General features: G+C 48.2%; 1 protein-coding gene across 1 annotated transcript; it reads right to left on the bottom strand.

Annotated features, from left to right (window-relative positions):
- Positions 1 to 43,610: 43,610 nt before the first annotated feature.
- Positions 43,611 to 62,365, bottom strand: LOC133627110 (inositol monophosphatase 2-like). Its single transcript, XM_062010304.1, is given in 8 exon segments — positions 43,611 to 43,726; positions 44,307 to 44,458; positions 44,641 to 44,799; positions 48,184 to 48,236; positions 49,073 to 49,118; positions 51,467 to 51,571; positions 55,966 to 56,099; positions 62,255 to 62,365. Coding segments are annotated over 8 exon segments (876 nt in total).
- Positions 62,366 to 70,478: the final 8,113 nt, after the last annotated feature.

Genomic DNA, 70,478 nt, shown 5'->3' with positions numbered 1-70,478 from the left:
CTTAAAAATGACCTTGATCTCGTAATTCCGGAGACAAAAACTGACCAATACTCACAAAAGCCACCAGTCTGCAGTCTGGGTGAAAGTCTCTCTGTGCTTTTACACGAGACAGACCAAAGAGGAGATGAAGACCATTTCTCTCACTGATATGCTCCAAAGTGCTTTGGGGTAATGCTTACCCCAAATCAGAACAGGGAGATGCAGAAAACCCAGCACCTACACCTTTTCACTTTCTCTCCTCCTCACGCCTGCCAGGAGGTGAACGGTGTCTTCACAGAGAAGATTTAGTCAAGAGACACCTGCTCCTGAGCAACTGCTGCCCCATTACAACTGTCAGCCAGCTCTCACCTCTGCCACACTGGAGCTACTCACCTACACAAGATTCCTAAGGCTGTCAATCCTAAAATCAACCCAGAGACAGATACATGAGCACATCCCACTAAAGGCTGATAAGAATGACTGGTCACCCAGAGCAGCTGCATTCAAAGCACTTGAGTGTTAACAGCCCATCGGAAAGGGAGGCAGTTGTGTGGAACAAGCGTGACCTGAACTGGCCACATTGTCTGTAAGGAGCTGTCAGCTTCTCTAACAACAGATCATGGCCTGGAGAAGCCAGTTGGGCCTCAGCCCATTGAGCCTTGCCTAAGGAGACCTCAGTGAACATTTCCTTCCCTTCCAACTGGCTTTTCCTCCTTCTTCCGAACCTAAGCTGCCCTGGGGAGAGGGAGGGTGGGGAAAGAGAAACATTAAAGACTGGGAAAGGAAAAGTCATCCTCTCAGACTAGTAAAATCCCTTTCTGACAGCTGGAAATGCATGGAATGAATCCCACCTCTGCTCTGGAAGAGGGTCAGTGCAAAATGCAGGCTCACGAGGAGTTTAGTCTCCGAGTCATCACATTTTAGAGAAGGAGGAAGTCTTTGTAACAGCTTCTGCAAAAGGAGCCCTATGACAGAAAACCACAAGTGCTCCCCATCCCTTTCTCAAACAGCCACTCTTGTCAGCACACAGCAGCACCTGCTCAGTTCAGAGCAACCGCACAACTTCAGCCGGTTTCACACGTGCCATCTGATCAAAGGCAGAGGAAATCTCCAGCCAGCAGCCAGTGGTGAAAGTTGACAAGAAGCCTTTGAAACTTAAACCAGAGGCAAAAGGAGCTTTCCAAGAGAAAGACTCCCCAGGAACAGCACTGAACTCTTGGTCAGAAATGCAGGTTCTGGGCACACTACAAGATGAAGCAACTTCCAGGGGCACCAACAGCAGGACTGCACTGTCTTCATCTTGGAACGGAGGACAGATGGGAAGGTTGAGATACATTGACACTGCTGCCTCCCTCACAAGGACAGATGCTGGCCCGTCTCTCTCTCACACACACACATGGTTCCTCTCGCTCACTCTCTGGCCAGTCCAATTAGCTCCCCACTTACGCGTTACTGGCTGGGATGGCGTCTTTCCCGTCGCTCGTCAGCATCGCGCCCTTCGTGTTGGGATCATCCACCTCCACCATGAAACTCCTGGGCATTCCAGTACTCCTTTTCATTCTGGGAACAGCATCACAAGGGATCAGAACTTCAAATGAAGCACTTGCAGCTAGACTCTAAAGCCTGAACATCAAAATGCTGTGTTCTCAGAGTCCAGTGACTGTGGAAATCTCTCTGTGCACAGACACTGCTCTCTCGTGGTACATTCAGTGCAGCTGAAAGGCTTTCAGCCCAAAGTCCTGGGACTCAGGAGCCCTGTAAAGAAAAACCAGAACAACTCATCAGGCTGCTGTCTTGAAAACCAGCAAGAACAAGCCCAAGCGCATCATCTGAAAGCTTCCCATTGCTGTGGTTTGCACCCTACGTCCCGGCAGGCCTAAAAGTGTAACTCTGCTGTGGGTCAGCTCCATTCACATCTACTCCATGGTAAGAAAAGCTAACAGCAGCTGGAAGGAGACAGACAGAATCTGAATGCCTCTGCAAACCAACAGCCAGGAAGAAAGGTGAACATACTGAAACCCCTCCCAAAGAACGTGATGTTTCTTGGATATTCACAGAGCAGACGTTTGGCTGGTGGCTTTAACTCCTGCAGGTGGCATTCTTCTGTCTATAACCGACGAGTTCTTAGGGATCAAGGCATTCTCATTGGTGTGTTCTGAAAGCAAAGGCAGCACAGAAAAAGCTGTCAGTCAGTTTGTGAGCAAGTGTCTGAATGTGGAGTGTCAGAGCCCTTCAGAGAACCCCGCTACAGACAGGACAGCCCGATGTTACATCTAACATCGTGCACTTCTCATCTCAACACACGAGCTGCAGGCTGCAAGACATCTTCAGGTCTGGGAATCAAACACAAGCAGCAAAACCTTCATTTGTCCCAAGAGATGAGCCCCAAAGAGCAGGGCCCTGAGGCCCCGCGCCCGCCGCCCCCAAAGCACTCACTAGAATAGAAAGAGAACAAAACTGCAACAGACCCAAAAGCCTCACACACCCACGTGTGGCAAGAGTAACTGACTGCAATCCCACTTAGAGGGGTGCACCCTAAACCAGACCTGCAATCGAACAGGTTGTTGTCATACAAACAGGTACTGAGGAGAATTGAACTGGACTAGAACTATGAGCTCCTTTCACAGATACTAAAGCACTGCTGTTGCACAGGAAAGGTCCCTCAGAACAGGAGATTACTGTCTTGTGCATTACCAACTGAAGAAGGGAAACCAAGAGCAAGCAGGTGTCTTGCTGAAGACAGCAGACCACATTACAAGGATCACAAGTGCATCTTGAGGACAACGGCTGGTAATGCATCTGTGACACCTCTGTCTCTGAGAGGAAAATCATGTCTTTGAAATCCTTAGGAAAAGCTCTCCAGAAACTCATTTCCACCATGGGTCAAATCCCTACTCCTGAAGCCCTGCATTTCATTCTAATGGTTTACACACACTGACTGAACACCCAGGAGCAGGAAAAGTAAAGAAAATAGCGTCCCTGTTTTAAATTCACCTTCATACAACAAGCTGACACAAGACATGCCAGGGGATTTAGATGCACTAGACAGAAAACAGCAAGGCTGCTGCTGACTTTGAGCTGAATGTCATGATGGCATTGAGCTAGATCTTTGCCTGGCATGGAGTGCTTCACCACCGAGGCACTCTCAGCAGAAACACTCTCTTTGTAGAGAAATGGAGAGAAGAGGCAATCACAAAAGGACAGCTGGAGACTGCCAACACACAAACAGTAACCCAAAAGTACTTCAGACTGCCGCTCAGTCATGGGCTTTGGAAGGCCTTTGCAGTAGTTCTCCACACAGTGCTCTGTATTACACCTTGGTAGTTTAGACTTGGCTCTGCAGATGAATTACCAGCCTGGCTAAGAGCTCCAGCTGCACTGTGCCTCACCACTACTACCTTGTCAAGTCTGGATGTTGGCTCACACACACAGGAACTGGACTGACCCAAAAACCACAACCTGGGCTCTGCAGCACCGATGATCCAAGTGAGTTCAGGTGGAAGCACATTTCTGAGCCATGCTCCTTTCTCCAAGACTATACGTCCCAGTCAGAGACAAACTCAAACAGGCTGTGCAAGCATCCCAGGAAGTCCATCCTACGAATACATCAAGCACTTCTGACTTGGCTGAATCTTACCTCCTTGTTTTAATTGTGGTTACTCACCTCTCCTGAGGTTTCCTCCACAAGCTCAATGGAACACAAACAAAACACTCCCAACAGAGCTGACTGAAATTCCCCAAGGTTAGGAAGAGACGCAGCACTACCAATGCCATGTCGAAAGGACGTGAACAGTGATCATGAGAAAAAGATCCAAAAAGGAACAACAGGTGTTGTTGTTGTGAAGGCAATAATCACTCAAAGACGTAGAGGGTCTAAGTAATGCACGTGCAGAGACGTACAGGGGCAACGTAGTACAACCACCAGAGCTGACTCGAAGCCACCCTTCCTTTGCTAGCTACCTCCTTATATGCTGCTTCTGCCCATGAGATCACCCAGGGCCCAATTGATTAACTTGCAGCACCTGTTTCTGAAGTAGCATGCCAGCTGCATTAACTTATCCCTACCATCTTTATTCAAGCTGGCTGGTCCAAGCTACGTCTGTGCCTACAATTCCCCCCTTTTTCTTTTTTGAACCAGCCAGCCTTTAGCAACACATTTCAGAATTAAAGGTACATGAAGAAAACATAAATATTTTTACCCATGGCCATGAGTTTACAACAAAAGGTCAATAACAGCTACATCGCTGAACAATACAATACAGAAATCCATAAAGTCAAAATAAACAATCTGATATGTGTTGGTAGGAGGGACGCACACTGGCAGGAAGGGATGAGGTCTTGGTAGCTCCACTGATATTTCTTTTTCCTGATGTAGTTCTGGACTTTTCTTCAGATCCTTTAGCATGCTGATCTGTGAGCATTATCAATAAGATGGAAGTATCTCTTCATCTGTTGGTCATCTTAAGTTCTTTAATTCTTTTATAGCTGAAGGAATTTACAGCAGCCTAAGTGGTGCCACAGTTGCGAGGGTTTACATTTTAATAGAGTGATGGATTGAGGGTGGATCACTTGGTTCTTTCCTCAAGATTGTTTTTTCCATTGGTCTTACAGTTAAGTCCTTTCTGTTGATGTGGCTTGATCCATTTTGCCGGAATCCATCGGGGACCTTGATCTGTAATGACACAAGCATAGCCTCTTCCCCACGTTAACAGATCTGCAGGTCCTTGCCACTCTCCAGTAGTGGGATTCTTATACCAAACTTTAGGTTTGTCAGTAAAATCCAAATCCCGACTCATTTGGGCAAAGTGTGTTAATGCCGGTGGTTCATTCCGGTTTGCCACAATTCTGAGATGATTCATTGTATAAAGGGCTTTCATTAGTCTGTCTTGAGGACTCACCCCCTCTTCCCCCGTTTTTTGTTTTTCTAGAAGGCCTTTTAAGGTTTGATGTGTCCGTTCAATAATGGCTTGACCGGTGGAATTTCCTGGGATACCAGTAGTATGTTTAACACCCCATAAGTTTAGAAACTTACGTGTTTTACTGGCTATGTATCCCGAGCCATTATCAGTTTTTATCTCTCTTGGAACACCAAGGACAGCAAAGCAACTCCTCCAATGTCTTATGACGTCTCGAGAACTGTCACTGGTTAAGGCTGTGGCCCAAACCATGGCTGAATAAGTATCAATAGTAACATGTATACGTTTAAATCGCCCAAAAGGAGCATAGACAGTGATATCTGATTGCCATATACCTAAAGGTGCCAGACCCCTGGGATTGACTCCTACTCCTAGGCCGATCTGATTCTGGCATGCAGGGCACGTGGAAACAATACCCTGAGCGTCCGATATAGTCAGGTCAAACTGCTTCGCCAGCATTTTCGCACTTTGATGAAAAAAATCGTGCGATCTTCGGGCTTGAGAAAATTTGTCAATTATTGGCCCCGTAGGTATCAATAAAGGAGCTGCCACTATCCTGTCAACAATTTCATTGCCAACTGATAGGCCATCTTTTAAGCCCGAATGGCTTCGAATATGTCCAATATAATAAGCAGTTTGCCGTTCATTTATCTGATGCCAGAGTCTCAGAAATAAGTTATACAGATTCTGATTAGAGATTTCTTTCAACAGCGCTCTCTCTAATCGAGTGACAGCATCGACCACATAGAGGGAATCGGAGATGATGTTTAATGGGACGTCTGACCATTTCTCAAAAGTTTTAACTACAGCCATCAGTTCCAGCAGTTGAACTGAACTGCCTGGGGAGTGGACAGTTAGATTTTGCCATTTTCCATTTTCCCACCAAACCACTCCTGCTTTGGCTTGGATCTTACTGGCGTCGGTAAAAACAGTCAGGCCTTTAACGGGTACTGCTGATCTCAACGGCCGGTCTTCCATTTGAAATTTAACAGAGAACAATTTATGGGCCGGATAATGATTATTTATAGTTCCTGGATATGACAATAAGGCCCACTGTAATTCATCAGATTGTTGCAGTGCCCAGTTCAAGAACTCATCTGTGAGAGGAACGAAAATGATGTCTGCCTCAATCCCTGCTATTTCCAGCAGACGTTTCCTGGCCTTAACTATTATTTTCGCAATTGCCTCAAGCCTCGTGGTAATTGTTTTTTGTAAATTATATGGCAAAAATATCCACTCCAAGATCCTCAATGGGTCTTTCGCTACTGAATCCCATTGCATCAAGATTGCCATTACATGCTGGTTTTGACTTATCACAGCAATGTTAATTGACAAGTCAGGATCATATCGGTGACTGTAGTTATTGACTATCTTGCTTCCTATTTTTTCTATTGCTTGGATTTGCTGCCGAGACAGTCTTCGCGCACTATCAGCCTCTACTGAGCCCTTTAACAAAGGCATTAGTGGCGCAAGATCCTCATTTGTGATACCACATATGGTTCGTACCCATTGGATATCACCTATCAGCTTTTGAACGTCTGTTAAGTTAGCAATATCTGTTTTAATTGCCACCTTCTGAGGATAAATGCGCGCATCAGTGATAATATTACCTAAATATTTCCAAGAGGCGTGCATTTGTACCTTCTCTGGCGCGATCACCAACCCGGAGTTGCTTAACTGTCGGTTCACTTCTTGTAGAATGCGATGCTGGTCCAGGTCTTTTCCTGCAATCAAGATATCATCCATATAATGGTAAAATAAGACACGAGGGTATTTTTTGCGCAGAGGTGCCAGCGCCCAGGCAACATAAGTTTGACAAATAGTTGGTGAGTTCTTCATTCCCTGAGGTAAAACAGTCCATTGATATCGTTTTGCTGGCTCTTGTTTGTTAATCGATGGTACTGTAAAGGCAAACTTCTCACTGTCATCCTCATGTAAGGGAATTGTGAAAAAACAGTCCTTTAAGTCAATCACCAACAGGGGCCACTCTTTTGGAAGCATTGCAGGAGAGGGTAATCCTGGCTGTAAAGCACCCATGTCCTGCATCACTGCATTAACAGCTCTTAAATCATGTAACAGCCTCCACTTCCCTGATTTTTTAGGGATAGTAAAAATTGGTGTATTCCATGGACTGGTGGATGGCTTAATATGACCCTTCTGTAGTTGTTCATTTACTAATTCATGAATGTGGGCGAGCTTTTCTTTGCTTAGCGGCCATTGATCAATCCAAACTGGTTTATCTGTTAGCCAAGTTAACTTCAGGATTGGTCGCCCATCAATGGCCGCCATTAAAAATTTTCATTTGACAAACGAAAGCCCATTTGGCTTAAGGCGTCTCTACCCAAAAGCCAAACTGAAGTATTCATTACATAGGGCCTAATTTGCACACATCTATTCTCTTCGCCCTGTATACATACCGAAATCAGGTCTGTGCTAATTTTTGTCATCTGTATTCCTCCTACTCCAACGACAGGGGTGTCTAAATTCTCTAAAGGCCAGCTTTTTGGCCAATAGGATAATGGCACAATAGTAACATCTGCTCCCGTATCCAGTAATGTGTTGTACCCAACCATGTGTTCACCATTTGGATGTTGGAATACAACGGTCTGAGTGGGCTTTCCCTGTGAAAGCGGCACCGCCAGTCTTACCTCAGGTACTCCAGTGGATCCAAAACTACCGTCTCGACGCTTACGACTTCCTGCGAAAGGAACTTTAGCTCTGAAAGGAACTAATTGCGCTATTTTAGTTCCTTTAGGTATATGAACTGGTGGCTGCCAAACTTTAACCATTATTCCAATATTTCCTTCATAGTCTGCATCAATTACACCGGGGAGCACAAAAATACCCTGTCGAGAGGCCGATGACCGTCCTAAAAGTAAAGCACTTAATCCATAGCCAAGGGGTCCATTAACGTTAGAGGAGATAATTGTTACCTCTGTGTTGTGGATGGTTACATCTACTGCTGTTTCCACATCCACTCCTGCGCTTCCTGCAGTGGCTGATCTGAGGCCATCCAGGCAGCTCTTGGTGTTGAAGGGCGTTTTTGTGTCATCGCGCTCGCCCTTTTTGCGCTCGTCAACCCGTTTCCCTTATGCATTGTTTGTCTGGCCACTCGAGAGCGGCACTCAGTGGCTCTATGGCCAAACTTGCCACATCTGTAACAATTACCGTGAAATCTGCCATTGGACCCAGATGGCCTGGCGGAGCTGTTTGTCCATACCAATGGTCTGGACCGACATTGATTTTTCACGTGTCCTATTTTTCCACAGTTAAAGCACTTTGGCCTCCGATCTCCTTTGTGGGCTTGAACTAAAGGTTTCAATGCTGTTGCCATTGCCTCAGCTAAATGTGCTGACGATCCTACCCTAGAGCAGGCTTCTATCATGTCGACCAAAGTTGCTGTCCGCGGGAGAGCCTGCAGGATCTTTTTGCAGTCATGATTAGCGTTAGCAACTGCTAAGTGTAATCCTATTTCCGCCTTTACTTCAGCCGACATGTTTGGTATACGATCCAGAGCTGCTCTTAGGCGGTCTAAGAAGGTCATGAAAGGCTCATTAGGTTTTTGAATAATAGTTGTATATGAGGGAACTGGCACCCCCATATCAGGAACAATCTTAAATGCTTGACGTGCCAGTGTCTGTGTTTGCTGCAAGATAGCTTCATGCAGCCGGGCTTGAACCTGAGGATCAGCGAATGCTCCTTTACCCAGCATCATGTCTGCTGTGACGACTTGCCGCGGATCTCCCTGTTGTAAGTCCATGTTTTCCACCACCGTCAGATCAACTCTTTTTTCCCACTCAGACTCCCATAGTAATACCTGAGTGGGCTTCAGGAAAGTTTCTGCAAGCTTCCGGCAGTCAAATGGAGTCATTAACCCACTGGCAAAAATATGATCTAGTAATGTCTGAACGTATGGGTTGGACAAGCCATATTGCATTACTGCTTTCTGGCCTTCTCTTACCAATTTCCAATCTAAAGGTGCCCATTGTCGTTTTCTTTGTGCTGTTATTACTGGAAAGGCTTGCGGAATAAATTCGCCTTCGATTACTGCATCACGTATGAGGCCTCTCCATTTCTTAGCCGGATCATAATCATCTGGCCGAGGGTCTCTGAGTACCTGTGGGGATGAAACTTTAATCTTTGTTTTGGTTAATTCATTAATTCGTTCCAACAGCTGATTAGCTGTTGCTTTTGGTTTTTCTATCAGTTCCTCCAGCTGGGCCAAAGTGTGTTTCATATCTTCTCCGTGTTGTATTAACTCTTCCTTTAATAATTGTCTTTGTTGATCTTCACTAGAAGTTGGGGGTGACGATGGCAGAGGAATACACTCAGGGATTGATGAGCTCAGGGGCAACGGCATATCATTTGTAAAACGTACCTTCCGTTCTCTGTTAGGTACTCCTTCAGGTATAGCAGAAGGGTGGGATGGGGCAGGATGGTGAAGGGTGGGTGGGAGGGGAGGAGAAGCAATGTGTGTATTCGGCTCCTGGAACGGTGCTCTAGGGGGTTCTGGGGGAGGTGGGCTCACATCCATGCTCTCCTCTTCCAGAGGTGGAGCCGAGGGTATTACAACATTATCCCCTCCGAAGAATCTCTGAGTATTTTCTTCTAGAGGTGGAGCCGATGGCACTATAAAGTCACCACCTCCAAAGAATCTTTTAGCATCCACCGGGAACGCAGATGGTGCAGCAGCTTCTGCTTTCATGGCAGCAGCGGCAGCACGCTCAGCTTCTAGCTGGTGTATAATGGATGATACCAATTTACACAAGCCAATAGCATTATTCAACATGTCTCCTAGCTTTTCCCAGTGTCCTTTTTCATATACTTCTTGGGGGGAAGCAAAGAGACCTACTTCCTGTCCCCATCTTACAAGTCTTAGCAAAGGCTCTCTTTCATAATTGAATCCTTTTTCCGCAAGGATATGCTGAAGGGTGTCAATAGGACTTTCCTCTTTGCTTAGCATTTTTCCCATTATATCAGTTTGCTCAGATTACTTGCCTTTTCCAGCAGGAATCCAAGTGCTTTTCTGCCGAGGGTTCTTGATCCAACCGATTCAGCGAATCACGTCGGGGTCACCAAATGTTGTTGTTGTGAAGGCAATAATCACTCAAAGACGTAGAGGGTCTAAGTAATGCACGTGCAGAGACGTACAGGGGCAACGAAGTACAACCACCAGAGCTGACTCGAAGCCACCCTTCCTTTGCTAGCTACCTCCTTATATGCTGCTTCTGCCCATGAGATCACCCAGGGCCCAATTGATTAACTTGCAGCACCTGTTTCTGAAGTAGCATGCCAGCTGCATTAACTTATCCCTACCATCTTTATTCAAGCTGGCTGGTCCAAGCTACGTCTGTGCCTACAAACAGGAAAGTTGTAAAGATCATTTCCGAAAATCAACTGCTGATGCCTCTTATGACCGTGTTTACAAGGGCATGTGTCCCCCATCTCCCTTCCGCAAATGCACAGCTGGATTCCACACCCCACACAGGAGAGTCACTGGGCTGCTGGGATCAGTCACACACATGACTGAGGGAAACGAAGGCACCCGAAGAAAGGGATTTGACCAAGGGAAACCAACACAGACAAAAACATCCCCTGTGTTGCTTTCACCAGCAAACAGAAACCATATTCTCTTTCTCTAGCGTGGTGGGAACAGCAGCTCAGCAGCTGCACCTCAGGGCAGCAGTCAGCACGGGCTGAACTGGAAATGTCTGCTGAAATCCCAACAACTGCCTATGAAAGGTCACATCAATCCCAGAGATACCAGAACAACAACCCCCAGCCAACACTACACTGTGTTTTTCACTCCTGAAGAACATCAGGTTGGCGTCACAGCCAGGGTCCCTACCTGGGTCTGTCAACTTGCCCCTCTGCAGCCAGCAAGGCAGAGCTTTTGTCCCCTCCTACCCCGCGGCGGCTGCCAAAGCAGCGGCACAGCCAGATCGGCGAGCTCCCGGCCGGGCTGTGCCTGCGAAACCTCTGGCCCAGCACCTGTGGGGAGAAGGGAAATGGAGTGAAAGCCCTGCCAGAGTGACCAGCACCACACACTGCTGCTGTCAGACTGAAATGCTGGGGCGGCTCCGGGGGCTCTGGCAGCTGGGGTACCCGGGGCCTGTGCCCGGGGCCTCTGACTCCATCTCCTGCCCCTCCCCAGCTCTCGGGTCACCCCCACGGCTGTCCCAGCCAGGCCCAGCTCCAGCTTGGAGGTCCCATCACCAGCCCTGGGTGGGCAGCAGGCAGGAGACACCCCACAGCTGCCCAAGGGCCTGGCTGGCCTGAGCCCTCACCTCAGCCAGGCCACAGCTGGAGCAGGAAAGGGATGGAGCTTAAGGAGACAGGGAGTGCAGGAGGAAAAAGAACACTAAAGAGCAGGAAAGAGGGACAGAGAGAGGATTGGAAGGGCAGAAAGGAGGACATGCGATACACAGACACAGGCAGGGAGAGGGACAGGGGGGCAGAGAGACAGAAAAGGCAGCAGGAGAGTGGAGTGCCAGAGAACTGGGACAGGGATTAGGACAGAAGGGAATAGGGAAGGACAGAGAAAGGGAGGGGAGGAAAAGCAAAGCATCCAGAGAGAGCAAGGACCAGAGGGATGTGGATCAGCAGAAGGAGGCGCAAGAGGGTGGAACAGCGATGGCCTGAGAGAGTCAGAGGAAGAGCTAAAAGGGGGTGAGGAGCAGGATGGAGGCCCGGAGAGAAGAGACAAGTTCCAGCCAGCTGAGCAAGAGAGATGGGGAGGAAAGTGGGGACAGGCTGTGGGGGGGAGAGGGAAAGTAAGGCCAGGAAGCACAACGTGGTGATAGAAAAAGGCAAAGGACAGGGAGCAGGAGAGGAGAAAGGAAAAACAGCAACAGGATGTAGGACACACAGGGAGGGGTTAGAAAATACAGACAAGGAGTCCTACAGAGAAAGAGAAAGAAAAAAACAGTGATGGGCTAAAGACCGAGAGGGAGGAGGTGAAAGATGAGGGCAGGGAGCCAGACCGAGTGACGGGGGGACACCAAAACTAGCAATTATGGACAAGTGCCCTCATTTCTTGAGCAGTGCCCAGGAACTGCACTAGCAGGAGCCTCCAGAAGTGTGGTGCCTGCAAAAGGCCTGTCCTGGGCCCAGCCCTGCACCCTGAGAGTGCTGCCGGCCATCACCTTGCAGAGTGGCCAGCACTGGGGAAGGGAAATCACCCAGCTGTTTCTTTGGGGTTTTATTGTGATGGTTTTGCTTTCAAAAAGCAACTGTGTATGCTCTAAATAGCACCTGCAAGGAAAAGGGAAGCAGGCTTCCCAGGCGGGACACCTTTAATGCCTGAACCAGGTACCAGACTTGAGAGATTTCACAGAATCATAGAATCGAATCAGAGAATGGTGGGGGTTGGAAGGGACCTTTAGAGATCATCCAGTCCAAGCCCCTGCAGAAGCAGCTCCCACCTAGATCAGGGCACACAGGAACATGTCCAGGTGGGTCTTGAAGACCTCCAAGGAAGGAGCCTCCCCACCCTCCCTGGGCAGCCTGGGCCAGGGCTCCCTCACCTCTCAGTAAAAGAGTTTTTTCTTTTGTTTCAATGGAACTTCTTGTGTTGCAGCTTCATCCCATTACCCCTTGTCCTGTTGCTAGCCACAACAGAGAAAAGAGACGGCCTGACCTCCTGACACCCACCCTTTAGATATTTGTCGATGTTAATAAGGTCTCCCTTCAGTCTCCTCTTCTCCAGACTAAACAGCCCCAGGTCCCGCAGCCTTTCCTCATGAGGAAGATGTTCCAGTTCCCTGATCATTTTGTGGTCCCTGTACTGGCCTCTCTGCAGAAGTTCCCTGGAGCTGAGGAGCCCAGACCTGGACACAGGACTCCAGATGAGGCCTCACCATGGCAGAGTAGAGGGGGAGCAGAACCTCCCTCGCCCTGCTGCCCACACTCTGCTTGATGCCCCCAGGATGCCATTGGCTTCTTCTCCACGAGGGCATGCTGCTGCCTCATATTCAGTTTCTTACCAGCCAGCACTGTCAGGTCTCTCTCTGCAGAGCTGCTCTCCAGCAGGTCAATCCTCAGCCTGATCTGGTGCAGGGGGTTGTTCCTTCCCAGCTACAGAACTCTGCACTTGTCCTTGTTGAACCTCAGGAGGTTCCTCTCTGCCCATCTCCGGGGAATCCGAAGGAAGGGATTTGACCAAGGGAACCCAAAACAGACAAACCCATTCCCTGTGTTGCTTTCACCAGCAAATAGAAATCATATTCTCTTTCTTGAGTGTGGTGGGAACAGCAGCTCAGCAGTGGATTTGTAGGCACAAATGTGACATGGACCAGCCAGCTTGAATAAAGATGGTAGGGACAAGTTAATGCAACTGGCAAGCTACTTCCAATTATCAGAAACAGCTGCTGCAAGGTTATCAATTGGGCCCTGGGTGATCACAGGGGTGAAAGCAGCATCTAAGGAAGTAGCTAGCAAAGGAAGGGTGGGTTTGAGTCAACACTGTTGGTGGCATTACATTGCCCGTGTATGTCTCTGCACGTGCATTACCTAGCTTCTCTACATCTTGGGATGAATGTTGCTTGCACTGTTACGACAGGCCTGGAGCAGCTGCCAGAGCTCCCAAGGCACAGCCAAGCCCCAGCTGTGTGCCCCCAGCCCCCAGTTCCCCTCACCCAGCTCCAGGCCCCCAGCACGGCTCCGGCCGGCTGCCCCTTGCTCACCATCGCGGGTTCGTGGCAGAGGGCGATGACGGCTCTGAGCACCAGGCACCGCATCACGCTGCTCTCGCTCCCCAGGTACCTCGGTTCCAGCTGCAGGGCGCGTTCATCACAGGGCTCATGTCAGGGCAGGCCAGGAACTGAAACACACCGAGTACTCACCCTCTGCCCCACTGACTGCTCTCCCCCCCCATCTCCTCCCAGCAACCAGGCTCACCTCGACCAGGAACGCCCTGGCAGGGACCTCCCAGCAAGGCTGCTCCCTGCTCAGCAGATTCACCAGGCAGTGAATCAGTTTCTAACATGAGCCCCTCGCGGCACCACACATCTCTCGGGCAGGGGGTGGGGGGAAAAAGGGCACCGCTAAGGTGGGCAAGGCCCTGGACTGACTAGCTGAGGGCTGGACTTCTCAGGAGAAAGGCAGTGCCCAAGACCAGCAAAAAGCACCCTTCCTGCCCCAAAGCCTCCTGACGACACTCTTTTGCTGCCCACGGGCCAGTCGTCCCCCCGGCTCTGTCTCTGGCCCTCGCTGCATCCTGCCTGGCCCTGGGACGGACGCCCCATCCCGAGCCCTCAGCCCAGGCCCCACGGGAGGGGACGCTGGTGCTTTGGGGGGTGTCTGCTCCTGGGCACCCACCTCTGCCAGGCTTCTCCAGTCTGCCGGGCCAGCCCTTGGTGACAAGCCCCTCTCAGCCAGCACCAAGGGCATTTGCGGGGGTGTCCTGTTTGCAGGGGACAAATGTTGGAGGGAGCAGAGAGAAGGGGGCTCTCACCTGGCCAGCAGCCCCACGGCACTGTGCCAGCTCTCAGGGTCGAGCAGTGCTTCCCAGCCGTGCTCGCGCTCGAATTCACGCACCTCGGCCTCATAAGCCAGGTAGTACAGCAGCTTCCTCAGGGTCCGCATCGCAAACCCGCGCCCAGGTCACACTGGGAGCCCCTGGCCTCAGCTCCAGAGCCGTGTCAGGGATGGCAGGACCGGCACGGGGCACCTGCCGGGGACGATGGGAGAGCGGCCTTCCTGCTGCCATTCTCAGGGCCCAAAGCGTCACGGGCAGCACCCAGCCCCTCGTGCCCCTGCACACAGCCTGCGCTTGAGGCCCAGCAGCCCCATGCTGAGGGTCCCAGCCGCCTGCTGCGGCCACAGGAGCCCTCAGAGCCCGACAACGGCTGCCCAGAGGGGAGCCAGAGCCCCGCACAGCCAATGGCAGCGCAGCAGGCGGGCACGGCCCTGATGGACGTGTGAGCGCAGCCAATCGGAGGCCGCGGCGCCTCAGGGAGGGCGGGCCCAGCGCAAGGCGGTGACAGGCCTGCAGCCAATCAGAGGCGGCGGAGCCTCAGGGCGGGCTCTGCAAAGCCCCTGAGCCACAGGCAGAGGCAGAGCGAGAGAGACGGGAGCTGCTGGACACAGGCCCCCAGGGGTGAGTGCTGAGGGGCCGGCACATGGCTGTGGGCAGCAAAGGCTGCGGCCCTGCAGAGGAGAAGGCTGAGCTCAGGGGGCCCTTGTCAGTGTGGAGGGCTCCCTGCAGGGCAGGGGGCGAGAGGCCGGGGCCGGCGTGTGCTGTGTGGTGGGCAGGGACGGGACGCGGGGTGCCGGGCACACGCTGACACAGGGGAAGCGCCGCTGGAACAGCAGGAGAAGCTTCGTGACTGTGACACAAGGCCCTGAGCTGTGGATGGGCACACTGAGCTAAGGACTGCACCTCAGCCAGCACCAGAGACCCCCAGAGACCCCCCCTCGAGCGGTTTGGGGCTATCGGGAGGCTCTGTGGGCTACTGGGAGGAACTGGGTGTTAGTGGGGGTGACTGGGAGTTACTGGGGGGGCTCTTTGGGAGGCGCAAGGGGCTACTAATGGGTGAACTGGGAGTCACTGGGCTGCCCTGGAGGCTACTGGGAAGTACTGGGTGTTACTGGAGGTGAAAAGACTTACTGGGGAGCTATTTGGGGCTACTAAGGGATGAACTGGAGGCTACTGGGAGGCACTGGGAAGTACTGGAAGTTACTGAGTGTGAACTGGGAAGTCCTGGGTGTTACTGGGGCCTATCTGGGGCTTCCGGAGGCTATTGGGAGGGACAAGGGGCTACAGAGAGGTGAACTGGGGGGAACTGGCGGCTACTGGAAGTGAACTGGGAAATACTGGGGAGCACTGGGAGTTTCTGGGGGAAAACTGGGAGCTACTGGGGAACTATTAGAGCCTTCTGGGGACTACTGAGAGAGACAAGCGACTCCTGAGGGGTCAACTAGGATCTTCTGGGAGGCACTGGGAGCTCCCGGGCTGGTTTGTGTGGGGAGGGGTCCCCTGTGTGACCCCCACACACACTCTCTGCCCCCCCAGTCTCAGCACTATGGGACCATGTCCCTGGGCACTCGCCAGCCTTTCCGAGCTCTGAGTGCTCTCAGAGCGCTGCTGCCACTCGGACACGCCACCTTGCGCATGGGAGGGGGCAGGTCTGGTGTGGCGAGGGATCGGCTGGCTGGCCAAGACCCCCCCCCTTAATGTAGGACCCCCCCAAGCCCAGGGTTGCTGTCCTGCTATCGTCCGGGGCTGCCCTGCACCCAGCAGCCCAACGGCAGCACCTTGAGCATCGGCTGCAGCAGCGGCAGCGTGAGGGGCTTCTTCAGCCAGGACCCGCTGATGGTGGGGAGGGGGCACAGCAGGGGAGGAACATGGAGGAGGATTTTGCCACAAGCATTTTGTGGTGTGGGGAGGGACTTCTGGGGCTTCATAAGCCAAAAAAAAACTGACAGGGGGAAGGAGGCATTTTGGGGTGTTTGCAAATATTGAGGAGTCTTGGTGGGTTTTGGGTCCCCTTCTAACCCTGAGCCCCTCCCCTGGTGTTAAACATGTCAGTGCCAGAGCAAACGCTCAGCTTTGAGTGGGGGTTTGGGGCCTTCTGAGTTGTTTTGAGACCCAGACGAGTCTTGGGGAGTGTTTTGGGGTGTCTAGTGGGGGTTTTAGGGTGCCCCCTGCCCTCAGTTTCCTCCCAAAATCTCGGTGCTGGAGCAGTGGTTGGTCGAGGCCCTGGAGCTGCAGGGTTTCGCCTTTGCTGCCGCCCGTTTCCATGGGCTGTTTGGTTTGGCCGTTCAGGCGGTGCCAGCCTGTGTCAACACGATGTGCCGGCGCCTCCTCAGCAGTAACGTCTTCACCTTCCGCCTCCAAGGTACGGAGGGGACCCCAAAATCCCCCCTCCTCCAGCAGGACACTCATGACTTGCTGCTGACAGGGGCAGCCCACGGTTGAGTGCTGTGGCCTGTCGTGCATCTACACCTGGTCTCAGCACTTTTGCAACTGCATCCTGACACAGATGGGCTCAGGAACAAGCGCTGCTGCGCTGCCCTGACATGGGGCCATTTTTATCCCACCTTCAGGGCCCTTTCAGTGGCACCAACCCCGGCAGCAGCAGCAGTGGGCAGGTTTGAGCCCTGCCAGTTCCCCATCCAGAAGCTGCTGGTTTCGTTAGTTGTGTCCAGCAGCTGCTGCAGGCTCTGATGGGAAAAGCGGCTGGAGCAGCAGGACTCTGCAGCAGAGCTGGGCTCTGCCCCTCTCCTTCACTGCAGGGTCTCAGCAGCAGTCATCAGGCAGCAGTGAGGAGCAGCCGCAGTTATAGCAGCGTGTCTTTGCCTCGTTGGACTGTGTAAGATTGACCAGAGGCTCCTGTTATGTTTTGCAGCTCTGGGGCCTCTGTACTGGTGCTGCACAACTGCAGTTTTACGTGTGCAATGGAACCTCTGCAATGGAATGCTGACATGAGCGCCTTTCTGTCAGGTTTAAATGCAACTAACATAGACTTGGAGGACACAGACGGTCCCAAGGGGCAGACAGTGAGTTGCCAGAACCGTCACCGAAGGAAAAAATACAGGCAGTCCAATGTCCTTGTGTGTGAAATAGAGGTGCCCAAGGTAAGCAGCCACTGTCCTGCTCGTGCCTCCTGCCCTGCCCTACACAGCCATCTCCTGCTTCTTCCATCTCAGGGCCACCCCAGGGAGATACAGAACCAGCCAACGAGGGTTTCAGCGTTAGGGCTACAGCCTGGGATGGTTGCTGGGGTCCTTTTTCTCCATCCCTTCCCACCCTGATCTGTCAGGGTGATGCTTTGAAAGCCTTCAGAAGGCTTTGAGGGTTCACAGTCCCTGAGAGCAGGGGATGAGTTGTGGTGCTTTCCCCTGTGCAGGAGGGTCACGTTCCAGCTGCCTGTCCAAACCCAACCTCCAAATCAGCCGCAGGAACCAGGAAGATGGGCAAAACGAGCCCCAGGGCACAGTGGTGTTTGATCTGCATTTCTCTCCTTGACTCTTGCTTTCTTGTCTTTCATCAAGGATACAGTTACACACTTGATAGGCAAACAAGGACAGTTTATTAACAGCTTGAGGAGAGAATCTGGGGCCAAAATTTCCCTCTCAGCACTCCATGATGTCGATGACTATGAAGTCTGTGGCATCAAAGGTAAGAGGAGCCTTTTTGTTCAGAGTCTAGAGCGTAGCTTGGGGGCCTTGAATTAGATTAGAAATGGATTCAGTGGCTTGGCTAGGCCACGGCTTTTACCAAAATGTTCTGCTCTGGGCTGTTCCAGCAGAGGGATGTGGCAAGGGGCCTGGGCCTGGGCACGTGCAGCCTCTGTTGTAGGGCTGAGAATGCATTTGAGCAGCTTTGGCTGCTGGAGCTGAAGCAGCCCCTTTTGCAGGATCCCTTTGGGCTTGAAGCAGCAGATAGGGGATGCTTCTCAGCATCTTGACTGGGAAGGATATTGGATCAATTGGGACTGAAAAGTATCTGCCAGCCAACTGGGTCCATGCTGGAGGCCAAAGCCATTCCAAGTGGGGCCTGGGGATCTGAGCTGCTCACGTTGGTTGGATATCAGGGTCTGTGTCCAATCTGTTCCAACTGAACTTTTCAATGCAGCTCAGGAGGCTTCTGGCAGCTGGCTTGCTTCCCATGGCAGGGCTGGAGGTGTCCTCAGCCTACCTGTGCTGCTGACCTTGGGTGGGATTCTTGTCTTCCAGGCCTCTCCCATGAAGTTGAAGGAGCGCTGAGCCTGATTGGCAGCAGATTCAAACACCTGTGTCTCGACAACATCTACCCTCTGCATCCCCCTGCACTGGTGACACGTCCTTCTGTCCCTAGGACTGCAAAGTCCCAGACACCTCAAGCACTTGCAGCAGAGAAAAAGAAGAGGAAATAGTAGGAAATGGTAGTAAATAGTAGTAACTGTAGTAAATACCCTACAAAATAAAGTCTAATGTTGCAAAGAAAAACACAGGAAACAAAGGAAACTTGACAGAAAGTAAAGTACAGGAACTTGAGGGAAAGCCAGAGCCCCAGGCAGCTGCTGCCACCTGGACACAGGCTCTGCTGCCCAGGGCGGCCCCTAGTGCAGGGCTGGGCAGATGGCCAGGGAGCGGCCGAGGCACATGATGCTGAGAAGATAACACTCTCCTGAAATGAAAAGGAGACTCCTCGATGTGTGGGCAGCACGTCCCGAGTAGGAGATGTCCCAATGGTCCCAGCAGGAGTTAGCCATGGTTTTGGGGACCGTGGTGGAGATGGAGCCTATTAAACACAGCAAAGTGCAGAGAAAATAGAAGACAGACTCCTCTGAGCAAAGCCACTCCATTCTTCAGGTAATTACCCTCCCAATGAAATGCATTTCTCTGCTGTGCTGTGTGTTGTCTGTGAGGGGCAGGAGCTCTGCTCCCGTGCTGCTGAGGAGTCAGCTTTTCTGTGTCAGGGCTGCTCTTTTTTGCGATAGAACTCACTTTTATCACTGCAAATTGGAGGAACCTTGGCACAGGACGTGGAAAGGGCTCCTCTCTCTGTGCCTTAGTGCAGTCAGGAGAGCTGCAGTGCCCATTAGTCTTTTTCCTCTCTGCCCTGTGTTTTCCCTTGTGCTGCCTTGAAGATGACTTGATACACAAGTAACTCCTGAAAAAGCATCTGGTCCGTAAGTCAAGCAGGACAGTCCTGTTGCAAAGGGCCCTTCTGCAGACTGTGCTCTGTCCCACCCTGGAGATGGAGCTGTCCTGGACAAAGCAGGACACAAGTCCTGCTCCAGAGAAGCAAAGGGAACAGGATGACAACAATCAGAATATCAGACCAATCCAGGGCTGCGTCATGGGCTCGTCTTTATTGCAGGAGCCGTGGCGGCCGGGAGGCTCAGGCCCAGCGGCCGCGCGGCGGATCAGAGCCGGCCGGGCTCAGCCACGGCGGCGGCCGCGCGTCCCGCGGCGGCGGCTGCGCGTCCCGCGGCGGCGGCGACTCCTCACGGGCCGCGGGCGCCTGGGCTGCCCGGCCCTGCGGGCTCTCTTGGCTCGGCGTGGGCCCCGGGAGCGGCGGCTCCTGCTGCGGCTCCTGCTGCGCGCTCTGCGGCTCCGGGCCCGGGCCATGCTGCCGCTGCCCGAGCGTGCTACTCAGCCGCTGCCCGCACTGCCGGCTCCCTGCCCCCGGCCCGCTTTTATAGGGCTGCTGGGGCCGGGCCCTTTGTGACAGCGCCACCTTCTCTGGCCCATCCACGCTCTCGGGCACCTTCTCTCAGCACTGACGTCACCAGGGCTGCACCCGCCGCGCTGCGCGTGGGCTCCAGCGCAACGATGGTGCTGACCACAGGGCATCCTACAGGGACCGCAGGGAAAAAACACCACGACACAGCCTGTTTGCTGTCAGGACTTGTGAGCCTGTGATGGATCCAGGCTGGAGCAGTCTGTCCCTGAAGGACTGCTCTCCTGATGCGTGACCCTCGCTGGGGCAGGGTGTGAGGAGCTGCCCCTGTGGCAGGCCCCAGGCTGGAGCAGTTGGGGAGGAGCTGCAGCCCACGGCAAGGAGCCACGCTGGAGCAGTTGGGGAGGGACTGTCTTTCGTGGGAGGGAGCCCACAGTGCAGCCGTGGCAAGTGTCAGGAGGCCTCCCCCTGAGAAGCAGCAGCATCAAAGTGCATCTGTAATGAACTGACCCCAACTCCCACTCCCCATCCCCTGCGCTGCTGGGGGGGGAAGGAAGGAGAGTCCTGGGAAGAGGAGGGGTGGCAGGAGGTTTTTTTAAGACGGTTTTATTTCTCACCTCCCTGCTCTTATTGTTCCTTTAATAAATCACACCTTTTTCTCCCCAGGTTGTTTCTGTTCTGCCTGTGATGCTCATTGCTGAGTGATCTCTCCATCCTTATCTGAACTCACAAGCCATTTGTTATCTCTCTCTCTCTCTCTCCTGTCCAGTTTGGGACAGGCAGTGATTTTATGACTTGGTGGGCACCGGGCTAAACCACCACCCAATGCCTCTCAGTAATGAGTCACCCATCATGAGCACCCGTCGCTTCTTTCTACGGTGCCCATTACCTGTTGCTGGTGGAGCAGCTGATGGTGAATTGTTTGCTGGGGTTTCGCTTTCTGGAGCTTGCTCATCCAAGTCCCTTGCCACCAGTGCCTCACACTTATTTGTAGTTACACGGAATCTTAAGGGTCGGAAGGGACCTCGAAAGCTCATCCAGTACAACTCCCCTGCCAGAGCAGGGCTAACTAGAGTAGGTTACACAGGTGGGTTTGGAATGTCTCCAGAGAAGGAGCCTCCACAGCCCATCTGGGCAGCCCCTTCCAGTGCTCCCTCACCTCAACAGGGAAGAAGTTTTTCCTTGTGTCTCTTTGGAACCTCTTCTCTTCCGGTTTGTAGCCATTGCCCCTTGTCCTATCGTTGGTCATCACTGAGCACAGCCTGGCTCCATCCTCCTGACACTCACCCTTGATGGATTTGTAAACATTCCTGTGGTCACCTCTCAGTCTCCTCTCCTCCAAGCTGAAGACACCCAGCTCCCTCAGCCTTTCGTCACAAGGGAGATGCTCTACTCCCTTCATCATCTCTGTGGCCCTGTGCTGAACTCTCTCCAGCAGCTCCCTGTCCTTCTGGAACTGAGGGGCCCAGAGCAGATACAATATTCCAGATGTGGTCTCACAAGGGCAGAGGAGAGGGGGAGCAGAACCTCTCTCCAACTACTGCCCACAGCCCTTCTAATCCACCCCAACATGCCATTGGAATTCTTGGCCACGAGGGCCCATTGCTGGCTCATGCTCATCCTGATGCCCACTGGCACCCTCAGCACCCTTTCCCCTACACTTCTCTCCGAGTTCATTCCCCAACCTGTACTGGTACATGGGGTTGTTCTTGCCCAGATGCCAGACTCTACACTTGCCCTTGTTGAACTTCATGAGATTTTTCTCTGCCCAACCCTCCAGCCTGTCCAGGTCTGCTTGAATGGCAGCACAGCCTCTGGGCTGGCAGCTACTGCCCCTAGTTTAGTATCGTCAGCAAACTTGCGGACAGTGCCTCTGTTCCCTCAGCAAGGTCATTAATGAAGAGACTGAACAGTACTGGTCCCAGCACCGACCCCTGCGGGAGTCACAGGCCTCCAACTAGATCCTGACCTGCTGATCACCACTCTCTGCCTTCTTCCCTTCAACCAGTTCACAACCCACCTCACCACCTCATCATCCAGCCCACACTGTCTCAGTTTTGCGGCCAGGATGCTGTGGGAGACGGTGTCAGATGCTGGACTGAAATCATTGCCTGCCCGTCCTCCCTGCTCGCCCTGCCTGTGCCGCCTGCCGCACAAGCTGCTGTGCCAGGCCCTGGCTGATGCCCAGGCTCTGTTTGCCCATCCTGGTCACTGAGCTCCCTGGGGAATGTTTAAAGCCCTGTGGTTGCAGCGGCTCCAGCGCTCACCAGGAGCATCCCCTCGTGAGACCTGCTGGCTCCTGGCGGGGCTCCTGGTTTCTCCTCCGTTCCCTGCGCTCCAGGAACACCCAGATACCCTCAACCGGCCGCTCAGCCGCAAAGAAACGAGCCTGGCACTGCCGCGTGTCCCTCTGATACAATGCCATCTCTGCCAGAGAAGTGTCATTGCTACATTCTTCCTCAATTCTTTCCAGTCATCATTGCACAGGGAGTGGTGGAACAACTTGGTAGGCACCAGGCAGCCAGTCAGGGCAAAACCATCATATGAGCCCAGAAGCCAAGCAAGTTGCAGCTGAGAAAGATGTGCTTGGTAGTGAGAGACACAAGAAAGGTCCCAGCCTCAGGTTTTCATCTCCTTAAGAGAGATCCCAGGGTTGCCTGTCAGCCAGCAAACCTTCCCAGCCCTACTGCTGTGGGAGCTCTCCTCAATGGTATGCAGGGAGTCTGCTTAACCCCGACTGAAAAAGCCAGGCTGCAGCTGAGAAAGAGATAGGATAGACGCCGAGGGACAGCAACAAGGCCCCAGCCTCAGGTATCCCACTCCTGTAGAGGGCAGCCGTTTTTCAGTCTGGGCTGAGCAGACTGAATGCATACGAATGAGGAGAGCTCCTACAGCAAGAGTAGGATGAAGGCGGAACTTTGCTGGCAAGACAGGCTGCCATGGAACCTCTGCAAAGTGTGAGAAAGCTGGGGCTGGGGGCTTTGGGGTGTCCCTCAGTGTCCACCCTGTCCCCTGAATCTCTCTTGGCTGCATCTGCGCTTTTTCAGTCTGGCCTGAGCAGCTTAGAAAGAAAACACAGGTGCCCTGCACAATCCTTTCTGTTGCTGTGTCGTGGTGTTTTTTCCCTGCGGTCCCTGTAGGATGCCCTGTGGTCAGCACCATCGTTGCGCTGGAGCCCACGCGCAGCGCGGCGGGTGCAGCCCTGGTGACGTCAGTGCTGAGAGAAGGTGCCCGAGAGCGTGGATGGGCCAGAGAAGGTGGCGCTGTCACAAAGGGCCCGGCCCCAGCAGCCCTATAAAAGCGGGCCGGGGGCAGGGAGCCGGCAGTGCGGGCAGCGGCTGAGCAGCACGCTCGGGCAGCGGCAGCATGGCCCGGGCCTGGAGCCGCAGAGCAGCAGGAGCCGCAGCAGGAGCCGCAGCAGGAGCCGCCGCTCCCAGGGCCCACGCCGAGCCAAGAGAGCCCGCAGGGCCGGGCAGCCCAGGCGCCCGCGGCCCGTGAGGAGCCGCCGCCGCCGCGGGACGCGCAGCCGCCGCCGCGGGACGCGCGGCCGCCGCCGTGGCTGAGCCCGGCCGGCTCTGATCCGCCGTGCGGACGCTGGGCCTGAGCCTCCCGGCCGCCACGGCTCCTGCAATAAAGACGAGCCCATGACGCAGCCCTGGGCTGGGTGTCCTTGGCGCTGGGGCTGGGCCAGGGGGGGACACGCCCTAGGGAAGAAGCCTGAAGCCGGCAGCTCGGCACTTTGGCACTTTGACAGTTGCATGGCAAGGGGATGGGGCGGGATGGGAGTGCCCAGGGAGAGCACCAGGGCTGATGGACAAGAGCTGAACACAAGTAGTCTCACCGAAGGAAAAGCCTCTTTAGAGGAAGGCTGAGGGAGCCCTGGCACAGGCTGCCCCAGGAGCCTGTGGAGGCTCCTGCTCTGCAGTTTCTCAGGCCCGGCCTGGACACCTTCCCGTGTGACCTGATCTAGTTGGGAGCTTTAGCAGAGGGCTTGCCTAGATGATCTCTAGAGGTCCCTTCCAGCTCCTACCACTCTGTGATTCTGTCACAGCTCCCACATCACAGGAGCTGGCAAGGGAGCACTTTGCTGGCTGACAGGCTCCCCTGGGACCTCTCTAGAGGAGTAGGAGAGCTGTGGCTGGGGGCTTTCTTCTGATCTGGGGCTCTTTAGTCTGGAGGGGACTGAGGGGGGATCTCATTGATAGTTACAAACGTCTACATGGTGGGTGTCAGGAGGCTGGGGTTTCCTTTTTTTCTGGTGTAGGCAGTGTCAGGACAAGAGGTCATGGAAAGAAGCTGGAACAACAAAAGTTCCATTGAAATGTAAGGAAAACAATGTTTCCCTGTGAGGTGAGGGAGCCCTGGCCCAGGCTGCCCAGGGAGGGTGTGGAGGCTCCTTCCTTGGAGCTCTCTGAACCTCTATGGACACGTTCCTGACAGAGATGGACCTGCTTTAGCAGGGGGGTTGGACTAGATGATCTCTGCAGGTCCCTTCCAACCCCACCATTCTGTGATTCCGTGATTCCCTGACCATGGCCAGCTTTGAAGAATGGCTTGTTCACGTCAAAGCTGGCATCACAAACCCAGTCACAAGGTGTCCATCCTACTCCTGTAGAGGGGTCCCACGGCAGCCTTTATTTGAGTCTGGGCTGAGCAGACTGACTGCACACGAATGAGGAGAGCTCCCACCTTCGTTTTTCCTGTAGAATAAGCGTTCCTACTCTCCTCTCTCGGTCAAGCACTGGAGTCTGTTTTGCTCAGGACCGTCACTGGCAGCGATCCCTCCCTGCCCTTGTCTCCATCCACAACAACCTTGGTGATCTTTTTACTGCCATTTCGCTGGGGCCTCTGCCATCCTAACGAGGGTGGGGGTGGATGTGGGCACCGAGCAAGAGACTGTCGTGCTGCTGCTGGGCTGGTTGGGCCAAACCACCACACACACACCACCCCCCCCCCACCACTGCTCTCACCAGTTGCCCCCAACAGAGAACACTAGACCTGACGACTTGTAGTTCCCACTCAGATGCATCTGTTCCTGTGTCAGCGTGTCCTGTGTCAGGACAACTCCCCTGACAGAGCCTTGTTTTTATTGATCACAACTCTTCTGAAAACTAAGCACAGCGCCATGTCAGGGCCAGATAAGAGTAAGAGGAACTGAGAGAATTAGTTACTGAATCCAGAGGTCACAGCACTGAAACTATTAGAAGCTGTACTTTTCTAGATGAAATTCTAATCTTGATCAAGTTTGCAGAAAATGCTTATAATGATGAAGAACACCAGCGTGATCATCTCACTCAAGGATGAAATACCTTTTCTGGGAGACTGGAATAACTAGCTATTTGCAGCAACTCTTTTGTAATTTCTGATTTCAGATAAAATGAGTTTATTGTTAAAAGCCTCTGAAAACACAGCAGCTACTCTATAAGATACTGATTTTTATTTGGAAAGCACAAGCACGTAGTGAGTCAGGAGCAGATTAGGACAATATTCTGCAACTATTATAGGCATCTTTTCTGGGTGACTTTCCCGTGCGGGTAAGGAAGCTCCAGCTGCAGGAGCTCCTCAAGTAATGACATTTGTTACAGGAATCACTTAAGTGACACCATTTGCACTTTAGTTTTTCAGGTATGAAATACAGTATACTGTAAACTTCTGTTTGTTTATCTCAATCATCAATCAGTGGTCCTTATACTTAAAGAAGATTATTTATTGTTTGAGTTTGAGTTTTTCTTATTTTTACCTATAATGTTTTGTGCTTGTGGAGGGTTAACCCTGGCTGGCTGCCAGAAGCCCCTCAAACCAATCTCTCACTTGGTTTCCTCAACGGGACATAGGAATAAATTAAGATGAAAAAGCCTGTGGGTCAAGATAAAGACAGAGAAATCACTCACCTGTTACCAACATCAACAAAACAAACTCAACATAGGGAAGGTCACTTTAATTTATCGTCCATTTAAAAGTAAAGCAGAATGGTGAGAAACAAAGAGAAAACTAAAACCACCTTCCCCTCACTGCACACCCCCCCCTCCCTGGCCTCTTCTTCCAAAGCACTCCTTCATTACCAGCTCTTCTACATCCTTTCCCTGGCCCCAAGCAGAGCAGCAGAATGGAGTTGTGGTCACTCCGCAACACATCCTCTTTGCTACTCCTTCCTTCCCAGCGTTTTCCTTTGCTCCTGTGTGAGCCCTTCCCACAGGATATGGTACTTCAGTAATTGCTCCAATGTGGGTTCCCCCTGGGCCACAGGGCCTGCCAGAAAGCTTGTTCCTGCATGGGCTTTTCTCTTGCAGTGATACTACTCATTCGTGCACTCTCCACAGCCTGCAGTTTCCTTCAAGGCAAGTCCACCTGCTGTGACACAAGGTCCTAAGTGGCCTGCAAAGGATGCTCTGTTCCAGCATCTGGAGTACCTGCTCCTCCTCCTTTTCTGACCTTGGTTTCTACAGGGCTGTTTCTCTCACGTTTCTCAGTCTTCTCTCACAGGCGCTGCACATTTTTTACTCTTCCTTAAACACATTTCCACACAGGCACCACCAGCTTGGCTGAAGGGTTCAAATTTGAGCAGTGGTGGGTGGATTTTGGAGCCAGCTGGAAGCAGGTCTCTATGATGCAGAGGCTGCCACCCACAGCACCTCTCCACCTCCCACTGTCAACACCTTGCCCCTAAACCCAATGCAGTAGCATTTGGTGCATTTCACCAGCAAGAAATCAGATCTTGGTTTGGTTGTAAGAGGGGAACTGCTCAGGAGTCAAGCTCTGAAAAACTCCTTCAGCTGAGTACAGCATGTACTTACTAGATAGAAGTGCACTAGAGTGATCACACACACATTATTCCTGACAAAGACTAAGTTAATCTTGAGCTACACAAACCTAAGATTTCACTAAACTAAATTCATATTTCCCTGCAATAAAATGTGTACTAATGTATCTGTGGGTAAAGAACTGTAAGGAGTTATCATCAGGCATTATAAATAGGTCTTTGATTCTTACAGTATTTAGCAAAAACCAGAGATTGCCCCTGCCTTCTATCTCCTGTACTCAGTAGTTTGTAGTCTTTTGAAGCTTTGGTAAAAGATGGAGGAAGGCATTCCTTTTGTATGAAAGGAAACGTAGTTTGCACAGTTTGATGCCAGAAAATGAGTCAGCAGTAAAGAGTTAAGAGCTGCAAAACAGTATCTAGTTACTTCACTGCCAAAGTCCAGCATTTGGAAACTGTCTGTGCAAGACCATAGATCCATTCACATTCATTATCATATCAGGAAGAAGTTATTCTGGAAATTAACAGAGACAACGTGCAAAGCTACCATTTGGTTTTTATTCATGGACATCGTTCCTTAAAATTGGCACCACACATCAGAAAACATTGCCATCACTAATACACATTCCTAACCCACCTCCATTTTCATAGTTAGACTACTGAGCTTGAAAACTGTGAAGTGGTGAAATACTACCTTTTCCCTTCAGCAAAACGGCAATCCTCATGTTCATAAACATCTTAACTGCATATATGACAACACAGGGCAGAGAAAGCAGTGATAAATTCTAAACTCCACAAGAGTATTTACTGATACATAACTGAAGTGGTATGTTAATGATATTAATACTTCCAGTAAAACTTGAGTCATCAACATACACCTTGTACTTTGGTTTAAAACTTTGTTTTTAATTAAAGAAGCTTGTGTCTTTAGTTCCAGTGCTATCTCAGGAAGATGTATGCTGAAATGATTTAGAGTTGTAATTCTGGTCAGTTAAATGTGATAATATGTAGTTATCTTCACAGTTCATGTTCAGAATCACCAACATTTCCTAAGTTGTGTACACCTACCTCTCTACTCAGGAAAAACCCTTACAGATCAAAATCCTATTTTTCTTTCTTTTCTGACCTACTTTTCTGTAGGAAGGCAATTTAGGATGTTTCCTAGACCATATTCCAAATGGTTTCAGGAATTTAGACCTTGCCTTTCTCCCTCCCCGTGGACAGAAGAGCTTGTAATTATTTCTCTCCTGAAAGAATAGGGAGGTGCAATGAAGCAACAACTTCCTTATGAAAGGAAGGAAATGAAGTAATGATAAATCACATACACAAAAAAGCTACTGGATTCTTCATTCTAGTCACAAAGAGAGCAACTTTTTTTTTTGCCTGCAGAACATGAACAGTGCCTAAGTCAACAAGATCGAGTACTTCAGTGAAAATTCCCTTTTTGGTAACTAGAGTATGCCTTGGAGCGTTGCTACTAAGTCACGCAGAACAACAGGCAAAAGGGGCCAGTGCAAGCAAAAGGGCTAAATATGTTTCACACCTTCAACAAACCACTGCTGCCAGCCTTGACTGCAACAGTAACAAGTGCAGGTTAACTGAGTTTATGGAGAGAAAAATTAACGCTAAAAACGCCAAGCAGAATAGCAAGCTTCTTAACTACATACCTGCAGTTAAGAGCCTGTGCTTCTTTTTGTCTGTTGCTAGATATTGTACAGGAAATGTATATAACTTTCTGAGAGGCAGATAATGCTGAAGTTATTCTTTGCTGTGTAGCACACACAGGTGAAGTAAAAGCTATGCCTCCTAAGCAGTCTGTAAAAAAAGCAAAAATCGAACCACTTCCAACTCAGAAAATGACAAACTACTTCAGTTTGACTCTAAGCCAAAACTTTATCTCTGTAAAGAAGCTGCTACAGCAGCAAATCTCATTCCCTAGGCCTGTGGCAAAACACAGAGCTGGAAGCAACGGAACAATTTCAGACACAACTTCCATGTTGTGTCTCCCATAATGAAAACATCAGAGCTGAGTTACTTTGTTCAGTTGTTTGCATTTTGAATTAGAGGGAGATGCTCTGAGGTGGAGACTTCACAGCTCACAGGACCTGCAGCAGCTGAAGTTTTAAGCCTTAAGCTGTCAAAGCAGCGGCTGTTAACATTTTAACTGTTTAACTGTTACCAAGTTAAAGTTTTAGACAGAGCCACTGAAAACTACAGAATGCAGTTTTGAGACCTACACAGCTCAGACCTGCAAAAGTTTTTGTATTACAGATGTTGAAGAGGCAATTCACACAACACAATACTGAACTGTGCAAGTTAGCTGGGTTTACTGTTGCTTCTCCCATCATTAGCAACAAAAATATTCTTAGCAGCATTACATAGTTTGCTTTCAAGAGATGTGCTTGTTTTGAGAGAAAAAGTGGTGCTTAAAAACTAAAAGAATTCTTGACATGTCCTTGCACTCTATCAGTTAAACACAGTTCCTTGAAAGGGGCAGAAAGACTTTGGCCAACCGTTACGGCAACAATCATTTGGGAGTGGGTGTGTGTCAAAACCAACACAGATTAAATATAAAGCTTCCATTTTAATATAACCTCTCTTATTACTCACAGAACAGTTTAATACTTTCTTCTGAAGGGAAACTGACAGTTCTGCAAGCTATAGGCTTTCTTCCCCACGAGAAATTAAGAAAGAATGAGTCCTCCTCTTGTCTGGAGCAGTGTGCCCACCCCGCTCCTCCAGCAAATACTCAGAAGTAGATGGGAAACAATAGAAACCAGGAAAATCCACGCTTTTTCTTAGTGGTCAACTTATTCAGAATACCATTACTGAAGAAACGTGTGCAGAGACCTGCTGAACTTACATCCATCAGTTCCTTCAACATTTGGATTTAGGCTGCTTTTTATCATAACAGTGATTTGAAAGATGCAGCTCAAAGATGGCTAAGTCACTTCCATAAAGTGAAGGTAAAAAATAAGCATATAAAGGTGAAATTTGCAGACAAAAGTGAGATCAATATTCCTACATTAGTGACATTTAAGTGAACAGACCCAGTTGACAGATGAGAAGAGATCTCATCAACCATGATGCTTGGTCTTTTCAGTCCAACTGATGCTCTTTTAGCAGAGCAAGTTTTCCTACAATTGATTAGTGCAGCTGATGCACACAGTTAATGGCATGTCTGCTGAGATAGGTATCCAAGCACTGTGGGGCCTACGCTGGTCTTTTTCCTCTTGCTCCCACTGCTTTTTTTTCCCCTGCCCTGCTTGTTTGGGTTTTGTCATCAGAGCTTCTCTTCCTAGGTGGCACCTACTGTCAGGTCAGACACATTTACCTGTATTTGTTGTTTCCTTAACAGCTTTCAGTCTTAAGCGAGAATATAACAACTTGCTAAAATTTTTCACAAGCAAGCAAATGAAAACCTCAAGAGCAACACCTATGAGCAACCAAAGTTGGGCTTTTTTCCTTCAGCAACGGGAGTTTGAATTTTGACACAAGATACCTAACATGGTTTGTTTTCCAGTCTCCTATGCTGTTTAGGAAAACCTTCCTGGAAGTTGGTCCTACTAACAGTTCTCTAAACTGAACAGAATACTACCGAGAATTCTACCTAAGGATTAAAAACTTTGCCCTTTAATACAGCTTGACTTGGGAGACTAAAAATCATGAATAACCAGTTTAAAGCATATATATACGTTACACAAGACTAGATAGTGTCCTGCTGCTCTCCCTGACCACAGGAACATCAAAATCCAGCATCTACATGCACCTCAAGTACATCTTGGGATGTAGCATCATCTTGTAACTGAACAGTAAACACTACAGAAGTGAAGGTTCAAATCTTGAAGGAAGCTTCAGCAGGTTGCCTGTAAGCCAGACTCAGGAAACCATAGCAAATAATTCATTACTTCAGGCAGAACTGAATACCAGACCCATTAAAGAAATAAATCCGATTCTTCAGTTGGTATGAGCTGAACAAATCTGAACTTTCTGTAGATTTGAAGGAAAATACAAGTAGTTAAAAGGAAACATTTTCCATTGTTTTAAGGAAAGTAAGGCTAAATTTTAAGCTTCTGCTTAGTAGCTGCACTTTCTCCAATTAGACTTCATGAGAGCAGGCAGTCACCGAACCAGGACTCAGTTGTATTGTGTAGTTCCATTGTTAGCAGGAGCAAAGCAGTACACTTCACCCTTTTGTATCTCTATGTGAGTCGGGCACTAATACCAGCACTGTTAAGGATTAAAAACAAGGAAAACCCACAGTGTCCACGTCCCCCACCTCAGTCTCTTCTGAAGGCCACTCAGATAGCCATGAAAAACCAATCCAACTATGTTTTGATCGGTGCAAGAAATTCCACTGGTTACAAAGCATGCAAGTTTCCAGGTAAACTTATTCTCCATTTTGAGTTACTGGGGCAAAAAAATTGCTCTCCCTCCTTTTGCTGAATTCACAGACATTAGGCACCCATTTTTCCTCTGTGTTAAGAGCCTGTGAACACCACACACTTATTTTATTACTAAGGCCTGCAAGCATTCCCAAATAGGAAAAAAAAGTTAGTTCCCATCAGTAGATATCCCCCCCTGCTGTAATTACAATCAAAACTGGGCAAGAGAATGTCTTTAAGCAAAAGGATCCGACATCCGAAGTGCAGCTGTGCTCACTACTCCCGCCTTGATCTCGTGCACGTGCCGTCTTCGTCGTATTCACCCATCAGCTGCAACATCTATGTTCCAGTATAGAGAAGAAACTGTCCAGCTATCTGTGCTGCATGGGACATTAGCTGAAGCACCTTCCTAGAAAGAAAACCGTTTGTTTAAAAAATAATCACCAACAGGATGACATTACCCCTTTCCATTCCCACAAACAACCTTTAGGTTGAGTTAGGCAGATTTATTTAAGAACTCTCTCACTCCTTCTCACTTCTGAGAAGACAGTCATTTTTATACCAGCTTTAGAAAAAATACTTTTGTAGCCATTGATTAACAGAAAACTATTGCCATGGTATCTGAACTGGAAAACACTCTTGATAAAGCAGGCTGTTGTCCCGTTAGAGATTTTACAGGCCTCCTGCTGAGTCATCACTCAAACTACCAGAGAACCACTGGTTAAAACTTTGCCTGGGAGAGCCCAGCAGCATTCCTGCAGCCCGAATCCACTTCATGTCTCACCTTTAGGCCATTCACTAACACAACACTTCACGTGTCCCCAAGCTGCAGCTCAAATTCGATTAGCTCTGAAGCTGAGCAATCGCATTACAACGGGTACTCAACGGCAAAAAATGTGAAGCCAGGCAAATTAATGCTGTTCAAGCTGCAAGCCTTAAGAATTCTCAGTTAACAGCTATTCCATTTTTATTGAAGATTTTTAAAGTATTCACATTGAAATACGGAACACTGTTTGAGAATCCATACAGATCCATAAACTAAGATCAGGTAAGCAAAGGTATACGATATAAATTGCGGCTCACCACAGGATCACAGAGGAATAGAGACTGTAATATTTGAATAGTCACTTATTCAACTTGATTATAGCTGCATCTTTCTTCCATTCTCCAAGAAACAATAGGAACAGTACTAAGAGCTATATTCAAGCCTCATTCCCCAAAAGCTAAGTAGGCCCTCACAAGTATGAAGCTGAGGCATTGGGGAAGTGGTAGGCAAGAACTGGAACCATTCCAAAACTGGAAAGGGATCAGTTTTTGAAGACACAGAAATGAGCCTGGCCTTTGTCTTCTGTAAGAGATGAGGAAGACTTTCTGAGTTCCTGAGATAAACACAGCTGTGAACTCTCTGCTGCTGTTCCTTTCTCCTTTGAGCTCTAGCAAAGGAAACCAAGTCTTCTTGCTACAAATTCTCCTTTTCCTCACTGGGATTAAAGAAGGTTTGCAGTCAAAAGCCGATGCTTCCAAAGAGTAGAATACTCTGTACTTAGAGCCTGGGAAGCCTTTAGGAAAAAAAAAAAAAGAAAGACCACTGTACCCTTACTCATGCTTTCCACACACACGTCATTTCAAGTGTGCCTTTCCCTCCACCAGATAACACAGGCCACGGAGCTTTACAGTTGTAAAGAAAGCTGCAGCTGGTACTGGGCTTTTGAGCAGCTGCAGTGTGTCACTTGCACACAAGACCAGTTGTCACTTAAGCCATGGAACAAGTTCTTTGTTGAACCGAACGTTTGATCCTTCAGTTGGACACTACAGGGAGAAACAGGGGAAATGCATTAATCAGATCTGGCATGCTTCGAGCCCCTCCCACTGAACAGCATTTTAAAGTTCTTTCCCCTTCACACTCTGCAGGTAGGCCACCTCACTGTTGTGTTCAAGAGTACAGAAGGTTCTCTCTTCTGTCACCTCTATTCTTTGCTAGCAGACTGTTTTCCCACTGTGACGCTTATCATATAGTCATAGAATGTTAGGGTTGGAAGGGACCTTTAGAGATCATCTAGTCCAACCCCCCTGCAGAAGCAGGTCAGCCTAGATTGGGTCACATAGGAACATGTCCAGGCAGGCTTTGAAGACCTCCAAGGGAAGAGACTCCACACCCTCCCTGGGCAGCACTTCCCTTGCAGCTCAACTCTGTAACAAAACAGTGCTTCCAGAAGAACTCCACAGCTACTTCAGCTGTTTGCCAGTGTCATTTCCTCCTCATCAGCTGTACTGTGCCAGCAGGGAGGCAGAGCTGTCACTTCAAACTCTCCTTAGCAGTGCAAGTTCCAGTGCTGATACTTGCCTCCACAGCACACAGCCAGAAACAAAAGTTTGTTTCTGCCTCAAGAGACTTGACAAACACAGGAGCAGGAGGAGTGCAGCTGTTCAAGAGAAAACCTTTGCTTTGAAGAAACCCTGATGAAGCCATTGCTACAGCTGAATAATCACCACAGCACAGACAGAGTAATGAGTCTCATCTGCAGCCATGATAGTTGTGGCCTCAAAGATTAAAGGAGGGACCACCTAAATAGGGTGGGAGAGGTCAATCAGACTGAAAGACAAGCAGCAAGATTAGTATTACAAAGTTTAATAGCTTTATCATGAAACAAGGTACTACTTGAACACTTCAAACTAAAGACTACCTATTGCTCAGTGAAAGTGAAAACTCTATGGCATATAATCTGTTCTGTACAGAACAGATCTGGTCCTCAAGAAATGAAGCACAGCAACACTATACTGTTGTGTCTCAACCAGAATTTGAAAGGTCGGGTAGAGGAATTCAGGGCCGCAGCTTGAACATCTGTCCAAGTATGGCACCTCTGTAAAGGTGTCTGAACAGAGAAGAAGTTTTCCTCAACCAGGGCAGGACACAGCTGCTTTTGACAAGGCACCAGCTTTCACCACATTGTTGAGAGCAGTGGACAGAACAGGTATTATTTTGCCCCTACGTAAGCCAGTATTTCTCAAAAGCTAACTTTACTAAAATCACAACCCACCACAGTGTGGGTCGTGTCACAGTCCTGCAAGAGACAGCAGTCCTTGTAGAACCATTATAGTTGGAAAAGACCTTTAAGACCAGAGTCCAATTGTTAGCTTGCTTAGAGACCAGTTGGCTTAAAAACGGTGGCAGCATTTTGCAGATGGTCAATTCCCATTAAGACAGCAGAGAGTGTTATATCTCTCCCATTTTCCTTTGAATCCATGTAGCTCACCTGGTGAATTCAGCAGCCAGGTATTGAAAAGCTTGGGCGAGCTATAAGACCTCTGCCATTAGATCTCAAATTCCTCTCATTTTGTGCTCTTAAAACCCCTCCTTTAAGCAGTCTGATTCTTCTTCCTAGGCCTCCTGCATTCTTCAAACAAATCAAAGAAGCCTGAGGAAATTCTCTCCAGAAACAGAGACTGTATCTAGAGCCTAGTAGTAAATACAAGCTGATAAGATTTTTGCTTTAGGGGAAATTTAAAATTCCACCATAAAAAGCTGTAGTAAGTTTTTACAAGTCAGCTATTCACCTTACAAAGAAAGATTCAGTGTATTGGCCAGTATGTGAGAATTAATACAAATACTACAGCTGCTTCCTGAGACCAGTAAGCAAGCACAGATTTTCCATTAACATGTAAACCTGACCAGGAGTGGGAACATACTTACCGCAATACACTTTTTGCTCCCATACGTTTGATGTCATACGAGATAGAGTACATCTCCTAGAACGCTGCCTTGATGTTGAAGCAGCCAATAACATCCTTAGGGTTCAGCTTGTACAGATCAAATGTGACGTCAGCTACTCCCATTTTCTTCTTTTGTCTCACAGCAACACCATTTTTTGTCTAATTTAAAAAAAGTGAGAGACGGTTTGTACCAGGAGCCAGGAAATTTCAGCAAGATAATAGTTAACAGTGTCGAGGAGTGGTTAAGGGAGAATGGACATGGATCCCGGGGTATAATGTTAGGCCCGACGGGGCAAGGCAATCTGAGTTCTAGTTATATGAATTTAATGCACAATCAAGACCAGAGTCAGAGCCATGGTTAAAACAGTTGCTGTCACGTAGTCAGTGCAGACAGCAGGCCTCTTTCTGCTCCTTCAGGGTCAGGCTGTTTTCAGCTAACGAGCTAACAGCTCAAGGTCGGGCTGTTTTCAGCTAACGAGCTAACAGCTCAAGGTCAGGCTGTTTTCAGCTATCGAGCTAACAGCTCAAGGTGGAAAACAACTTCGGAGAAAAACAAGATGGGAAAATGTGAGGGAGCTTGCTTATGGCAGAAACCGCAAGTAGGATGAACATGAGAATGTAATCTATTAGCTGCTGTTGCTGAGCTAGCTTTGAAGCTGCTGTGTATATAAGTTAGAGCCTGCTCTCAATAAAGAGAAGATTTCTGCTATCACTCACATTGAGTAGGACTGATTTCTTCCCACCCAGCTGAGAATCGGACCCTGGGTTGATCGCCGCATGAAGTAGGCTTGGAGCTGGTTGTTCAGGCTTCGAGCCTGGGTTTTTCAGGCTTTGAGCCTGGGTGTTTCAGACTTAGAGTCTGGTTTCAGACTTAGAGTCTGGTTTCAGGCTTCGAGCCTGGTTTCAGGCTTTGAGCCTGGGTTTTTCAGGCTTCGAGCCTGGTTTCAGGCTTTGAGCCTGGGTTTCAGGCTTTGAGCCTGGTTTCAGGCTTCGAGCCTGGGTTTTTCAGACTTAGAGTCTGGGTTGCAGACTTTGAGTCTGGTTTTTCAGGCCAAGAGCCGAAAACTTCGCGGCACATGGCGCCCGAACAGGGACCTCACTGGGTGTTACCGGGTAAGGAGCCTGCCTGTGGGGAGCTGAGACTTGAAAACCCAGAGGCAGAGGCAGTGGTCGGAGGAAGCCTGCCGGACCCCAAGCAGAGGTTGCTGTACCCGGGGGAGTGACTACAGGTTGCGGTGAGACGAGGAGCCGGCACCATGGATAAGGAGGCAGCACTCTCACTTTTACATCGCTTTTTAGAAAAGCGGGGGGTGGACTTTAAACTGACCGATTTGTCTGGTCTACTTGTACATGGTAATTGTAAAGGCTTTTGTAAGGACTCTGTGAAATATTTTGATGAGAAGGAGTGGAGAGCATATGGGACTTTTCTTTGGGACTTGGTTATAGACGAAGATAAGACTGCTCAGAAACTGATAAAACCGTGGAGAGAAGTAATTAAGTGTTTGAAAAAGTGTAAGTTGGAAAAGGATTTGGCCGCTGCTGTAACTCAGCGGCTTGATGTGCCTGAGACTGCAGCCGAGCCAACAGCTGGACGGTTTGGTATCGGGACTAATTATGTCTCACCTCCGTTTTCTGGTTGTCCTGGTTTAGGCCCATCAGGGAACAAAGATCAGGATTAGCCTCAAGTACGTAAGAGGCTGAGAATTGCTCAAGGGCAGGGAAGGCTTAATTGCTGCTTAAGGTTCAGGACAAAACAGACCAGGCTACTTGGTTTGGGGAAGAAAATAGAAAATAATTTAATGCAACATCAACTAAAACATACCCACAAAAACCCAAAACATAACCAAAACGAAACAACACAGAGGAATACGTCAATGAAGAGTCCAACCAGCCTTTTGAAGAACACCTTCCCGCCACACCTCCCCTCTTCCCGGGCTCAGAGCCCTGATCCCGGGGTTTTTACCTTGCCCCCCCCGAACGGTTCGGGGGAGCAGGCAGTGGGGGTCTCAGTTAGCCTGTTCCCGATAGCTTCTGCCATTTGTCCCTCCTCAGGACGGGTGAACCCCACACCAGTCCTCCCTGCAAGTCCATGGGGTAACTCACACACATGGCAGCCCTGCACGGGCTGCTCCGACGTGCACCCATTCCAAAGGCTGCAGCTCCTCTCTGCCTCTCGTGTGGGGCTGCTCTACGGCGTGCAGGCTCTCCAACACGGCCTGGGCCATGGCCGTCTCCCCACACAGTCCCTCGCCCGTCCGGGCTCACTCACATGGAGCTGCTGGAGCCAGTCCTGCCACGGATCTCCATAGGTTGCAGGGGCACAGCTGCATTCTCGCCACGGCTTGCAGAAGGGTCTCCAGTCTACTGCTTCTCCTTCCTTCCTCCTTCTCTGGCTGAAGAGTCCGCGTGGTCGCCTCCATCTTGTATCCCTCTTCCACCTCCTGACTCGCATTCCAAATTCCCGTCCCCTAAATAGTGCTGGCAGAGGCGCCAGATTGGCCCAGGCGGGCTGGAGGTGGGTGTGAACCCAGGAGCCGGGGGAGAGTCCGCAAACTCTTTACCGGGTCTTCACTGCAACCCGCTCCCCCTAAGCCAAAAGCTGCTCCTTGCTAAACCAGAACACTGGTGAGTGGGGAGAAATTGGAAACCTTCTCTGGGAAGCCACTATTAGTGGTGATAAGGACAATAGTAAGATCAGTAAAGATCTAGGTCTCCTTTGGAGACACGTGCTAAATACTTTAAAAGAAATGCAAGCAGAGCAGCGAATGGCCATGGCTGCAGCCCAGGCGTTGACCCTTGCACCGAGGCTGAAGGAGACAGACAAGGGAGCGGACAGGTTCCTGCAGAAAGTATTAAAGAAACTGGAGCGACAAGAGACCATGGAAGCACAGCCTGTCGCCACTGGAGGCCAGCCCGGTGCGCGGCCTGTACCGCTGTGACACAGCGCGGTGCGCGGCCTGTACCGCTGTGACACAACCCGGTGCGCGGCCTGTACCGCTGTGACACAGCCCGGTGCCGCAGCCTGTACCGCTATGACACAGCCCGGTGCGCGGCCTGTACCGCTGTGACACAGCCCGGTGCGCAGCCTGTACCGCTGTGACACAGCCCGGTGCGCGGCCTGTACCGCTGTAACACAGCCCGGTGCGCGGCCTGTACCGCTGTGACACAGCCCGGTGCACGGCCTGTACCGCTGTGACACAGCCCGGTGCCGCAGCCTGTACCGCTGTGACACAGCCCGGTGCGCAGCCTGTACCGCTGTGACACAGCCTGGTGCCGCAGCCTGTACCGCTGTGACACAGCCCGGTGCCGCAGCCTGTACCGCTGTGACACAGCCCGGTGCGCAACCTGTACCGCTGTGACACAGCCCGGTGCCGCAGCCTGTACCGCTGTGACACAGCCTGGTGCCGCAGCCTGTACCGCTGTGACACAGCCCGGTGCCGCAGCCTGTACCGCTGTGACACAGCCCGGTGCGCAGCCTGTACCGCTGTGACACAGCCCGGTGCCGCAGCCTGTACCGCTGTGACACAGCCCGGTGCCGCAGCCAGTACCGCTGTGACACAGCCCGGTGCCGCAGCCTGTACCGCTATGACACAGCCCGGTGCCGCCCGGTGCTGAGCGGGGCGTGCTGAGAAAAAAAAGAAAAAAAAGAGTTCTTCTCTACACAGGAGTTTTTACAAAGTCAGAGAGGCGAAGGGGCTTCGGAGCAGAGCCCCCGCGGGAGAGCTGCTTCCCATTCGAGCCCAGCCCGCCGAGTTACCCCTGGGACGACTCGCAGGGCAATGCCGAGCGGGCGGAGTCGGGCCGGGGTGCGGCGCAGGACGATCAGAGGAGAGTGGGGGAGCGCGACCCCGTGTTAGACTGGGCACCATCGGGCACGCGGGGGGAGACAAAGAAAACACAGGAGAGAGTAATAGCGGCTGCGCCGCCGGCGCCGGCACGGAGTGAGCCAGACCCCCCCGCCCCTTCCATCCGCAGCCGCCGCCGCGCAGCCGCTTCCCGCGCCCGGTCGGTGTCTCCGGTGCCCCCCCCCACACATCGCACCGACACCGCCGGCCCCGGCCCTCACGGACCGCTGGGCTCGTCCTTTCCATCCTCAGTCCCTTGCCTCAACGAGTGTAAAAACTGTTGGTCGTGATGTTATGCCTTTTGCTGTAAATGTGATAATGAATAGTGGTTTTCTTACAGTGGAAACTTTCTGAGGTGTTTTAGGTGTCAGGAACAGAACATTTTGGCATTGAGAAGCTAAAAGGTGGTTTGTGTTTTAGACTCAGTGGTGAAGGATTTTTTTTTATCAGAAGTAAAAAAAAAAAAGGATTTTGTCACACTGTTGATGCTTCAAATGATTGTGGTAAATGGTTTTAGGCAATTTCAGCAACCCAAGCAAAACATGTGGCTTACACTGGCCAAAGCAATCAATCAGTCTACAATATGTTTATCAATGGCCACTCCAGATAATCCTTTTTCTACCTGTTTGGTGGGAGTTCCATCAGATGTGGCACAATGGCCTGTACCAAATGCATTAAAAACAAATCCCTTCGTTAAGGGTAATGGCAAAGTTGACAGCTGGGATTTGATCATTTCACGGTTGCCAATAATGACAACAGAGCCACAGGAGTTAGAATTATTGGGATCTATAAAGATGGATTTTTGTGTTATGTTTAATTTTACCGGCAATACCAAAACATTTGGGACAGAATGTGGATCCCATCCTGGGCGTGTATAAGAGCACAACATCTTGCTGCAATTATACTTCACCAAAAAGATCCAGGTCTAGTCTTGTGCCTGTACAGTTACCAAAGGGAATGTTTCTGATCTGTGGGGACCAGGCATGGCCTGGGATACCCTCGAGATTACAAAGGGAACCACGCAGTTTGGGACAACTGACGATCTTGATGCCTAATCACACAATGATTTAGAAACATCATTGTCCAAAACAATTTGTGCATGCATTTACTGACAAATGTGATGACCGTGTTACCTTTGGTCTCCCTCAGCAATAATAGCAACTAGTGTATTTGCTCCAGGTGTAAGAGTATCTGCTTTATTAACTCAGCTATGCAAATTAGGATGCTGGCTTAGCAAACAAAGCAACCAAACCTCAATGACATTAGAAGACTTGATTAGTGATGTAAGTAGTATTAGACATGCACTTGTGTATCATTGTATGCATGATATCCTCATTGCTCAGGAGGAGGCATTTACTGTAGATCAAGAGAGAGATCTAGAAACCATGTTATTTAGGGAAACTAACTTTGTTTGTTCCTCGACAGCAGGACTGGTTAAAAATTACCAAGTTACAGAAAACAAGAAACACCCACAACTTAAAAGGAGATTGTGATGGTAAAGTACAATTGTGGTCCATTACGGCGAATGTATTTGCTTCAGCATTTGTACCTGGGCTGGCTGCAGCCCAGGCCTTACGGCAGTTAGAAAAGCTAGTGTGTTGGTCGGAGCAGCAAGCTAATGCTACTACTGATGTTATTGAAAAATTGTTAGCAGACCAGAAAAGCCTTACACATGCCTGATTGCAAGATCGTGCAGCTATTGATTTTTTGCTATTGGCACAAGGGCACGGATGCCAAGACTTTGAAGGCATGTGTTGTTTTAATCTTTCTGATCATAGTGAATCTATTCACAAAGCTTTGGCATATTTAAAGGCTCACGCTAAGAATATTACGGTGGGTTATAACCCTTTTGATACTTGGCTTCAATCAGCTTTTGGGGGTTGTCACCTTGGTTGACTGTGTTAATCAAAGAAGGGTTAAGATGGATTTTGGTTATTTTGCTTTTGCTTGTAATGTTTAGAATAGTATATAGTTGTGTTATGAAGGCAGTACACACATTGACTGACTCTGTCTTGATCGTGCAAAAACAAAACGAGGGATTTGTGGAGGAGTGGTTAAGGGAGCATGGACATGGATCCCGGGGTATAATGTTAGACCTGTTGGGGCAAGGCAATCTGAGTTCTAGTTATATGAATTTAATGCACAATCAAGACCAGAGTCAGAGCCATGGTTAAAGCAGTTGCTGTCATGTAGACAGCAGGCCGCTTTCTGCTCCTTCAAGGTCGGGCTGTTTTCAGCCAATGAGCTAACAGCTCAAGGTCAGGCTGTTTTCAGCTATCGAGCTAACAGCTCAAGGTGGAAAACAACTACGGGGGAAAAACAAGATGGGAAAATGTGAGGGAGCTTGCTTATGGCAGAAACCGCAAGTAGGATGAACATGAGAATGTGATCTATTAGCTGCTGTTGCTGAGCTAGCTTTGAAGCTGCTGTGTATATAAGTTAGAGCCTGCTCTCAATAACAGAAGAGGATTTCTGCTATCACTCACATTGAGTAGGACTGATTTCTTCCCACCCAGCTGAGAATCGGACCCTGGGTTGATTGCCGCATGAAGTAGGCTTGGAGCTGGTTTTTCAGGCTTCGAGCCTGGGTTTTTCAGACTTAGAGTCTTGGTTGCAGACTTCGGGTCTGGTTTTTCAGGCCAAGAGCCGAAAACTTTGCGGCACTTAGTTGTATTTAAACATTCTTCACACAGTCAATACTTCATATTTCTTGTGAAAAAGCATCACACAGAATTTTATGTTATCGTCAGTAAAAAACATTTTTCATTGCAAGAAATATATGTAAGATTATTTAAAAAAATATTTAGTTTGTATGTTCTAAGCAGATATTTCAACATGTTTACAAAGTCTACACATGCAGTGTATAAAGTTAAAAACTTTTAACCAACTTACTTTTTGACTCATTCCTCTATTTAATTTGCATTCTTGCAAAAATTAAGTACCCTTTAACTATTTTTTTAAATAAGAATATAGAAGTCATTTAATCTCAACTGCTTTTCTGGACACACTTGTATATTCCATGTGCTCATAACTTAACAATTAATATGAACAGAAATGATCAACTGGGAATTAACACCAATGCTAGATACGAGGATGGACAGCAACTGTGTATTTAGGAAATGTATGTAACTGTTTTTACACATTTCTCTAATCAAAAAGTGTGATTACGACTTTGTGAGAAAGGGCATGTGATTTACAACTTTTTTTCAAGCATATCTCATATTTTTAATAACTTGCCTGTAATTTGTTCAAATCCTGCTGTTCTGCTCCAAGTTTCTCCAAAATCAACAGCTCCTTGATACTGTGCTCTATTCTGTTGGCCTACTATTGCGTGTTGTAATTAATATTGTGAACAACTCAGTGGAGTTGATATTCCTGGTTTTAACTACACTTACTCTATGGTAGTAAGAGTTCAAAGGTTTAAATATCTTACAGAGGCCTGTAGGACAGTATGGTTTATCCCAATGCAGAGGGATGAAGGGAAACAAGAACTACCTGGACAGTTTGTAAAATCATGACACGTTTTTCATGATCAGCTCTGTTATTTGCCATTTGGACAGCCCCCACCAAAACCACCTAAACAACCTATGCTCTTTACCTGAAAATAACTTCAAATATTAGCTTTCTTCTAAGCATTCTCTACATTGCTGTGAACATCCAAGACACCGATATGTATATGTATACATGCATATACGTGTATAGGTGTGTATCTATACACACACACATACACACAGATATACATGGATGTACATAAGTGTTGACTGACAGCTGTTTGAACATGATCCAGCAGTATGCCCAGGTGGCCAAGAAGGCTAATGGCACCTTGGCCTGTATCAGAAATAGTGTGGTCAGCAGGACCAGGGCAGTGATTGTCCCCTTGTACTCAGCACTGGTGAGGCTGCACCTCAACTACTGTGTTCAGCTCTGGGCCCCTCACTACAAGAAGGACATGGAGGTGCTGGAGTGTGTCCAGAGGCTGGCAATGAAGCTGGTGAAGCGTCTGGAGTACAAGTCTTATGAGGAGAGGCTGAAGGAGCTCGGGATGTTTAGCCTGGAGTAAACGCGTCTCAGGAGACATGATCACTCTCTACAACTACCTGAAAGGAAGTGGTAGTGAAGTCTGGGGGTTGGTCTCTTCTCCCAAGTAATGAGTGATAGGACAAGAGGAAAAGGCCTCAAGTTGCACCAGGGAAGGTTTAGATTGGATATTAGGAGAACCTTCTTCACTGACAGGCTAGTTAAACAACAGAACAGGTTGCCCAGGGAGGTGGTGGAGTTCCCATTCTTGGAGATATTTAAAAGATGTGTAGATGAGGGACGTGGTTTAGTGATGGGCTTGTCAGTGTGAAGTTAGTGGTTGGACTCCATGATCTTAAAAGACCTTTCCAACCAAAATGATTCTATGATATACATATATATGGATATATAGCTATGACAGTTAGGAAACAATAACGTCACTTTTATTGCATTCTTAAGCATCACAGAACGAGGGTATTATAGGCACACATTCTCAACTACTTGTCCTTACTACAGTCCTAAAGCTCGTTTACCTGAGATCTGCATCTGTAAAAATAAAGTTCCATTTTTAGCTGCGTGTTACAAAAGACTAAATATCAGCCCCACAGATATGAAATGATAACTTCATTTTGAGACTAATTTACTACAAGTAAAATATGCTATCTTATAAAAAAGATACTGCTGAAAGAGATACATATTCAAAAGGAAACAAGATTCTTAGAGGTTTAAAAATCTCCCTATGCCTTTCCACATAGTAATAAATTTATTAAAAATATTTGACACAGACAATCTCCACAGAAAGCATCCTGCTGAAATCACGTACCATTTAAGCCACCCATCTTGCAAAGGTTAACATAGTTTAGGAGAGTAGACTCCATAGCTAAGTATTTAGTTTTCATCATCCCGTCTGTAGTGAATGGTTTGTAATTCCTGAGCTGTGAACACAGCCATCTCTCTGGTGCCCGCAGCAATCACTCGGCAGGACATCAGATCCAGCGGTCCCCCTGAGAACAAGGGGATTCATGAGAACTGTCTTACATTATGTAAAAAGGCAATGTGTTCTGAAATAGAAACCATGTTGTCATTCAGGAGGTTCAGAAACACTGAAACAATTTCATACGTGGCTCTTTTTGGGGTGGGAAGGACAATCTTATTCAGCAACTCCTATCTGGAGTCACCAGTAAACAATTACTGTGAGATGTGTACTGTCTAAATGAGTAAAATAATAACCTGGAATCATCCTTTCTCAGGAGGATGTCTCCCCAAATCTGTTTGGAATCTGAATGCATCTACCATTCTCCTGGGCTAGTTCTTCACTGTAAATCTGATACTTTAAAGGAATTATTCAGTCATCAAAATAGAGTTTGACTCAGAAGATCTTGATGTGATGAAACCCTGGGCTGGAATTCCATCACTGTGTCATGAATAATCAGCCAGACTCTAGTGGAGAGTACAGACATTTCTACAGGATGCTGCTAGAAATGAGGTAGAGCCATAGGAAGACTGTATTGAGTTAACACAAGTTGCCCCAAAATAGCCACTCGGTCACCCAAAAGTCAACAGAGACAATGATATTTTACTCACCTGAAGTGTCTATCACGGTGCCACCTGCCTCTCTAATAATGACAGTGGCTGCTGCCAAGTCCCAGCAGTGTAACCCAAACTGGTAATAGGCGTCTGCAGCACCGGACGCCAAATGGCACAGGGCCAGGGTTGAGCTCCCGATCACACGGACCCTAAACCCCACGAGAAGGACACATGGTAATGGAAAGCAGAAAGGGCCTTTGATTTCAACCTATGTGTCAAGATTGCAAAACATGCCACATACTTGTCTGGGTTTTGCTTTCAGGGGGCGGGAGGGAGTGCTTTTAATGACTTTTGGTCACTAATGTGAGACATATATGGTAAAATATCTTACCCGTGTGCTTGGGCCTTGAGCAATCTCTCAATGTTTCCAAGGAACAATTTCAAAGTCGCAGGGTCACGTTTTGGACCAATTTCTGTTAAAATTAAGGCCTTCGAGATATCTGCAATGTAGGCAGTTGCTTCCAGTAATTCAACAGCTTCCAGGCAGATTCTAGAAATTTGTTTTTAAACACAACACTAATGGACTTTTCACAATAAAACAGTTTTCATGCCCAAATTTTATACCTCTAACTCTTTCATAGGATAAGTGACAGCTTTGCATAAAAATTCAAGCAAGACCAGATTTCTCATACCAAACAGTCTGATCTAAACAGATATTTTTAAAACCAGAACAGAAAGATTAAAAAGAAGTATGCCTTCTTACATTCCTTCTCTTTATACACACCATTTGATTTCATTGACCGGTCAGCTTTTGGCAAATGTACTAACATTAGCGGTCAACTAAAAATAAACGGGGGACCCAGCATAATAAAATAAACGAGGGATTAGCAATGATTTTAATCTAATTATATTTGAAAACAGGATTTCATGAATAGGGAACTTCAATGAAATTTGTTAATAAACTATTTGGGAATACAGTAAGAGCAAAGGAAACTTTCTACCTAAACCACCAGTCATTCAGTAATAGCTCCTCCTCATTCTGACATTTCAGAGACTGACGACACCTTATGACTGAGAAGAACCCTTACCTATTACAAATGAAACCAGTATCTTAATTAAGAAATACTAATATGAGTGTTATTTCTGTATTGCATTCAGCAAGGGCAATTCTGCCCCACAGCAGATGAGGATGTCAGCCTTGTGTACAGTCAAAGGAAAGACCCACAGTGACTTGCAAGGTGTTGAAGTCGTCCACCTCTGAGATCTGCATACTGCTAGTCTATAACAAGCGTATGCCAATGCAGATGCAGATGGTTCATCAAATGCCAAGTGTCTCTGCTTCTGTTGTGCCAGCTGAACTTGGAGGCATTAAAGGCATGACAAAACTCAAAGGTTTAGCCGTTCATTACTTAGTAACTAGGCTGTGTCCAAGTGTCAGCTGTCACCTCTACTGTGGGTTAAAGGCGAGGCATTCATTCCGCTAGAGAACGGCTGCCTGCTTATTACAGCTAATTGCCTAAGTTGAAAATTCTTAGCAGAAGTAGCAAGGGGGTTTTCAAACTCAAATTAGGCTGGAGACATCATTTAATTAAACAGGCTAACAATGAATTTAGTATTGCAGAAGTAGAGTATGGATTCTAGCAATGCGGTAAACGGTTGGTGAGCAACAGGTACGTCATTAGATTGAAAGATACAAGATATCACAAAGCATAACTGTAGGAACACAGATTTAACAATCACTTTTTAAATTATCGAATTCAAATACAGTAACACCCATCCAGGCACGCTGCAGGGTATTCATTGTTTAGCCATCAGTGAAAACTCTGGATGGTGAAAGCAATTTGCCTCAGATAATTTTGCATAACAGGCCCAAGTTATAATTACAGAATATCTAAAGCACGCCTCATTGCTGAAATGCACCAAGCATTCATACCACACCAGTCACAGCTAGGTCATGACTAAGTTGTTCTTCTGAGTTCTAAAATGAATTTCTAACAGATAAGTGGCTCTCTTCAGTTTTCATAAAGGCTATAGGTAGAAATTAGTTGAAGAGACTAAGAGGGAGGTCTCTGTTTAGGAAAATGAGCTGGCTGATCAAGTATCAGTGGGGTTTCACGAATTCAGGGTACAGGAGAAAATTTACAGGCTACTCCTTACATTAGTACAGGCCAGAAAAATAAGGAGGCTTGGTAGAAGAGATTTAATGGTGATACGGATAGATTTATGAGGAAAAGAACAATTCTGTTGACCACAGAAGCACATACAAGGCCTGACCTGAACCTAAGCATGAGAAGAAACACCATTCAAGATCAAAGGGAAGATGGATCCTTCATTTAGGTGCATCCTGATGCCTGGACTCCCATGCCAGGCCTCTACAAAATTTGGCATTGACAAAGAAGAGTGTTTGCCTGGACTGTGATTTCAAATGATTACATGTGAATAATAAATGTATAGCGCAGATCAATGTTATCCAACAGTCACATTTCCTAGAAACAAAAGGCATGAAGTAACGTGACAGCCTAGACCTCCAACACATCATGCATTGGTGAAGGCTGCTTGACTTCCAGTGGTGGGCATAGGGAAACACACCCTCTCTTCCACAGGGCTGGTTTATTTCACTGAAGCCACAGTCCTCACAGAAGAAGAGCAACTGTGATTTTATATACTTAAAACATCAAAAGAAGTGAGACTAAAGAAGATCCATCTTCACTAGTGAAACTGGCCACCACCAAATTATGTCTCTCAAAACAAAGGCAAATTTCAAAGCACTTGCAAGGGCAGAAGGTCCACTTCCTTGCTTTGTTCTAGATTTGGATGTCCAGAGAAAGGAAGACAAAGTGGCACGTGCCAAAACTGTTCCTTGCCCATCTGGAAACCAGAACTCTCTGACTGCAAAAAGGAGTGAGGCCATTTCAAAAGTGGCTCAGCCAGCCCAAATGGGAGCACATGTTTTTAGTCTCTGCCAGCACGGGCTTTTGTGGAACATGAGATATTCAAGCACTGAAAAAAAAGGTGTTATATAATCAAGGATTAAAATCTTAGGGGTCATTGACATTACAACTCTCCAAATAGGGAGATCCAGCTCATAATTAATCCAGGTGAATAGTTAAACTTCCCAAATTTCAGGGAAGTTTTGAGGGTCTGCTTGAGGCACTACAACAAGTCTGTATGTTCAATTGCTTGAATTTACTGTGTTTCAAATTCACGATATCTGGTTTTGGGATAAATTTTTTATCACCTCCTGTGTACAACGATGTACATTTTTGGCACATGTCTGCTTCTGTCTGTTCTCATCTGCATTTTGATTGATTAAAAGAAAACTTCACTACATACATGTGATTATTGTTATCTGTTATCCTTAGGCAAACAGATAGATCTGTAACATGGTTTACCAATAAAATAATTCCATGAAAATGTTGATGAAGTATTGCTAGCTATTTGCATATTGAAACATACCGCACACAAAAGCAAGCTGTTAAAGAACCCCTAATGAAGCACTCATCCTTTAGTTTACAGTTAGCATGTGTGCCTACAGGCATAACACACTTCACAGCCGACACAGTACTCTGAATTTGATTCACCATTCACATTGCATCTGGCAAGGGGTTTTTTTGAGGAAGACACTATTAATAGACTCTTTCCCTGAAGACATTTGCAGGAATTTCTTCAGTACCATTCAAGGCTTACATTCAGGTCAGTTCCCCTGTGTGTACTTTGGCTCCTTTTCAGCTTAATACTTTTTTCTGCTTTTCCCATTTGTTTACTGAGGGAGATTTAACATCATTCTTTATTTTTGTTTCAGCTTTGTTCAGTTCACATAACCCAAATTATGCAGCATCAAAATCATGATGGTGTTCTAGAAAACATAAATATTAGAGAAAGCTGTCTGGTAATAATATGTAGTATTTAAAAGGATCTTTGGGAATGAACAAACTTCAGAAAAGCATGGAAGTGTTTCTCTGCAGATTCCATGTTTGAAAAGTCTAACTAGAGAAGTACAGAACATTGTGCTGTTTAAACCAGTAACAGGCACTAGCGCACCTGAAAACTATGTTGTTATTGCATGGAACTCTTGGTGGCTTCACTTACAGCTATACATGTATTTGAGATCATGCAATTAGTCTGAAAAAGGTACATTCCTTTGAATAGCTCCTTCTTCTGTATATATCAAACTGTAAGCTGACAACATACAGAGAAAAGGCAGTAGCGTGATCGGGTATAGCTAGGAGACTGAAAATGGCACATATGAAGGCTGGATACTTAACACACCCCCACCCCCCCGCCAATAATCAAGCTCTCGTGGGAAATACACTTATTCTCCATGTTAAGAAAACCATAAAGGTAGATTAAATTAACTAGGCCCATAAGTTCAGAGAGGTCTTAACAGAAATCAGTTCTGAATTGCCTCACAGCAGCAGTTAGCCTTCACAGATACCGCTTGTAGGAAAGAAGCAATAATGCTAATATAAGAACACTGGGAGATGTGTTTCAATTACAAATAGGCAACACTATTATTTAACTCACCACGGTTTTGTCTTACAAAACCTTGCCCACGTCAGTACTCTCTTTTTTCCCCACATAAATCCTATAATAATATTTATAATAATTTGTAAGAATTATCTTTCAATTGCCAGTTTGCACAAGTAGGTTTTGCAGGACTATCATTTTAGACTAGTAGAGTATGACCACATGAATTAAAAAAGGGTGGAAAAACCTGAGTAGTGGCTAGCTTCTTTCTAAAAGTATTTTATTGAAAGTTCCCATGTGATTTTGAGGGTTCTACCCACATCTCAGACACTCATCTTAAAGAACATACTTCATACCTCTTTGTTAACAGCAAATCCAATGCTCACTGCCACTGTCGGAAATCTGTGAAAAATAAGAAAAGACCCATCACTAATGAAAAATCTCTTGACTTACTCGTTATGCAACTCCCTCAGGCAAAAAAAACCCACATGGAGCTCTGTGGTTTTACTTGTGTCAAAATGCTCCTGGCATTGTACTATTTCTCCTTTGTTGTCCTCTTTGTCAGTGTCGTTAAAACTGAATTTACTATTGGAGAAGGCAAGAAATAAGCACAGGAAGATACCAGGCTTTTTACACGAAACGCGTTGTATATTTTAGTGATCTTTTTGCCTTAGTGTAATTGAATTACCCAGTATAAAATCATCACTGTTGTTATAACAAGTCATCACTTTAAAGAGCACAATCTGTTCAAGTTCAAGCATCAGAGATAGCAATCCAGCTGCACAGATACCTTGCTGCTGACATCAACGTAAGGAGAAACCAGTTCCTCTACCCTCTCTTTCATCAGTCACCATCATGTATTTAATTTGCTCCTTTTGACTAAAGTATAATTATTACACTTTAAACAATGAAAGGAATTCATTTCTTAAAAACAAGTTTTAAAAAGAGTTGTGAAGGCAAGGCTCAGGAAATATTGCTAGTAAGAGAAAATGTCACTTGAAGAAAAGCACATGACATCCCTCCACCTCCCCTTGAATTCTAGGGAATTGCACCAACAAGTTATTTTGTTCTCATTTAATGAAAACTGCAGTTATGTTACATCACAAAGTACAAGGCAGAACATATTTTAAGCAGAAGTATTACAAGCAGTCATTCATTTACAACTTCTAGGACTTAAATGATGAATTAAAGGTTTTGCACTTCTGTGAGAACGAGCCCTAGATTTACTTTTGCAGAGCAGTATTCTGTAAGTCTAAAAACAGTATCTATGTACAACTTTGTTTTTTCTACTTTACACATGTGCAAAGGTTGTACTTCTTAGGAAAACTGAAGCACTTGTATTTGAAAGGGAGAAAACGTCACCACTACAAGGAATAGGTAACAACCACATAAGGCGTTAGGCCAAATGTCATCATAGCACAGCCTTGTTCCTCCAGTTCAGCTCAAGCCTCTGCATGTTCATGTGCGGTTATATATAAACAAGCTGTGAGTCAAGAGCTGTGGGCCATTAAGCAATCAGCAGAAACTTTAGCTTACCTTTAGATAACAGTATAGAGCTCTCCCCAGCACAAACACACACTCCCTCAGATACACTAAGGGAGCTACAAAAAGATAAAGGCATGTGTTCTGGTTTAGCAAGGAGCAGCTTTTGGCTTAGTAACAGGGGGAGCGGGTTGCAGTGAAGACCCGGTAAAGAGTTTGCGGACTCTCCCCCGGCTCCTGGGTTCACACCCACCTCCGGCCTGGCTGGGCCAATCTGGCGCCTCTGCGATCACTATTTAGGGGACGGGAATTTGGAATGCGGGTCGGGAGGTGTAAGAGGGATACAAGATGGAGGCGACCACGCGGACCCTTCAGCCAGAGGAGGAAGGAAGGAGGAGCAGTAGACCGGAGACCCTTCTGCAGGCCGTGGCGAGAATGCAAGCTGTGCCCCTGCAACCTGTGGAGATCCGTGGCAGGACTGAGAGCCACCAGCAGCTCCATGTGAGTGAGCCCGGACGGGCGAGGGACTGTGTGGGGAGACGGCCATGGCCCAGGCCGTGTTGGAGAGCCTGCACGCCGTAGAGCAGCCCCACACGAGAGGCAGAGAGGAGCTGCAGCCTTTGGAATGGGTGCACGTCGGAGCAGCCCGTGCAGGGCTGCCATGCGTGTGAGTTACCCCACGGACTCGCAGGGAGGACTGGTGTGGAGTTCACCCGTCCTGAGGAGGGACAGACGGCAGAAGCTATTGGGAGCAGACTGACTGAGACCTCCACTGCCTGCCCCCCCGAACCGTTCAGGGTGGGGGGCAAGGTAAAAACCCCGGGATCAGGGCTCTGAGCCCGGGAAGAGGGGAGGTGTGGCGGGAAGGTGTTCTTAAAAAGGCTGGTTGGACTCTTCATTGACGTATTCCTCTGTGTTGTTTTGTTTCGTTTTGGTTATGTTTTGGGTTTTTGTGGGTATGTTTTAGTTGATGCTGCATTAAATTATTTTCTGTTTTCTTCCCCAAACCAAGTAGCCTGGTCTGTTTTGTCCTGAACCTTAAGCAGCAATTAAGCCCTCCCTGCCCTCGAGCAATTCTCAGCCTCTTCGGTACTTGAGGCTAATCGTGGTCTTTGTTCCCTGATGGGCCGAAACCAGGACAGCATGACACCTACTTACAAGACAATGGAATAAATCTACCATGGTAAAACATTTTCAAGAAGAAGAGAGGCTTTGTGAGAAGCTACATTTTGCTCTTTTATGTACTTCCCAGTTCACTGTCCACTTACCTGTGCACAAAGTTGCACGTTCCATCAACAGGATCAATAATCCAGGTCGGACTGTCAGTGAGGACACATTTTGAACCAGCAGCAGTGGACTCTTCTGCAATAAACCTGCATTTGGTGTGGAGTAAAACAAGTGTGGTTTAGAGATGTGACGTGAAAAGACAAATTCCATCTTTCTCTTTTTGAAGAGATACTTAATTTTTAATATCTGTATATTTTAATTAATTTTTATATCTATATCTATATGTATAAACGTACATACTGCTTTTTCTTCTCGGAATAAGGAGCTTTCATAGAAACTTTGAAGGAGAGTTCTCAAATTCATAGCACACTATTTTGCATGGTAAAAAGGGACTCCATTTATGTTTCCCAAAATATAAAAAAGTCATGAAAATGAATACAACAATGGATCTAAACTGGCACCCCTGGAACTTCAGAAGGAGTTTTTTAATGCAGAATGTCATTTTATGGGTTAGGACTGTCTATTGCAGTAAGTAATATAAACTGCAAACTGTAGCTGCTTCTCTTCTGCAGCCAAATTCAGTCATTAGGAAATAACACACTCTTAGAAAATCCACAATCTCACTCCTACTTGAATTTTTTACAGTAGACTGACTCGAGAAATGAGGTTTACAAAGCTAAACTTTCTTTTTCCCGTGACCTAGAGAAAATCAACAAGTTATTGGTTTTTTGTTGTTTGGATGCAGAAGGCACAAATTGAAATCTGAGCTCATCTTCTGTTCTGTTGTTCTGTCCAAATTTCTTTCAGTAGATATCCTTTTCCTTCAGTAGATACCCTCCTTTTTCCCTGGGAAATGAACATCCAGTTCTGGTACACTTCCTGCTGACCTTAATTATCCCTGCTCTCCCATGAACTGCTCACGGCCTGTTTCTTTAAGTGCTGTGCAGCTGTCACTCTCAAAGATCTGAATTAAGTGCTGCATGTACAGAAGGTGCAGAATCAGACTGCTAGCACTCAATCTTGCTTTTGGTTTCTCATTCAAATAGCTGGTAGTGGTATTCAGAATCTCCTCCAAACAGTTGAAGATGAAAAAACTCCTCTTGATGACACAAAGAGAAAAAAAAAAACCCAATAAAATAAAATAGCTGCTTGCCCAGGGCTAGAGTAGCAGCTATTTTTTCTTGTGCTCTCAACAAGTGCTGCATGATGCCACATAGCACTTGCAATTGTGAGCTTAAAATGTTCCGCAGACAACACAGGAGGAGACTTTGTGAACTTTCCAAATGCTTTCCCTGAGTAAAAAAAGTACTGTTTTGATGGCATTATAGGCCCCTAGTTGGTATGAAGAGGGAAGAAGGAAATGTTTACTAGGATTTTCATCTCTATTAAAGCTGAAGGAAAAGTCTTGGTGTGGAACTGAGAAATGAGAAAGACTAGAACAAGCGTTTGGAATTCTTTCAAACGTAACATTTTGCAGACTGTTTGCTGTAAATATTTCATTATTTTGTCATGGTGCTGTATAATTTTGACAAATGATACAAATCTTTTACAAATCTTGTAATTAGCATATAAACCCAACCACACACTTTGGCTGTGCTACTGGCTGCAGAGGAAGCTCATCTTCTTGCAGATGGAGCACATTCTCAGACTGTCCACCTTCTCCATAAATTATGCTTCTGCTTCAACCCTCTGCCAACCCCCACAGCCAAAGCCTGAACTGTAGCTGTTTCCTTGCCAGTTCAAGACAGATGAAATGGTAACCTCTTTAAAGACAAGACTACTTCTGTGTGAGTTGTTTTGCTCTCAAGTATTGTAAGTCTGTTTCTCACCTTTTCCTGCACTGGGATGTGACGCTGCAGTCCTCACATACAGAAATGCTAACATGAAGCTGAGGAACAGCAGTGCCATTGATACAGTCTTGATGTCCAAGAATATTTTTTCCAAAATGGATGCAGGATAAATTAGCTACACATTTAATGAAATTTGGGCTAACAGTTTAAAGTAAGCCCCTTGCTGTTATACAACACTAGGAACTGTGACAGTTGCTCAAGGTCAACGTGAGATGTGTTGTTCTATGGCTTCCTGTCCTGTAAAAATATGCAAACTAAGCAAAACACTTGGCTTGAAATACTGGAGACAAAATTTTATGAACAGCTTGAGAAGCAGGAGGTATAGCCATGTTATCACAGTAGTTAATTTGACAGCCTATGAGCTCTCCTTAAATCTGGATTAAAGTTTTCTCCCACTGAAAATGAGTCCAGTGATTTTAGCCAACTCTCATCATACATCTGTTCTTACCATGGTGCCACTCTGAAACTCATTGTTGGAACAGCAGGGAAACCTGTAGCATAGTAAGTGCTGAAACCTGCAGCAAGGGTGTCATCCAGTAGAATGCAGGAGGTTCAAGCCAGGGCTGTCCCCTCACCTATCCCCGTATGGAGGCCTGAGAGCAGAAGGCCAGGAAGCTAGTGCTGGATGTCACTCTCTATAATGACTGTGTCGTGGTTGTAATGTCTACAGGATTAAGGCCACAATTAAAACTGAAGATGACAACTTGTGTAACAATACAGCCTTTCAGGCTGTGCCTATCCACAATTCAAAGATCTATCGGAAAAATCCCCTTTTGAAAAAACTCACTTGAAGGATGTCAGAGTACCAAAGGGTGGTGAGAGATGAAAACTTGGATGAAGTGTGAATGAGGATGATACATATCACTGAACCAAGTGGAGAGAAGAAGAATGAAACGTGGGACAGAATTCTCTTTTTCACATGTTTTCCTAATACTTCTCTTTACTTCTGGGTACACTTCCAATATCTCAAGACTCATCACTGTCACAGTGCAAATGGCACAGATTCTCATGAGAACCCTTTTAAATTTTTAATGTATTGTAATTTTTTTTTACTTTTTAATGTTCCTCTTAAGGTACATTTGTTGATTCAGAGAACATAAGAATCAAGAGAGAAGAAGTAGCAGAATGCTTCCAACAGCAAGATTAAGTAACAGACTAAACAAAGTGTGCACGATCTTTTGAAGTTTTTGTTTTACTTGAATTTAAACCTTGATTGCTACTGTGGACTCCTCATTGCAAATGTTTTAATCTAGTCTAGTTAAATCTAGTTTAATCAATTGTTTAACATAAATGCATTTACTGTCTGAACAAACTCTAACCAAACCCAATAACCAACATCAGCAAAATACTGAAGAAATAGCAATTCCTTCATTTGCCTATAAAGTCAGAAGCTAACTGTACAGAGTTAATAAAGTCAGGGATTCTTCAGTTTCTAGGTCTTACACTGACCTTAAAACTTTTGTTCCCATTCTGAGTTCAATTAAGCACTTCTGATGAATCTTATTTTATGTGTATGTTTTATGTTCTCTGGCAGACTGTTCAAGGCAAAAAAACCCCACAACACAGGAGTGGAGATGAGAAAGGAGCACAGGCAGCAATAGTCGAAGGAATATTACACAAATAATAGGCTCGTAAAGCCTGGCACTCTCTTGAGAATGGTGGCCAAGAACCACACATTGTGCTGCACAGTACTGCTTCAGGATGTGATCACACACAACACGTATTTAGAAAGCCATATTTAGTATACAATGTTTTTTCTGTTCCTTCTTATGGTGGGGTGTTGGGTTTTTTTTTCCTAGCAGCATTGTCGATAACCAGATTAGTAGCTGAGCCCTCCAGATTTTCATCTTTGTTGATTTCTGCACAGTGCTGGAGTGTAAGGCTCATCTCTGTCAGAGATGCACACAGTTAGAAAGAAGTCATACAGCATTTAAAGGATACACAGGCTCTGCACTGGCTCTGCAGGAAGATTCATTTTATCCATGTAGACTGAAGTCAAATGTTTGATGCAGACCCTCTGCATCAAACCAAACCCAGACAACTCATAGAATCTCTCTCTATTCTGCACAGGTGCTAGGAATGGTTATTTTTCAAATTGACCATAATAATTCAAGAGAAGCCAATAATTTGATCTCTTTTTAAAACCTTGGGTTGACACCCCATATACTAATTTATAATCTCTTCATGTACATGCATCAAATGATGACGATAAACAACTCTGCTCCTCACTCATTTTAGGACTCCATACAACACAGGGTGGATGTGATTAAATACGGTACTTGTCCTGATTTGGCAAATGCTTACCTATCATGGCAAAAGAAAGCAGAAGAAAGGTCTGTAGGACAGGACATTTGCTATCATTAATTTCAACTATATTTTAATAGATATCCTGGGAAGAATTCTTATACACTAGAGGACTGATCAGTGGAGATCCACATGGAACCTTTGTACATGATACCCCTAGAGGGGAAACACGACTATTCAATATATATCTTAAGAAACATAAAGATAATAAAATATAAAGTACTACGTATAGGGAAGTAATACTTCTTAAACAAAGGAGTCCTGTGAAAATGTCCAACAGCAATAGGTTAATATACATGAGAAATAGATACTTTTAAAATTCCCTTGAAGTGCCAGTCAGATATTTAGCTCTTAAAGGAAAAAAAAATCATTTCATAGGCACTCACCTGTGGGAAGGAAATTTCTCTTTCAGAACAGAAATAATTCAACTTTCCACAAAATGATCAGTTTCTGTTACAAGATCTGCAGCAGATGTCTTTGTGGACACTTGTTTTTCCTCTGTTAGAGCTTTCCTAATAATCTGAAACAGAAGTTCACAGACCATAGTTGTTGGCCATTCATCCAGTGCACACTAAAATAATATATTTACTGAAAAATTATACCTAATCCTGAAAAAACAACTGTAAGCCTAATTCTACCAGAGTGTGTTCTCATTCTTCTGACTTTTTAAAAAAGTCCTTCTGAGCTAATGAGTAGTCTTTGGAAACACACCATTTTGAATCATTCTGTGAGAACCACTCTTGACAGTTCAGAAAGGGACTGAGGAACGGAACGCAACTAAGAGAATAAAAGGATGATGGCAGTTGTAGCCAATTAGGAAATTACAAAAAATACATGTAAGATAAGAAAGAGCCTTAACACTCAGGAATTTTTCATGGAAACTCCCTCTGCTTCTTTTCTTTTCTTTAATTTACAGGGTCAATACCCCACTGCTCTCTTACTTTAAAAGACATGCAATAAGGCAAACCCCACTTGTTTATTTTATCTCGAGTATATGGGTTTTTGGAACTTCAAGAGCTGACCACCCACTAATTCCCAAAGAATTTCTATGTCTTTAATAAAACAAAAAACTTAAGACTTTTCCCTAGGTATGGAACCAGTGATCTAACCCTGGACTCTTCTAGAAAAGTCTTTGACATGTTTTTTAAGGATTTAGCTGTTATAAACTCAGAACTAAACCACATCAACTGCAAATGCACATATGGGAAAACAGTTAAAAGCTTTCTTCTAGTTTTCCCATCTTATTTCTGGTTTTTTTCTGTTCTTTCATTAAAATAAGAAGGCAGGATGCAAATGGAGCTGACTTATTTTTATAACCAGTGAAAACGATAAACTATTTGAAATTAGGAAAACAAAAAAAACTCCCAAACATTAAACACCTCTTATTTGTACAGAATTATATTAACTAAAACTGGCAGCAACAAGACCAATATTCCAAGTCCCTTCCAAAACTTTCAAATATTTCAATTGTTTAACTAATTTTCCACTATCCACTACTATTCCAAATATCAAAGTAGTTTTAAAGTGTTGAGAAATGCTTGATGACCAAAGAAAACAGTTGTGCTGCATGGGAAGGGGAACCAGCAACTCCCAAATTTCAGTCTCGCCTCTTGGTTTTCATAGTAGAAAATACTGTGTTTGAAGAGTGTGCTGATTGTTCTGCCAAGTAATGGATATGGCCAACTGTTGCTTTAGTACAGAAGGTGTCTAATGAAGGTATTCAAAACACTAGTTATGCCTATTTACTGAGCTTGTGAAGGCAGGTTAAAACTTTTCAGCTTGACGTCTTGCAGAGCTTCACTATTGTATATAAAAATATTAACTACACTTACTTCTTTTACTCCCCTCAATGCCCTCCATGGTTTTCTTGAAGGTTTTGCTGTAGGAGCATAAAAGCACAACTCTAGGAATGCCCTCGAGCTCCTCTTCAGTACAAAGTAAAATTCAAAACAATACAGCCATCTTGGTTGTGTATTCTAAAAAAATGCTACTCTGTTACAATTTAATTGTTCTTTACTTTTATACTGCCTGTACACAAGTAAATGCCCTGCTTAGAACAGGGCTCAGAACTCTGCATAGTGAAATAGATGAGGAATATGCTCCTTTTAATAGAGAAGATTTCAACAACTTCTTAGCAGTGCCATGGTTTTGACTTCTACTCAGTTTTAATATAAGATTAAGGAGATTTTTGTAGCCATTTAAATCAGTATGTGCTCAACGAGGGAGTGAGATCACACCTGAGCCTTGCTGCAAAAACAAGAGAGGTGCAAGCTCTCTGCTGTGGTTGTTCTCTGCAGTCAGTTGCTCTTCACCCTGTGATCCAGCACTTGATCTCTCCCTTTTTAACACAATCCTTTGCACCTCTCAGCACTGAATTTATTATTTTTCATTTCTGACCCTTTCTCCAATTGCTCCTGACCATTTTTAACTCTGTTTCTCTGTTGATCTGCACGTGCCAGCCTGAAGCTCCAGTCACTTTGGAGGTGCGACTTATGCAAGGGTGTGACTGATCAGAAGCAGTGTCTGATGGCCTTCTCACCTCTCTCTTCCTCTGCAGACCTGTGCTGAGGGGCTGTGACACACATTACCCAGTCCTACGATGTGCTGCTTCTCCCTGCCTCTTGTGTAACTGATGTGTCAAGGGAAGAGCAGAAGAAGGGAAGTCACAATGCTATGCTGAGGTCATCAGCTACATATGGGCACCATCTGCATCAGCTCACCTGTGGTGGTGCCATGGGATGGATTCATCCCTGATAATTCTCTGCATTCTAGGAAGGGTCTGACAAAAGGGACTCATATGCATTTGCATCAGCTTGTATAGGTATGCAATCCAAGCTAGTGTCCCCCACAAAGACCACATTCCCTGCATCATTGGGGAAACAGCTTTATTCTTCACAAATTCATCAAATAGCTCAGAGTAGTCCAGAATTCAGCTTATGTTGAATAATCCCTAAAAATCATCTACCTACAGAGTATTACAGCCCGGGGCCTCAGACTACTCCAACAACATCACTCAGCTCCTTTCCTTGCAGAAGCCTTACAACAAGGTTTGAAGACACCTACTGCAATTGCCTGGTCTTCCCAGCTGGGCGTGAAGCTCCAGAAAAGCTTCTCTCTTTCTAACAGACAATAGGTAAGTGAAAGATCTACAGGTGAAGAACTACAGGTTGATGAAATGAAAACTGCTGATTGTTCCTTATCACTATTGTACAACAAAACTGGCAACCAAGATGCTGTATTTTGTCTGTAAATGTCTTTTATACTCTATTATAGGTTGTATCTAGACTGGAAATTTTACAACAATTTCTAAGCAGCTGGTTTTTGGGAGTGTGGTTATTTACAGCAGAGCCACTTAACACTTATCCCATGCTGCCTTCCCTCTAACAAAGAATTGCCTAGATCTTATCCTAATACCCTGTCTGGGAGCATTTGGTGGGGGGGGTGTTATGCAAAGTGATGGGCATTTACATCAAGCAGTACATGCACGAAGACCACATCACAGAGCAAGAGCGAAGTTGTCCTTCTCCCTTCTTCATTTCCCACGGAGCAGGGCACAGTGCAGTCATGGTCCTGGACTTCTCCTTTCCTAACACCTTTGTGAAACTAATTCACACAAAGGAGAATGAAGAGGACAGAGGGAAAAGACGCCTTCTCCCCCAGTACCTGCCAGGACAGCCACCTCCAGTGAGGTCCTTGTGGTAAGTATTTTATCTCACCTTATCCTGGGAATTCCAAGTTGGTTTTACTTGCCTGCAACATTGTCCTGAAATATTTGCCCAAACACATAATTAAACATCTAGATAAAAAGGATAACTATCTGCAAACAATTTAGGAAATATCAATCCAGTTTGTTAAAAAAAACTGTCTGTGTTCCATAGACAACAGCCTAACAATATCCCTTGGGTGCAAATATGGGGGAAAAAGACTTTGGCTTTTTAGAATCAGCGGATATGCCTTTTTTTTCAGTGGGATTCTGTGAGGTCTCTTATGCCTCACAAAAATATCCTCTGAAAAAAAGAGTCAAAAAGTACTTAGTGTGGACTGAATGTGATGGCTTCCAGTCTGAGTTTCTTACCCTTTTTTTCACCCATATGTACATCACTCATTTTGGTGAAGTTTCTCTGACTGTAATCTCAGAGAACTCTGCAAACATTACTCAGTGCTCTCAACACCATCAAGGATGCTGGTTTTTTTTAAGCAAAAAGTCATACTAAACCAACAAGCACAGTCTCATGAATACAGCAAGCAGAGCATACTCATAGAAGACCTTGCAGAAGAATGGTTTCAAAAAGTGCAATTACATGTGGCCTCACAGAGCAGGTTTTGCATCATTTTCATGCAGGTCAATTACCAAGGTTACAAAACCATGGCCACTCTCATTATGAAAAAGCCATACGTATTAAATGAGAGTCTGTGATCATTCATAAAAATAATGAAACTAAGTAAGAGGATGGGCGAGAATGTCACAGTTTTAACCTGGGAATAGAAGTTATTCCAGCAACACAACTTTTGACAAATATTCAAGCAATCACTTCTTTAATGGCCTTTGAAGTTTAGAAGAAACTATACCAAAGCATAGATGTCGATCCATTGGAACGAAGATATATTTTACTCCAACTCATGAAATGTAAACCAAACAGTCATGTTTGGGGACAAAAGGGGACACCAGGAAATTGTATTACCGTCTACATTTCCCTAAAAATTCAAAATCTTGACCTGCATGCCTTTCTTTAGGTTGGCCCCTGCACCAAGTCTCTTTTAGAAACTTTCTAATGATTCCAAGCCTTCCTAACCTGCCATGGTCCTGAAAAATGGAGGGCCTTAAAAGCAAGGCTAAAGTGGTGACATTTCAAGCAGGCATGGAAACAGGAGGCAGATCTGGGGAGAAAGAGTGCAAGCAGACTTCTAGCAATGGAGGCAAAAGTGGAGAGCTCTGAGGGGTGGGAAGAGAAGCAGAAGAACAAGATGAACATGACCAGCGGAATCGACTATTTTTGGTGACCCATTTGATCAGTCAATTTTCAACAAAAATCCAGTCCTACCAAACCTATATCACACTGCATTTTGTGTTCTTGTCTCTAGACTCTTTTGGGGACAGCTAGAAGTGGATTGACACTTAAATAAAAGATACAGCCCTATTTGCACCTTTTCCTCCACAAGAATCTCTGATGGGTTTTGGAACTAAAAACATACCTTAACGTTACAAAGTTAATAAAGACCCGACACAGTTCCAAAGTCCTACTTAAACAATATCTTTGACTGGTTTAAATTTGGGCTGCCGATGAATTGGGCATTTCCTGCCAGTTGCACTGTAGCGATGGCAAATTGTGAGCTAAAAAGATACCAGGATGAATTTTCTGGCATGTTTATATCTTCCAGGAAGAGGTACTCAGCTGTGGTCTTCTAGGCAATTTAAATGTCTGGAGATGGTTATGGCTGTGAGCAAGTCATGAGTTTCTCCTGTGAAATGGCTGGCAGAATGAGTATGCTGGAGACACTGCTGTTTGGAGAGCCTGTGAGAGCATGACCTGTCATCCCAATTTGGATTATCCACTTATTCCCTTGTATTACTAAAACAAGTCTCCTCTCCTCTGGCATTCTGTTCCATCTTTGTGTGTGTCTTTCTACTAAGGAGAAAATACATTTAATAACACACATTAAGGAAAAGTTACAGGTCCTAAACTCAAGATAGAAAAGGGAGGCTCTTAAATCATAGTGTACAGATACAACGTGAGTTTCAAAATAGAGCAGATGGAAGCAGAAGAGAAATACATGTTGCTGAGGTTTGTGTTTTACTCAGTTTCTCATCTGAACAATCTGCTGATCCCATTTCTTGGCTCTGGTAGAGTTGGTGCAATTTTTGCTGCTGCGCACAGTGCGGCCAGGATGTCTCCTGAGATGACCAACCTTCTGCTGTGTCAAAACACGGATCTTAACTAAGCTAACGGAGATCTTTGCAAGGCCACTGCCGATTTATCCCCAGCAAGTGAAATTCAGTTACTCTGAAGACACCGGTATGTAAAAGAAGAAGAAAAAGCCTCCCTGACACGGGCATTTTTTCTCTGCACGAGCTGCTCAAAACTAAATGCTGGTCCTGGAACGTGCACATACACAACATTCTGGATAAAGGCACCACAGCGTAAAGCTTCAGTTATACACAAATTCAACCTTAACATCACCACACACTTCAAAACGTGACAGTAATAGAATAAACGCTCGGTGTACATTTGAAAAAGTTACTAAAACCACCTTCACGCTGACAGTTCTTTCCACCGTATTATTGAAGTGAAATCAGAATACTTCCAGTTACAAAATAAACTGGCCTTCACTTGAAGGGGCTCCTCGTCCTTAGCTGGACGTGACCCCCGCGGCCGAAGGGGGCGGCCGAAGGGGGTGGCCGAAGGGGACGGCCGGGGTCTCCGGCAGCGGGGGCCTGGCCCGCTTGCCACCTACCCGCCAGCTCTGCCCCACCAGCCTAATGCCCACACGGCGCTTCCTCAAACCGCCCGCCTCTAGCACAATTCTTTCTTTCATTTCGAAGCGCAGCCGGTACGGCCGCCTGGGAGAAGGATGCTCCAGCCGCAGGGCAGCCTGCTCCGCACCCCCAGCCTCTCCGCGCCCCTGTCCCGCCGCCGGGCAGCGCTCCGCGGCGCGGGCGGGGAGCGATCCTCTCACCTGTCCGGCGCGGAGCGCCAGCTGCACCGCCGCCTCCGCGCACTCCTTCCAGGGGTCCCCGCCGCCGGCCACCGCCCCCACCTCCTCCTCCTCCTCCTCGCACGGCTTCATAGCGGCGGCGACTCCGCTGTCCGGGCCGGGGCAGGGGGCCGCGGAGGGCCCGGCTCCTCGCCGAGGAGCGGCCGCGGAGGAGGGCGGCCGGCCGGCCCACGCACCGCCGCCCGCTCGCCCGCCCGCCCGGTGCGCCGCAGCCGCCGCTGTCACTCCGCGCCGTGGCGCCTCCCCGCTGGGGGGAGCGGGCCGGAGGGAGGCGGCCCGGCGGCTGCCGCCATCAATGGGAAAGGCGGGGCTACAACGCGGCGCCTGGCTGCTGGGCGCTGACTGGAGCTGAGCCCCGGGGCCGGAGAAGGGCCGGGAGAGGCGGGGAGGGGGCCTCCGAGAGGAGCGCCGAGGCCGCGCCGAGCCGCCGAGGGCAGGATGTGGCGGAGAGGCCGCCGGCCCGGCCTGCCCCGCACCGCCGCCATCAGCACTGTCGCCGCCACCGCCACCGCCATTGCCGTGGCCCAGCCGCCCCTCGCCCGACATGGCACAGCGGCCGTTACCGCCGGCCAGGCTGGGCTCCCCAGTCTGGGGCTGGGGCTGAGGCGTTAGTTTCCTCCGAGATAACGAGCCCCTCTTCCCGCAAGCCCGAGCGCCCCTCGGGGGTACCAGCGCCCCGTGGCTCCTGTGAGCCGGGCCCGGAAGGCCCGGGGCCCGCTGGTGTGCCGGGGCGAAGGGCGGTCCCAGGGAACGGCAGGCCGGGCGCCAGCGTTATCGCCGCTCGGAGGGAAGAGCTGGCGGCTGGCATCGCCCATCGCGAGAATGAAGGGGAAAGGTGGGAAAAGTGGCCCGGGCAGCGGAAGGTGTGAGGAGAAGGAGACAGTGTAGCAAACTGTTAGGTTCATCAGTTTATTGGTGCTTGGGAACGGAAACGGATGCTGACAAATACATTGCCCTTCAGATTATCCATTTCTCTTTGTATGACATTTTGGATTTGTCAATAAGAGAATTAAGAACCTATTGTTAAAACAAACACATAAGCCAAATTATCATTAGTTGGAGCCAGCAGAGCAGGGGGGACCAGTGGCAGACAGCTGAGAGATTCTGAATCTACATCTGTTATGGACAAAAAAGTTGTCACATCTGTTTTCTTCTATAAAGGAATTTATTAATTAATGTTTAACATAAAATAAAGACATTTAGCAAGCGGCAAATGAGCAAAACAGCGCTGGGTGACCGGGGAAACACAGTAGTTCCGCCACGGCACACTTTGGCCTTCTATTTCCCGCCTTATATAAGATTTCAATGCTGTCCACACGCCTGAACATAGTCCATGATTGGGTTCCGAAATGTCCAGCTTTTACGTCGGAGATCTTCATTGGTCATCCTTAGGATTTAAAGTTCTTTTTCCTCTGCATTTGCTGTAGATGGGATGTCCTGATATTCCCAATTTGGTCCGTATTCCTCTGCATTTGCTGTAGATCGGATGTCCCGGTATTCCTAATTTGGGCATTTTTGGGGTCCAGCAGTACTCCTGTTCCCTCTCGATTACTTATTTTTAAGCACTATCACAGTGTCCCCATAGCCCATTTTCACGGTCCACCCCTAGATATCTATAAACAAACAGAACTGAGAGCTGACCTTATCTCTCTCTAAAACACTTATCTCTCTAAAACACTCCATATTAAGTTTGTCACACCTAACACATATTTTTCTTAAACTCTTATTATTTTAAATACTATATTTATTATGATCAATAAACACTCTATATTATGATCAATACACACTCTATATTATGATCAATACACACTCTGTATTATTTATTACACCAGCATGGCCGTGGCAACTCAGGATGGCTGCTGCTGCCTCGCGGATCTTGCCATGGGATGTGTAGGAAAGGACCAAACCAAGGCAAAGGGTGAGATCAGGTGGTTTCTGGAGGAGCAGAGGTGGGAAAACAGAGAGAAAAGGGGTTGAAAGAAGCAGGTCACACGTACACAGGGGGCTGATCAGTCCACTTCTGTGGCCTTGCCTTGCAGCTGATCACCACAGCCTGTCCTGCTTTCCCAATACCTGTACATCCAAGTGCTTTCTAGGGCAAGGGATCTCTCTGCTCTAGGCACAGATGGAGGTCCGAATGCCAGAGCATCTGAGTGGGAACTACAAGTCCTCAGGTTTAGTGTTCTCTGTTGGGGGCAACTGGTGAGAGCAGTAGGGGGGGTGTGTGTGTGTGGTGGTTTGGCCCAACCAGCCCAGCAGCAGCACGACAGTCTCTTGCTCGGTGCCCACATCCACCCCCACCCTCGTTAGGATGGCAGAGGCCCCAGCGAAATGGCAGTAAAAAGATCACCAAGGTTGTTGTGGATGGAGACAAGGGCAGGGAGGGCTCGCTGCCAGTGACGGTCCTGAGCAAAACAGACTCCAGTGCTTGACCGAGAGAGGAGAGTAGGAACGCTTATTCTACAGGAAAAACGAAGGTGGGAGCTCTCCTCATTCGTGTGCAGTCAGTCTGCTCAGCCCAGACTCAAATAAAGGCTGCCGTGGGACCCCTCTACAGGAGTAGGATGGACACCTTGTGACTGGGTTTGTGATGCCAGCTTTGACGTGAACAAGCCATTCTTCAAAGCTGGCCATGGTCAGGGAATCACGGAATCACAGAATGGTGGGGTTGGAAGGGACCTGCAGAGATCATCTAGTCCAACCCCCCTGCTAAAGCAGGTCCATCTCTGTCAGGAACGTGTCCATAGAGGTTCAGAGAGCTCCAAGGAAGGAGCCTCCACACCCTCCCTGGGCAGCCTGGGCCAGGGCTCCCTCACCTCACAGGGAAACATAGTTTTCCTTACATTTCAATGGAACTTTTGTTGTTCCAGCTTCTTTCCATGACCTCTTGTCCTGACACTGCCTACACCAGGAAAAAGGGAAAGCCCAGCCTCCTGACACCCACCATGTAGACGTTTGTAACTATCAATGAGATCCCCCCTCAGTCCCCTCCAGACTAAAGAGCCCCAGATCAGAAGAAAGCCCCCAGCCACAGCTCTCCTACTCCTCTAGAGAGGTCCCAGGGGAGCCTGTCAGCCAGCAAAGTGCTCCCTTGCCAGCTCCTGTGATGTGGGAGCTGTGACAGAATCACAGAGTGGTAGGAGCTGGAAGGGACCTCTAGAGATCATCTAGGCAAGCCCTCTGCTAAAGCTCCCAACTAGATCAGGTCACACGGGAAGGTGTCCAGGCCGGGCCTGAGAACCTGCAGAGCAGGAGCCTCCACAGGCTCCTGGGGCAGCCTGTGCCAGGGCTCCCTCAGCCTTCCTCTAAAGAGGCTTTTCCTTCGGTGAGACTACTTGTGTTGCAGCTCTTGTCCATCAGCCCTGGGGCTCTCCCTGGGCACTCCCATCCCGCCCCATCCCCTTGCCATGCAACTGTCAAAGTGCCAAAGTGCCGAGCTGCCGGCTTCAGGCTTCTTCCCTAGGGCGTGTCCCCCCCTGGCCCAGCCCCAGCACCAAGGACACCCAGCCCAGGGCTGCGTCATGGGCTCGTCTTTATTGCAGGAGCCGTGGCGGCCGGGAGGCTCAGGCCCAGCGGCCGCACGGCGGATCAGAGCCGGCCGGGCTCAGCCACGGCGGCGGCCGCGCGTCCCGCGGCGGCGGCTGCGCGTCCCGCGGCGGCGGCGGCTCCTCACGGGCCGCGGGCGCCTGGGCTGCCCGGCCCTGCGGGCTCTCTTGGCTCGGCGTGGGCCCCGGGAGCGGCGGCTCCTGCTGCGGCTCCTGCTGCGCGCTCTGCGGCTCCGGGCCCGGGCCATGCTGCCGCTGCCCGAGCGTGCTGCTCAGCCGCTGCCCGCACTGCTGGCTCCCTGCCCCCGGCCCGCTTTTATAGGGCTGCTGGGGCCGGGCCCTTTGTGACAGCGCCACCTTCTCTGGCCCATCCACGCTCTCGGGCACCTTCTCTCAGCACTGACGTCACCAGGGCTGCACCCGCCGCGCTGCGCGTGGGCTCCAGCGCAACGATGGTGCTGACCACAGGGCATCCTACAGGGACCGCAGGGAAAAGACACCACGACACAGCCTGTTTGCTGTCAGGACTTGTGAGCCTGTGATGGATCCAGGCTGGAGCAGTCTGTCCCTGAAGGACTGCTCTCCTGATGCGTGACCCTCGCTGGGGCAGGGAGTGAGGAGCTGCCCCTGTGGCAGGCCCCAGGCTGGAGCAGTTGGGGAGGAGCTGCAGCCCACGGCAAGGAGCCACGCTGGAGCAGTTGGGGAGGGACTGTCTCCCGTGGGAGGGAGCCCACAGTGCAGCAGTGGCAAGTGTCAGGAGGCCTCCCCCTGAGAAGCAGCAGCATCAAAGTGCATCTATAATGAACTGACCCCAACTCCCACTCCCCATCCCCTGCGCTGCTGGGGGGGGAAGGAAGGAGAGTCCTGGGAAGAGGAGGGGTGGCAGGAGGTTTTTTTAAGATGGTTTTATTTCTCACCTCCCTGCTCTTATTGTTCCTTTAATAAATCACACCTTTTTCTCCCCAAGTTGTTTCTGTTCTGCCTGTGATGCTCATTGCTGAGTGATCTCTCCATCCTTATCTGAACTCACAAGCCATTTGTTATCTCTCTCTCTCTCTCTCCTGTCCAGTTTGGGACGGGCAGTGATTTTATGACTTGGTGGACCCTGGGCTAAACCACCACCCAATGCCTCTTAGTAATGAGTCACCCATCATGAGCACCCGTCGCTTCTTTCTACGGTGCCCATTACCTGTTGCTGGTGGAGCAGCTGATGGTGAATTGTTTGCTGGGGTTTCGCTTTCTGGAGCTTGCTCATCCAAGGCCCTTGCCACCAGTGCCTCACACTTATTTGTAGTTACACGGAATCTTAAGGGTCGGAAGGGACCTCGAAAGCTCATCCAGTCCAACTCCCTTGCCAGAGCAGGACTAACTAGAGTAGGTTACACAGGTGGGTTTGGAATGTCTCCAGAGAAGGAGCCTCCACAGCCCATCTGGGCATCCCCTTCCAGTGCTCCCTCACCTCAACAGGGAAGAAGCGTTTCCTTGTGTCTCTTTGGAACCTCTTCTCTTCCGGTTTGTAGCCATTGCCCCTTGTCCTATCGTTGGTCATCACTGAGCACAGCCTGGCTCCATCCTCCTGACACTCACCCTTGATGGATTTGTAAACATTCCTGTGGTCACCTCTCAGTCTCCTCTCCTCCAAGCTGAAGACACCCAGCTCCCTCAGCCTTTCGTCACAAGGGAGATGCTCTACTCCCTTCATCATCTCTGTGGCCCTGTGCTGAACTCTCTCCAGCAGCTCCCTGTCCTTCTGGAACTGAGGGGCCCAGAGCAGATACAATATTCCAGATGTGGTCTCACAAGGGCAGAGGAGAGGGGGAGCAGAACCTCTCTCCAACTACTGCCCACAGCCCTTCTAATCCACCCCAACATGCCATTGGAATTCTTGGCCACGAGGGCCCATTGCTGGCTCATGCTCATCCTGATGCCCACTGGCACCCTCAGCACCCTTTCCCCTACACTTCTCTCCGAGTTCATTCCCCAACCTGTACTGGTACATGGGGTTGTTCTTGCCCAGATGCCAGACTCTACACTTGCCCTTGTTGAACTTCATGAGATTTTTCTCTGCCCAACCCTCCAGCCTGTCCAGGTCTGCTTGAATGGCAGCACAGCCTCTGGGCTGGCAGCTACTGCCCCTAGTTTAGTATCGTCAGCAAACTTGCTGACAGTGCCTCTGTTCCCTCAGCAAGGTCATTAATGAAGAGACTGAACAGTACTGGTCCCAGCACCGACCCCTGCGGGAGTCACAGGCCTCCAACTAGATCCTGACCTGCTGATCACCACTCTCTGCCTTCTTCCCTTCAACCAGTTCACAACCCACCTCACCACCTGATCATCCAGCCCACACTGTCTCAGTTTTGTGGCCAGGATGCTGTGGGAGACGGTGTCAGATGCTGGACTGAAATCGTTGCCTGCCCGTCCTCCCTGCTCGCCCTGCCTGTGCCGCCTGCCGCACAAGCTGCTGTGCCAGGCCCTGGCTGATGCCCAGGCTCTGTTTGCCCATCCTGGTCACTGAGCTCCCTGGGGAATGTTTAAAGCCCGTGGTTGGGGCGGCTCCAGCACTCACCAGGAGCATCCCCTCGTGTCCCTCAGTGTCCACCCGGTCCCCTGAATCTCTCTTGGCTGCATCTGGGCTTTTTCAGTCTGGCCTGAGCAGCTTAGAAAGAAAAGACGGGTGCCCTGCACAATCCTTTCTGTTGCTGTGTCGTGGTGTTTTTTCCCTGCGGTCCCTGTAGGATGCCCTGTGGTCAGCACCATCGTTGCGCTGGAGCCCACGCGCAGCGCGGCGGGTGCAGCCCTGGTGACGTCAGTGCTGAGAGAAGGTGCCCGAGAGCGTGGATGGGCCAGAGAAGGTGGCGCTGTCACAAAGGGCCCGGCCCCAGCAGCCCTATAAAAGCGGGCCGGGGGCAGGGAGCCGGCAGTGCGGGCAGCGGCTGAGCAGCACGCTCGGGCAGCGGCAGCATGGCCCGGGCCCGGAGCCGCAGAGCGCGCAGCAGGAGCCGCAGCAGGAGCCGCAGCAGGAGCCACCGCTCCCGGGGCCCACGCCGAGCCAAGAGAGCCCGCAGGGCCGGGCAGCCCAGGCACCCGCGGCCCGTGAGGAGCCGCCGCCGCCGCGGGACGCGCAGCCGCCGCCGCGGGACGCGCGGCCGCCGCCGTGGCTGAGCCCGGCCGGCTCTGATCCGCCGCGCGGCCGCTGGGCCTGAGCCTCCCGGCCGCCACGGCTCCTGCAATAAAGACGAGCCCATGATGCAGCCCTGGGCTGGGTGTCCTTTGCGATCTGGTTGGGCCAGGGGGGGACACGCCCTAGGGAAGAAGCCTGAAGCCGGCAGCTCGGCACTTTGGCACTTTGACAGTTGCATGGCAAGGGGATGGGGCGGGATGGGAGTGCCCAGGGAGAGCACCAGGGCTGATGGACAAGAGCTGAACACAAGTAGTCTCACCGAAGGAAAAGCCTCTTTAGAGGAAGGCTGAGGGAGCCCTGGCACAGGCTGCCCCAGGAGCCTGTGGACGCTCCTGCTCTGCAGGTTCTCAGGCCCGGCCTGGACACCTTCCCGTGTGACCTGATCTAGTTGGGAGCTTTAGCAGAGGGCTTGCCTAGATGATCTCTAGAGGTCCCTTCCAGCTCCTACCACTCTGTGATTCTGTCACAGCTCCCACATCACAGGAGCTGGCAAGGGAGCACTTTGCTGGCTGACAGGCTCCCCTGGGACCTCTCTAGAGGAGTAGGAGAGCTGTGGCTGGGGGCTTTCTTCTGATCTGGGGCTCTTTAGTCTGGAGGGGACTGAGGGGGGATCTCATTGATAGTTACAAACGTCTACATGGTGGGTGTCAGGAGGCTGGGCTTTCCTTTTTTTCTGGTGTAGGCAGTGTCAGGACAAGAGGTCATGGAAAGAAGCTGGAACAACAAAAGTTCCATTGAAATGTAAGGAAAACAATGTTTCCCTGTGAGGTGAGGGAGCCCTGGCCCAGGCTGCCCAGGGAGGGTGTGGAGGCTCCTTCCTTGGAGCTCTCTGAACCTCTATGGACACGTTCCTGACAGAGATGGACCTGCTTTAGCAGGGGGGTTGGACTAGATGATCTCTGCAGGTCCCTTCCAACCCCACCATTCTGTGATTCCGTGATTCCCTGACCATGGCCAGCTTTGAAGAATGGCTTGTTCACGTCAAAGCTGGCATCACAAACCCAGTCACAAGGTGTCCATCCTACTCCTGTAGAGGGGTCCCACGGCAGCCTTTATTTGAGTCTGGGCTGAGCAGACTGACTGCACACGAATGAGGAGAGCTCCCACCTTCGTTTTTCCTGTAGAATAAGTGTTCCTACTCTCCTCTCTCGGTCAAGCACTGGAGTCTGTTTTGCTCAGGACCGTCACTGGCAGCGATCCCTCCCTGCCCTTGTCTCCATCCACAACAACCTTGGTGATCTTTTTACTGCCATTTCGCTGGGGCCTCTGCCATCCTAACGAGGGTGGGGGTGGATGTGGGCACCGAGCAAGAGACTGTCGTGCTGCTGCTGGGCTGGTTGGGCCAAACCACCACACACACACCACCCCCCCCCACCACTGCTCTCACCAGTTGCCCCCAACAGAGAACACTAGACCTGACGACTTGTAGTTCCCACTCAGATGCATCTGTTCCTGTGTC

The sequence above is a fragment of the Colius striatus genome, chromosome 17 (genome assembly GCF_028858725.1).
Source record: "Colius striatus isolate bColStr4 chromosome 17, bColStr4.1.hap1, whole genome shotgun sequence".
In the NCBI taxonomy this organism is placed as follows: Eukaryota; Metazoa; Chordata; class Aves; order Coliiformes; family Coliidae; genus Colius; species Colius striatus.
The sequence above is the reverse complement of the archived record's forward strand: the minus strand, read 5'-3'. Positions and strand labels throughout refer to the sequence as shown.